Source organism: Nelumbo nucifera, chromosome 3, assembly GCF_055504915.1.
Source record: "Nelumbo nucifera cultivar China Antique chromosome 3, China Antique-T2T, whole genome shotgun sequence".
Lineage (NCBI taxonomy): Eukaryota > Viridiplantae > Streptophyta > Magnoliopsida > Proteales > Nelumbonaceae > Nelumbo > Nelumbo nucifera.
The window spans coordinates 14079548-14151636 of record NC_142651.1 but is presented as its reverse complement, the minus strand read 5'-3'; the positions used below and the strand labels follow the sequence as shown (position 1 = coordinate 14151636).

The window sequence follows — 72089 nt, the reverse complement described above, 5'->3', positions numbered from 1 at the left end:
AGGGAATGACCATTCCCTGTCCCTTGGGAATGAAATCTCATTCCTGCTGATTCCAATTCTTATTTCTATTCTTGTCTGGACCGAACAGACTATGAGAATAGGATCATGGTTTTTAAAATCGAAATGGTCAGGGGTTTGGTTACCGGTTCGAATGGTCCGACCGTTCAAGTGACCGGCCGGGTCAGTGGTTTGTTGATCAAAACCAACGGTTTTAGGAAAAAAAAGCGGTTCTGGGGGAAAATGGAACCGATCAAGTGATCGGTTCCTGGTTTTTCCGGTCTGATCCGGTTTTGAAAACCATGAATAGGATTATGATTTTGAAAGATTTTAATTTCGATTCCGATTCCAATTCTAATTTCAACTGCAAGCCAAACAGACCTTTAGCCCTTTGAAACCATTTGCCCATCCCTAATAGTTTGTGGTTTTCCTTCTACAACTGCTGCTGACTGAAGCGGGGCTGATGTCCAAGGGGCTTCAATTCACAGTTTCTACCTCTTCATGACATGTTAGTTAGGTTAAATATATTGTTGCCCGTGGTAGCAAAGTAGCTATATCCACTCCACGAAATGGTAATGACCTTCATAAAGCCTTCAGAAGCTTTTACTTCAAATACGTGGCCAGTCTCCAACTCAGAAAAGGGGAAATAAACTTCCAATCAAAATAAAAATAGATGCAGAGTGGGTGAGTCCCACTCTTCGTATCATTTTATGACAAATCAAATCAAAATTTAATTTCTTAAATTAAAAAATAATCCGCATAAATTCTTTAAAGATAATATGTGACATTGGACTGAGTACCATTGTTTTACATAAAGGAATTATAATTGAAAATTATACCTTATCTAGGTGGTGTTTGGTTACATTAGTTTTATCTCTTGACCAAAACATTTAGTAAAATCGAGTCTGGATCTACTCCTCGCAGAGTGCTCCTCATACCGACCTCACAGCATGTATCATCTATACATCGGGAATATCTCCCATACCTGTATATTATTATTCAAGGGAGATGTTCCAATACATGGTGAAATGTGGCTGTGTGGTCGGTGTGAGGAGCACTCTATGAGGAGTAGATCCCAATTCAGTAAAATCACCGATGAATGTTAATTAAATATTAAGTAGTATAAAATTATCTTCAATTAATATTTAATTAAATATCAACTACTGTTTTAAGTCAATAATTGATTGAATAATAAAATAGTAAATAATATAATAGTAAAATAAATTATTACATAATTTTCCAAAATAATTGATGAAAATAAATAGTTAATGGATATTTTAATAACTATTCAAATATTTAATATTTTGATAAAATTCAAATTTATTTGTTAATTTAATATTTAATTATGTTATTAATACTTTAATTATTAAATTATTTATTTATTAACTATCAATTTAATAACAGAATGAAAATAATTTATTAATTTAATAATTGTTTTATTTATTATTAATGTTTATTAAAGAATTAAACAAACATTCTCATCTTTAGGGGTAAAATGGCAAGTGTCATTTCACAAAACCCAACATTTAGATTTCAGAACAACAATCTCTACAATCAAATGTCGGTATTCAGTAAGAACAGAAAAAATAACAAATTTTCAAAATACTTATATTAGAGGTGTTTTGCTTTTTTACTTTTTAGATGTCAGATGTAGGTGCAACCAAACAAGCCCTTAATGTACTAATTCAAATAAAAATCCCATACAATTAAAGACTTGAAGACCGATTTACTGCAAACATGATGCCTAATACAAAACCCAATAAGGATATCAGCCAGTGATCCGCACTCTTACTATTTATTTTTGCTTGGGCCTTGCGGCTTATATTTCAGTTCTCATTTTTAGCAAATTTGGAGTGCTTGATCAACAATTATTACTTGGCTGTGGGACGAACTTCAACAAACCAAATCAAATGTTTTTCTTAACGCAAACGAAAACCTGGAAATGAGGCTTTCAAGATGTCATTCATTGTGTGGATCCCATTCTTCTTATTAGGAGGTGGATAGTAGGTCCCTTGCAAAACACTTTGGAGTTCACATCTCTCAATAAAATGTTGTTTTTTTTCACCTGCTTTTACATCACTTAGTAGCAAATACCATTTTTATGAAAAACACCCCCCTGATCCAATAAATGTGTATAACATAGAGGTCAGTTTGAGGTGTTTCAATACAAATACAATGCAAACCGTGGTGTTCTTCTTCCAATGTGAAACTCCTTTAATTACTAAATAGTAAATACATTTTTTTTTAACATAGAACTATAGAAGTTGAATTAATTATATATGTAGCATTGATGTGGAAGATCACAAAATGAAAAAAAAAACTCTACTAAATAAGGCATAGATGATAGGTAAGTAATGCCTTTTGTTTTTTGAAACTTGCAACAAGAAAAATAATTCATATTGGAGAACACCTCCCCTTGCATTTTGAATTTAATATAAACAGATGCTAATCGTGTTGACATTTCATTTGATGGTTGCAGCAAATGGTAAGCTCAAGTACTTATTTATAATTGAGTATGTATTGATTAAATGACTTCACATCTGCTCACAGCATTATTTTATGATCCTGCAATGAAACACGGGCACGGCGTCAAGGATAGGAATTAAAAGGTAGTTCATGTGACCTTTTGAATTATTCCAATATATAGGGTTAAAAATGAAGTCATGCAAACAATCTAGGGGAAATTCCAATATACAAGTGATAAAAGGAGAGAATAGGCTGGTATGATTTGGTCGTGTGCATAGATCACATCATCAACAGCACCAATTAGAAGAAGTAAACTTGGATAGAGGTAGTAAGAAATGATTTAATATGAAACAGAATTTGTGTAGCTTATTCCAAATAGTTGGGACATGGCTTAGAAGCTGATGATGGTGGACATAGCATTGACCAAGCACAACCGTGGTCTAAGTGTCATTACTGTTGACAATTAGGCATTGTTTGAAAACTCTTGCGTTTTGATTTTTTAGGCTGTGATTATGAGAAACAAGAGCGAACCAATAAATGTTTTTGAGTATTTGGTATTTAGTAAGAGTTGCCTTAAAAAATATAATATTCTTATCCAAAGCATTAACTTTTTTATTAATAAAAAAAAATCAATTAAAGAATGCATACTAAAGCTTGTCTAATGAAGAGAGAGAAAGCAAATCAGCTGCATTCGATTGCATTTGGACACATTTAATGATAGGGCTGCAGGTAAAGTATCAGTATCCTGTATTTTGGTTCGAGTAACAATTTAACATCCGGACTTTTAAAATGTGGCAATCCAATATCTAAACTTTTAAAATGTGACAATTAAGTATCTATCGTTAATTAGTCCGTTAATTGGCCGTTAAGCGACATTTGAAAAATCAAAAATGTCCTTCGAATGCTATCTAATTCTCTTTATCAACCATCCAAATGTTGACAAAAAACAGAACAGTCCCAAATCCTAGCCTCTTCTATTCAAAAAAGTTGGTGACTGTTTAGAAGAATCTAGAATTTGGGACTGTTCATTTTATTGTCAATGTTTGGATGGTTGATAAAGAGAAATAGATGGCATTCTTAAGGCATTTTTGACTTTTCAAATGTTACTTAACAGCTGATTAATGACAGGTACTAGATTGTCACATTTTGAAAGTTCGGGTTCTGAATTATCACATTTTAAAATTTGGAGACCAAATTGTCACTCGAGCCAAAGTACAGGATACTAAACAGAGATTCTGCCAAATGCAGCCTAATTTTGGACCAGGCCTGTTTAAATTTATAAATGTTCAACCTGAGCCTGTCAAAATTGTAGGATTTTAAAGTTAAAAAGAAGATAACTCCAATTTTAGGCTTTGTGTTTTGGGATTACTAGTAGTTTGGATTCAGATTATAATATTTTTAAAGCAATTCATACTAATCAGTCTCAAAAGCACTTTTTTTCGCACAATTTTACTTGTCACAGCCAAAACTCAAAAGTAAAATCTTATGGACGGATTTGATGTAAAAATAGTGGGAGTATTTATGATCTACAATTACAATAAAAAGATTGATCTTGCGCACATCAATGCAATTAAATATTTACGCATATTATGCAATGCAATTAAATATTAAGGATCCATTTGATTTGTAATCGGAATAAGAATCAAAATCCTTTAGAATTAAATTAGAGCAATCTATCCCCATAGTTTGTATGGATTAGATAGGAATAAAAGTCAAAATAGGAACAGACTCAAATGGGATTTCATTCCCAAGGGAGGGAGAGGGGATGACTAGGGTTGAGCAAAAAAAAACTGAAAAACTGAACCGATCGAAAAAATCTACTGAAACCGAACTGAAAAACTGAGAGTGGGACTCTCACTGTTCTTTGAACTCTCTCTCTCTCTCTCTCTTTAACTTTCACTCTCTCAGACTCCCACTCTCCCAGTTCTCTGAGTTCTCTCTCTTTCTCTCTCGGACTCACTCTCTCAAACTCCCACTCTCCCAATTCTATGAGCTCTCTTTCTTTCCCTTTTCCCTTTTCCCTTTTCCCCAATGGGCAATGGACTCTCTCTCTCTGAGCTCTCTCTCTCTCTCTCTCCCCGAATGACATTAGCGATCCCAGTTCTCGGCGACACTAGCGATCCCAGTTCTCTTCGACTGTGTTTTTCCCTTTTTTTTTTAATTTTGAAGGCACAAAAAACCGAAAAACTGAACTGTGGTTAACCGATCCGGTTGTATCGATTCGATTAAATATAAAAAACGAACATATCAATTTAGTCCAAAAAATCAACCGAACCATAAACACCCCTAGGGAAGACCATCCCCCCAAATATTGGGAGAATGCCATTTCACAAGAAATAGAAATGAAATTCTAATTCCGGTCAATAAAACAGTTGGACTCATTCCCATTCAGATTCCATACCCTTATTGGTGAAAACCAAAGGAAAGTTGTTAACCATTTATGGTATTTGGTAATTGGATTTAACCGAAGGTAAAGTACCCGCTGTAAAGGATTGAGAAGGAGCAATTGGAAATCCTAATCAGCCATAACAACTTTTAGTTGAGAATCTAACCTTGGTACTACATTTGTTGGTGGATGAACAACGGATTCTTGACAATCTAACGACGTTTTTCATTATTATGGGGTCTACTTAAATATTATTGTCGTTTTCCTTCCGTTATATCCCTTTTTATCGTATACAGTATAAAGATTCTCTCGGTGACAAGGTGAAAGCGCTAATCTCGTTATTTTTTGAAGTCTACAGACCTAACTTCTCTTGCCCATCTATTTCGATAACCTGGGGCCCATAGGCCATACCTACTGCACAACTCATACACTCAACCATCGCTTTCATTTGCAGATATTTGGTGTTAATGGTGAGAGAACGGGGCTGAGATTTGAAAATGGCAAAATACTGATGATGCTGTAGAGTTGGGTTTGTCTCGAACAACCTGTTCTAACCCACCCAAACCCTGTATTGTATATGTACGCTCAACGTATTCGTATTGATTTATATGTACAAATCAACGTATTCGTTTGATTTGCAGGAATAGGGGTCTGGAGTTGGAATTGGAATGAATTATTCTGATTTCAATTATTTGGTGAAATGGAATCGAAATAATTCATTTCTGATAGAATGACAGTTCTTCCTCCTCCTTTAGAATGAAGTCTCATTCCTTTTTATTCTAATTTTTCATTCATATTTCTGTCTTAATCAAATAAACTATAGAAATAAACTATTCCAATTCCAATTCTGAAGAATTTTCAATTCCGATTCTGACTACAAATCAGATGAACCCTTAATTTTATATATCTCACTCTTTTCAATTCCAATCCACTTTAGTTTGCTCGGCAAAAAAAACAAATATCTAGTCGTGAGAAAGAGAAAGGTGATGATATATCATTTTCAACTTTTCAATCCGCATCAAGTTCTCTCTGTCTCTGTTAATGGTACTGTACAAAAGTAAGGTTGTTAATCCCCCAAACATTGGTGAAGGCGGAGTTCAATCTCAAGTCAAACAGAGATCTTAATTATCACCTGATCACCTGACCCAGTTGGCATGTAGTACTGTGTCCATTTGGAAGGGTGGAGCTAACATTCAGCTAAACTGGTTCAACTGCTTTGATCTATTGATGATGGGTGTGGGGCTAACCTTGAATAACCGCTACTCTTCAGCCCTCCAAACAAGCACTAAACTACATAAGAAGCTAACAATTTATTTGGATGTATGCTTTCCTGGTTTAGCATACGATTAGTGTTGCGAATATACACTATAGTCAAACACTAGTTAGTACTCAGTACCGTGTAAGGGTGATTATGGGCCGGACTTTGCACTTATGATAAGATTATAGTTTAGGCCCGGGGTTTTGGGCCTGAAACATAAGCCCTAGCTTAGGTCTATATGGGCTCGGGCTGGGCCGGGCCTAATTCTGGGCCAATGTCACTCATATATAAAAACATTATATATCTATATATTAAATGACATAACATGCATATAAATTTATTTTATATATTATATAATATAAATTGTACATGTCATGTTATATATATTTATATATAAAATATATAATATAATGTAAAATAATATGTATGCAAATATATATATTATACACAAAATGTATCAGTTTAAATATATGCGGGCTAGGCTGGGCTCTGGCCGGACTTGAAGTATTAAACCTAAGCCCGGCCCTAAAATTTGTAGGCTTGATGTGGGCGTGGGCCTGAATACAAAACCTAAGCCGAAGCCTGACCCTAAAATTTACAAATCTGATGTGGGATCGGGCCTGGGCCGAGCCTGAATACAAAACTTAAGCTCAAGCCCAAAATTTCTGGACCAAACTGAAATGATCACCCCTAATAACATATATACATGGGTCCTACAATGGGAGGTTAAAAGGTTGTGGACCCATGTATTTTATTAGTGGTGTAGAATGTTATAAATGATTCTACCGCCTGCGTGAACAGGTACTGTGTTCAGCTAATCCTTTCTCATAATGAACAGGATTCATTGAACAACTATCTTAATTTTCTTAATGGTCGAATCAATCTATTGCATAGGTATGTAATTGAGCCAAGTTGATTCGAGTTTCGGGTGGTTTGAGCTTGAACGCGACTTAAAAATTCAGAGATTGAAACACAAGTCGATCTCGATCAAGTTTTGAGTTTCATACTCGAACTCGATTTTTAGCTCAAGTCAATTATGAATAAATATTTATTAAAAAATATTAATAATTAATATTTAAAATGTTATAAATAAAAATATATTATGAAATCTGATTATAAATTTACTAATTTATGTTATAAATAAAATACTATAAAAACCAATATTTATTCATATTATAAACAAAATATATTAAAAATAATATTTTACTAGAACCTTGATTAGGCATGCGAGCTACTTGAGCCAGCTATTACAAAGAATCGAATTTGAGTATTTAAGTAACCGAGCGCAAGTATCTCACGAGTTGGCTCGACTTTCTTACTCCCCTACTATGGCATGTAATTGCATATTTTTGAACATGATCCAATGTCTATTAGGTATTATCAAATTCAGAACTTTACCAAATGCATCTAATTAAGCAAAGAAATAAATGTAAATCTAAGAAGGACAAATAGAAATAATTAATTCATGTAAACTAATTTTAAAAATTTATTAATAAAGATTCCATATTTTAGTGGTATATTTTATTTTATTTGAACGATTTTTCAATCTCCTATCAGGTTAAGTTTTAATATTTTTCTAAGATGGGTAAAGAATCTTTTTAAAGGTGGGTAATGGAGCCAATGTCAACCATATTATTCTCTGAAAACTGAAACTGCATAACGTGGCTTTATTGTCCACAATGGAAATAAGGCTTGCCTATTAACATTGGACAGCTGTTGGCACATAAAGCTAAATCGGCGTCGTTTGGAATATATTGAAGTGGACATCACTTGTTTATCATTTTTCTTATCAATATGCACTTTTAGTTCCACTAGCAAATGCGTATGCGTTATATATGGAAATTTTAGATAATAATAATTGTAATAACAATAATAAAATCATACATGTGTTTGGAATTTTTTTAATTCATTCCATAATCTTATATCTACTTATAAATTTTTATTATTTAAGTATGACACACATTTTTTGTATAATATGATGAATGTATAATATCATGGATGTCTTCAAATTTTTTTTTCTGTTTTTCTTTATAGATCTCAGTATTTCTATCTATTTTTATTTTTATTATTTAATTGTGACATAATGGGTTAACCTAGACTATTGGATTCTTGAATCATTCGCTGAATGGAAACATTTCTTTTTTGAGACAATTTTAAATTTTTTATTCCATTTCCACCATTATTGAAAATAATTTTTATTGATCACACTTATTTTATTTAAAATGATGGCTATATAATATTAGACATGTGCCAAATATTCTACTAAAATTTTATATTTTTTATATTTCTATATTTTTTAGTTTTATTATTCAACTATAACAACATGGGTTAACCGATTTGGTTTTAAATTTTGTATTTCATTACATTACTAATAAAAATAATTCTTATTTGTCACATTTATTTATTTTTAATATGAATTAATATATAATATTAAAGGTGTGTCTAAAATTTTCTATTATATGTATTTTTACTATTTAAAAAAATATTATTTAATTATGACATCATGGGTTAATCCAATTATCTAAATAATTGAACTATTGACCAACCATTTAGAGAGGAAAATATCTTCATTTATGGATTAGTTTTATATTTTGTATCCCATTTCCATCATTAATAAAAAATACTTTTTATTTATTATACCTATTTTTTAATATGACAAATATATAATATTAGATATATGCTTGAAATTTTCTAATTTTTCTATTTATGTTTTTATCTATTTTTAAATTTTTAGTATTTGATTATAACATCATGGATTCACTTATTTGACCCAAATGGTAGAACTACTTAGTTGCCACTTAGAAAAACTGATTTAATTTTTAGTTCATTATAAAAATATAGGTTTTTTATACTATTAATATCAGCATTCATGGATTTAATTAGTGAAATTTAATGATTATAAAACAAAATACAATAAATATAGGATTCAATGAGAGAGAATGGAAGTTAATGCCTTAAATATGAGACTTAATGAGGGAATTAAATGCACCAAAAAGTAATATTCAAATTACAATTTATGCCCCCATAATAGAGAGTTCCAAATATAAAAAGACGTTACTTTAGCTTAAAAAATCTAGAAACCATGTAGAGCTATTCACACTTTTGTATAGTAGTATAAATTTCCATTTATTAAATAAGCGTTTTGTGTGACATCTTCCTTGAAAAACAAGAAAAGTGATTGAAAGATGTTTATTAGCGTTTTTTTTTGTTTTTACAGCTGGGTGTCACATAAGATGAATAGAGAAAAAACACTTAAGTGTTGAGGGAAACATCAAAAGACCTTTTCCACACAACCTTAGAAAAAACATTTATTTGATAAATGGTTTAACTAAACAACATTTTAAACTCCATTAGAGAAATGCCTATGTATCGCTGAGCTGGTGTCATTTTTCAAATAAATGGCAATGGAATTAAACACCATCTTTGTTTCCCCTAAAATTGTAAATACATCCATCCATGTCCTTTCCATTTACCCCTTTTTTTTTCTTTATTGCATATTTGTTCAATATGTATCATGAAACAACAACATAGAACAATTACTCTCCCGTCAATGATCTAGGGAATGCAAAAAAATCCTATAAATACACATGCCTTTTTTCTCATCATTTTGAAATTAGGGGTGAACAACAACGAAGCTATTCACCAGCCATTTGTACTAATGTTTTCAACCCACCCCTATTCTTTTGACCTATCACCTGGCTCTTTTTTTTGGTCCAATTTTTTAAAAGTTGAAAATTGACCAAAAACCATCGACTTGGTCGAAAACCATCTAATTCGGGAAATTAAAGTATTGATCCATTCAACCTAGCCACCAATACACAGATTACACACTATATTTATGTCAAAATTTTCAGAGGCCATAATTTTGCAGTTGGTTATCTAATTAAGGTTTTTCTTGATTTTGAGTAATTTTTGAAGATCTATGCATTCCAAGGTACCTTATTATGATATTTTAGCCAAAACAACCCTTTTTTTGGCCTTAAATCCCAAATTTATAGATAAAATAATACATATATACACTCATATTATATGTAAAATGTAATTATGCATTATTTAAAGGGGCTTTTATAAATTCCTCTACCCCATAAATTTGTATATGTTTGTACAAGTGGAAGAATGACAAGTGAGGGAATTTATCACACAAGGGGTATTGTAGCATAGGTGGGAGTTTGGGACAATACATTCAAAAAACCAATAAGAATTTTTGAGGGGGAGCAAATCATAAATTTCACTTATTTAAATGATATAATACATATTTATGCATGTAAATGTGTGTACTAATGTGTCACATTCTGACTTGTTCAAAATAGACAGTTGAACCATTGACCTACAACCAAGGTTTTAAAAGGCTAAAGGCATAGTTGAGGCATAATGGCCCAAAAAGGTGAGGCGTAGGCCTTAAGATGTTGTGAGGCATAAGCTTCAAAGATTAAGAACAAAATTAATCAAAGTTTATAAATTGATAAAAATACCATATAATATACTAAGTTAGAATGAAAGAAGGTATAAATATCCATAAAATAAAAGTTTATAACCAATAAGGTTCAATAGTTAATAATTAAATAAAATAATAACGAATTTTCCAACAATTGTAAACATTTTACATTTCATGTTTAAAAGTGAAAAGTTCTTAAATAATTCAAATGACCAATTTGAAAGAAAGGAAACAAATGAAGAATCATCCATATAAATAGATATTAGATTTATGGTCATTCAATAGTTTAGAAAAAAAGAGAAATGAGAAAAGTGACAAACATAGGATGTTAGAATTAGAATAATAAGAAAAATCACTTGATATATCCAAGAGAAATTAAGAACTTGATTGGCCCGTTTGGCACTGAACTTTCCTAAAATACTAAGAGAAATTAATAGAACTTGATTTTCCCGATTGTTTTTTTTTTCATTTTTACTTTTTATTTATTCGGTTCATAATTATTGAAGTACTTCTTCCATATATTTTGAACTAAAAAACATATATACTTTTTGCATTAAATCAATAAATAATCATTGGTAAATTGGTACTTCAAGCCTATGCCTTTTTACACCTTAAGCTACACCTCATGCTTTAAGGCTTACGTCTTATGCCTCATCTTAACAAAGGCTTAAGTCTCACATCAAAATTGTGAGGCTTAAGCCTTGAGACAAAATATGTGTGCCTCACTTCAATATCATGGTCTGACACTGACTAAGCCTTATCTACACTTGACGGGTTGTTTTGAGTGTCATTATCATAAATACTACCAATATGATTTTCGAAAATGTGATGTACCCTTTTGGCAAACCTCCAAAAGCTTAACATCCTCTTTGAGGAGCGGTGATCGACCTCTTTAGGTGCCTACCCTTGGCACTCCCAAGACAAACATCCCTTGTAGGGTGGCCCTGGTTAATGGCTAGCATGGCTACCCTGGTTTCTCATGTACAAACAATCACTCATGGAGACAATGCACGAATTAATACTGCATAACGCACATGAAGGGGAGGCTTTGCACATGGGTCTGGCCCAAGCATGTCCTTATACCTTGCCAGGGTTGTGTTAAATTGATCGAGTTATCTTGTTATCCTAGCATGCGGGTGGGTTCTCAAGGCCTAGTGGTTGCCTAGAACATAATTGGTGCAGTCCCCCTTTGGCACATAAGCGGCGTCTCCCATGGACTAGCAAAAACCAACATAGAGCCCTTTGATTTTTTTGACATAATTGCAATCCCCCCCTCCCCCATTAGAATCTTCTAAAAAGAGGCATAAAAATATCTAAAATACCCATATAATTACTATTGATGCTGATTTTACAAATAAATACAAACCTTATTAAAACCAAAAAAAAGAAAATTTAAAGTTGTAGATTTACCTTGAAAAATATGAAAAACAAATTTAAAATGAAAGAATTAAGAATAGAGATTCATAGAAAAAACTTATAAAATTAACATTTTGGTCAAAATAACTGTATGGGTTTATGAACAATTTCGCACATCTTTTTAGAGGATTTAAAAGTATACTTGCAACTATGTCATAGCAACCATGTAAAGTTCTTGGGAGGTGATGGTAATTACCCGAAACCGAAAACTTTCTTGGATGATAAGTCGACCGGTTTCATTAAGAAAAAAAAAAATCAGTTTCATTGATTCTTCGGAATTAAGAGGAATTGTTGAATATATAGGCTGGATTTATTATTGGAGCACCCTGTGGATAAGAACACCTGATTCATGTGCAGTGTTACCAACTGACGGGTGGCTCAATTCGTATGTTTAGTGGATCGTTGCTGTTTCAACTTTTAACAGAGACCGGGGAATCAAACCCCACTTACCACCAATTTTGGGAGGAGGTTACAGGCTTACAGCCTCACAGGTGTGGTACTGCTCAAAACGGCCCTTACGGGGTCCGGCTCGTACATATATACTGCATAGTGCTCCCGCATCTCCCGGTACTCGTTAGCCATTACCGGAACTTAGCCAGTTTGATTTTTGACGTTTTCAGATATATTAATAATAGAAAAGGAAAAACAGCTAAAGATGGACGAGTGGGAGAAAAGATGTAGGACGGAAAAAGAAATAATTGCCTCATTGCCTCCTCTTCGGTCCTCATCTACATTAGATTTTAATTTTTAGGCAAAGAAAGAAAGGGAATTTTGCTGGGTATTTCAAAAAAAAAAAAAAACAAGGGAATCAAAATGAAATTCCAAAAAACTCCCTGTAAACAACCCTAATATCTCTTCTTTTTTTCCTGTTTTTTTTTTATTTCTTTTCTTCTGCTCCTAATTTCTTCTTTTGTTTATACAACCATTTTTTTCTCCGGAAAGAGATTACATGAAGAGCTCCGACTGCACAAAAGAATAGTAATTGGCAGCCACATCATCCAACTCCCAGAACCTATCATCGTACCAGCAAGACAACCCAGCACCGGTTCCAGTTTCAGGGTCGATACCTTCATATTCCTCTTCGCCTACTCTGATATCTTTGTGAGGAATCCCTAGTTCATCATCTGATGCTTCAAAAAGGTCCTTTATAACTGCTCCCTTCTCTTGCTCATCTTCATCATCCTTAACACTAGCCGCAGACGACGCGGCAGTAGTGGGGTTGTTGGTTTCAGCCTCAGAGGGAATTTGTTTGGCGGGAGGGGGAGGGTGGGAGGTAGTCCCGTAGGATATCTCTTCTTGGAGTGTTGCCATTAAAGAAGAGAGATCCTGGTTGACTTCCTCTTCATGATCTGCTTCAAGTAGAGAGAGGATGTGATTGTAGGACCGACGACGTTTCGTCTCTTCTTCGTCTTCTATTTGCGTACCTTCTCTGAGGCGTTTTAAGGGCTTTTCTGCCATTAGAGAAGATAAAGAGCGTAGGAGTGGGAGAGAGGGAGGGTGGAGAGATTACGCGGGAGGCGCAGTGAATTAGAAAAAAGAGACTGTAGAGAGAGAGAGAGAGAGAGAGAGAGAGGACTGAGGAAAGAAGGGGGGCAAGGATTATATAGAGCCGTATAAAGGTTAGGAGGGTACCGGTCAAAACGAGATAAAGGTGGAGAAGGAATAATAAAATGTTGGAGAGAGAGAGAGAGGTGCGGGACAAAGAGGGAAAAAAATGGAATAGAGAAATGACAGGAAAAGAAGGTTGAAACTTAATTTAAAACTAGAGATCTGAAGACGTACCGACACCCGATGTGCGCTGTGCAAGTGGCATTCCTGTTTTTTAATCAACTTTTTTTTTTCTCAATCTCTATTCTCTACCTTCTTTTTTTCCTTTGTCGCGATATACAACTGAAAGCGCGAGAAAATATGAAACAAACGATATCTGTTCTTTCTCACGTATTAGATTAGAGGTAGGGGTAGTATTTCGTTTTCCAGCCACGACCACTTAATCTCTTTAAAAAAATCTCTGGGCATTATGCGAGTTCACATGAACAGTGAAACGAGTTTGGATCTGAATTCCAGTGAAACAGACTTGGGGACTTGGGTTGGGGGCGTTTCTCTACTTTCACAATATAATTCAATTGTGGTAAGTGGTAACATCGTTATAAGGTGGTCCTTAAACCTCATAGGCCATTATCGACCAACTATGACAGATTCAAGGTATATGTGATGCCCATCAGATGGTGTAACTTAAGTGGACGGTGGACCATTTATCTTCATGCCCCTCACTCAATCATACTTTCGCTTTTTTTGGTGCGTGGTAAAACGGGTTCAATCTCATGATGACACGCTGGTTAGTTCTTTTCTCTTTCTTTTGTATCTTATGATTCATGAGGAATTTAGTTTAATCTTGTAAATTCAGATGATCCTCCTCTAAAGATTTCGGGATTGTTTGTTTGTTCTAAAATTTAATATATGAAAGTGCAATAATTATATTAAGAGATATATTGGTATCGATGAATTTTTCTTTCCTCTTAATTTTGAATACAAAGAATGTTGTTCTGAATTCTGAATTTTGAATTCTAAAAATTATCAAATGTTTATTTTGACCCTGAGTTTTTTTCATCTTTTTGGGAATATCATTGAAAAATAAAAATTTGTATGATTGTACTTTAAGAAATAAGAGATAAGACGAAACAAATAACCCTTTTTCTCTTAAAATTAAAAGATTCTTTTTAAGATACAAAAATTAAGAGAAAACGAACAGGCCCTTCCATTCCATTGCATTGCCTCCAGAATTTTCAATTTTCCAACCTAAAAATTTACAATTTATTTTGATTTTTTCTTTTAAATTCAACCATCCAAGGGCAGCAAAGGAAAAGCAATATATGATTCCAATCAAAATAGAGCCGTCTACACTACAGTCAACAGTATGACTATATTCTACAGTGTTCCCTTATTTTGCCTACTTTTAGAGAAAAAAAAAATTATAAGAACCTTGGGGTTAGGGAGGGGCCGTTGTTGTGGGATCGTCACTGGTTAGCGGTAGAGACCCTGGTCCCTAGAGAATCGTGTCTGTCCTTTAGCGAGATATTGGAAGGGGACTTGGGGGAGATTAGTCGATTAGATGTGTTGGTAACGTGAATAGTAGTAGCTTCTAATGGCAAATACAAATGAATGCGAATACAGACAGGAGCAGACACACCTGTATAGTGTGTAAATGGTTGACAGCACGTTATGACTTATGATGAATGTGAGTGAATGCGCTTCCTGACTCATTTTCTTTCCACTAATATCGTTTTATTAAAACAGTAGAATTAACCAAAATCAACGAATTACCAAAACAGAAACCAAAATCATCGAACCACCAAATATACTATTATTACTACATATATAGTTTTTTGCTCTTTACATGGCAAGGGCAAAGAGCTGTGTTGTCAGACTGAATCCTTGACAAATTTTGCAACTAAACATTAAACAGGTAATTATCTGCCACTACCCCAGTTAGCTATTGATAAAGCCTTTTTAAGGAGTTCACATCAGCACCCTACAACGCCCCACATCACATTTCAATCGTTTATTGTCGATATCTTCCGATCGGATGAAGATAAATAATGAAGAGACATCATTGAGAGACGTTCCAAAGGTCCCATATTTGATTTTGACTCTAAAATCCAATTATTAGGCATTTCCATGTAAGAGTTTACATCTGATATAGGATCCAAATAATCGGATTGGATGAGAATGTAGCTGGACTCGATCTAAATCTAATGCAATTATATTAGGGAGATAGACGGTTTTGCAGCCCCGGTTCAGAATTTGGATAGCTGTCAGTTTGAAATTGATACTAATTCATGGATGGGCTTTGATGCAAATAATATGGGTTATTACTATTTTGAATATTTATATCTCTGCATTAAAAATCAGAAATTTGCATTGAATCTGTCCTGACATTTCCGATTATATTACACCTTTAGTTGCATTGGAGACCTCAAATTAATACACGAATATTGGTGGTTCCGGAGAAGGTTACCCTTCTTATTTTTGTTTGTTTCTTTTTTTATTACATGGAGTTAGATAACACGATGGTCCATTCCCTAAATTCATAACCCCTTAACCCCAAATGAAGATAGGCCCATCAAAATTAATCCCAAGTCTCTTTGTTCCAATTAGTCAAAGTAGGGATGAGCATTATTCGGTAAAAACCAAAAAATTAAATAAAAAATTTTGGTATTAGTTTTTTAGTTTGGTTACTTTGATTAACCAAAAAAAGTTGAATAAATTAAAAATTGATTATTTATACATAATATATATATGTATAATTAATATCTATATTATATATTGTATAATATATTAATGAAATTCAGTTTTAATAGAAAACTGAACCAAAAGTTTCAATTTCAATTGTTTTGTTTCAGTTTGGTTTTTATTTAAAACTTCAATTTATTCAAGTTGGTTTTTATCCGAATAAACCAATTGCTATCGCCTAAGTGCACGAACTTTTCAACCAAGGTAGTTGCGCGTTGGAACTTTTGCGCGGCTACCCTTTGTTGTGTAGCCCCCCACCCCCACCCAAAAAAAAAAAAAAAAATCCACATACTTGTGTGCATTCTAAAAGATATAATTCCCCTCTAATTAGGATTACAACTTGGGTCGGATTAATCCAAACCTAGCTCGAAAAGGTAGAATTACGTTAGATTGGGTTGAAATTTGGGTTAAGGTCATGATTGAAAAGTATGGAACCAACATAACTTAGGGTTAAGGCCTTGACCAACCCCAACCCAACTTAATTTCATTTTTACATGTGTGAATAATATATAAATATGTAATTATGCATGTAAATACTTATATATATGTCTATTCACTATTGATATATATATATATATATATATACTGCAAATGTTTATGTATTTATTTGTATATGCATTTATCTATCTAGACATGCATGTAGGCATGTATATCGAATATAAAAAAGTTTAAGTTTAAAAACACATTTTTCTAAAACATGATAATTATGATATTTTACACATAATAATACTAATATTAAATTATCATGAACCCTTGGGAATCTAAGAAATAAATACATTTGCCAAAATGAAATAGAAAAATTTGGCCAACCCAATTCAAGTCCAATCTCAGCCCTATATGAAGTTGTGTTAGGGTTGATCCAACCAAACCTAACCCAGTCCGATCATGCACACCACCTCCCATGTTAATGATAATTTAAATTAAAAATATGCCTAATGAATAGATAACAAAAGGTTACTTTTTGTGATGGAGGGTCAAATGGGAGATGGAAGAGTCAAAACTCAAGGGAATGAGAATTGATGAGGGATGATTTGGCTCTCTAGTGACATGATGATATGTGGTACCTCAAAACAGTTAGACAATATCTTAATACCACATAAGCAAACTTTAGGAGCACCTCAGACACCTTGCACCCACCTTGATGATCTTGGCACCACCTCAACAGATCGAATTGCGAATGACCCATCAAGACACCAGGTCGGCGTAAGAGGTGACATGCTTCCGCCGACTTAGCCCAAGTTTAGCTAGTGACCTGCTTGATGTGTCAGGTGGCCTCCTCGTTCAACGGGATCATGACGCCACATTGGAAGAACTGATTATCACCCCACTTGCTTCGGGCGGGATTGGATAAATATTATTTGCTTATACGGAGTCCACCTCTAGGCATGAACCACCTTTGAACCAGACGGATTAGGGATCCTGGACGCGTTTCATGAAGGTTCAAAACAGCTCGCCTATATAAAGGCCTTATCTCTAACATCAGAAGATACGTACGTTTTAGCACTCAAGCTCTTTAGCTCTCTCTTATTTTTTAGGTCTTAGAAAACTCAAATTTACTAACTTAAACAATAAAGTACTCACACTAAATAAAATAACCCTAATACTTTAATCTTTTCTCTCTTTTCTTATAACTCGACCAATCGACCAAGTAACCTATCTAATCGGATGTTCAAACTATTCTCGAGCAGGATCAGATTGCGCACCACCAGGAATCAAATAACAGAATATCTATTTTAAGTTTGTTCCGAATATCTATGGGAGTTGGGATGTGAGAGTGGGAAATCCAACTTGTCGTTAATGGGGAGTGGGGACTGAGTATAGCCGAACGTTCGACGTGGTCGGGGAGGGGCTTGTCTTTTTCTCTTAAACTCTTTTGGCTTCATCCCAAGTACTAATAAATAAATAAAAATTTATAGGAAGACAAGGATTAGCGAAATTAAGGATTATGGTAGATTTTAATTTCTCATTCAATTATTCTGCGGTTTTATTTGTTTATTGTTATTTTTATTTTCTGGAAGCCCGTGGTTTTGTCTTAAATTAAAATGCCACTAGTCAATAACGATATCATCATCTGGAGATGTTTTTAATATATAGCGGAGATGTGCTATGAAACCTTGTGGTGAACAATCTTACAAGGGACTGATTTGATCTCGTCAATAATAGGAATATAGAAAATGACTTTTTGATGCATTTAATTTTATTTTGTTCTTATCCACATTTCATCCACCAAAACAAAATTTTCCTATTCAGTCCAGATCTGATGCCAATAGCCATTGCAGCCATACTCTTGTCTTTATGGCAAGATGTAACAATGGTTGTTGGGACTCTCTCCTCCTTGATTCCATTTTCGTTTTGGATTTCTTAGGTTCAGATCTAAGTCCAATACAAGGACCGTATACACCTACTATGACTGTTGGTGGACCGTATATTGGTATTAGATCTGGACTCGGATTGATGATTTACCACCTGCTATAAATATGTGATTTTGGATTAAGGATGACTATGGGTCGGTTCGGTATATTTTTATGGTAAAACCTGGAACACGCCGTAAGGGTTGGTTCCAGGTTTTTGGAATTAAAACTTAGTATATGAATGCCATTTTTAGGGTTAGTTTTGGTTTTGGTGGATTTAAGTTCGGTTCTAGAGTTTATTTGTGGAATTTGTTCTTTTTTTATTATCCCTCTTAAAAAATAAGCATATTCTTTAAAAACTTAATTTTCAATAAATATAATATCTTTATTGATTAAATTATATGTAAATTATTATATGGTTAAAAACTTATACTTTATATTTAAATTTTGTAAATAATAACTTTTACGTTACTTATTATATATATTTCAAATATTAAATTAAAAACAAATGATAAAATCACTCGAGTAACCCAATGGTTAAGTAACATTATAGCATTTGTGTTCAAATCTTTACATTTCTAAAAATATTTTGAGATTTATTTCAACATAAATTGAACTCCACGGCTAATTAATCAAATTGATTTAAATAAGGTAAATCCTTATGCCCTGGAACTGGCCCAAGTAAAAGTTAATTTGGAACAAGATATTATCCTATAATAACTGGTTTATTCTAAGATGATGCGAAATCAAATCCTACAACCAACACTTTGGAAGAAAAAAAAGAAAAAGAGGACTAAGATATTAATAGCACGGAAAAATGTAGGGGTTTTTGGACTACAATCCCCCATCAGAAATGGGGATTTTGGACTGCCCGTGGAGTGAACGATAAAAACTCCTAAAATCTACCCATTTTCTCATCGCAATTTGAGAAATGGCAAGAAGAATTAATAATTAGCAGGCCATAAATTATTGTTGGGTAGATGGCATGGCAACCGGATAGGTTCTATCCGGGGGAATCCATCAATAAAATCTCACATTCATTCATATAAACACAAAACAGTACGGATACCCACGTGGTCCAAGGTAAAAGAATGCCCATTCAGAGTTATTTCTTGGAATTATGATTTGGCTTTACCGAAGAGGCTGTTTCCTGTTTGGCGAGTTTGGTTCAACAAAGACAAAAAAAGCACCATGCCTAACAACAGAAAAACTCAGAGTTGGATTCCCAACGGCGACGAAGCTTCCTTGCTCTTTCGGATTCATTACATATACTCAACTCAAACACCTTTTTCCAACTGCTTGCTAATCTTTTTCCTAATGTTTCATTCAATCTTTTGTGCCAACTTTCAGTAAAAAGAAAATTATTTATTTTTTATTTGAAATCAGGACAGTCAGGTCACGTGTGTAACTTTTTCTAAGCGATAACAAAACAAATTTCCCGTGCTATCATTGGTTTGGTTAGGAAATGACGTACAAAAAGAGAGAACAGAACAGAATACACACCAGTAACAGTGAGGCGGTGAAGGTTAACCGGGTTTCTCATTCACGTAGGTGCACGTGCACGTGCACGGTTCCATTAACCGAATCATGAAAAACTTTTGCAAATAGAATCGGTACTATATCGGTTTTTCAATTTTTCCATATTCGAAATCAAACCGATTAAGTTTTTGAACGGTTTGGTTTTTCGGGTTTTTATATTTATAATATATATTATATAAATAAATAAATATATATATATACATATAATATTATATTATAAATAAAAAATGATGTATATTATATTATAAATATTAAAAAATATATATAATATTTTAATATATTTGTAAATAGATTATTATAAATATAATATAGGAATGTATTTATATATATATATATAATGCATATATATTTATAAATGATATATAGAAAATATGTGACATATATTTAAAATATATATAAAATATGCATATAAATATATATACCGGTCAATTTGGTTAACCGCCAGTTTTTTCTAGGGTAACCGAAAATCAAACCAGTCCTTCGGTTTTTCAAAAATACCAAACCGAAACCGAACCGATCAGTTCGGTTAACCACATTTTATAGTTTGGCTTTCTTGGTTCGGTTTGGTTTTTCAGTTTTTCGGTTTTTCATGGACACCCCTACTCCCATCCAATAAACATCTAAAGTATATATATCTATATTACTATTAAAAGTGTGAATGATAGATAGTATGGAGTTTTTACATGATTAAAATATCTCAAATTTTGAATTTGGTCCCTATCTAATTATAAGGACAAAAATATAATTTGAACAACCACTTTTCTCATTCAAATCCCTCTTATTAAGTCCTATATTTAAGGTATTAATTCCCATCAACTTTCATTGAAGCCTATTGTTGACTAGAATACCCCTATTTTTGAATTTGGTCCCTCTCTAATTGTAAAGTAATTTAACTATTACATTCCCCTCATTCAATTCCATCTCATTAAGTTTTGTATTTAGGGAATTAACTCCCACGCTTTCTTGCATCCTATATTAATTAACCATATTAAAGAAAGTGATAAATTATTGAAACCTCCTTTGAAGCTTTTGACTATTGCTAAAATCTCCTTTGAAGTTTGGTAATGGCAGTCACCTCCCCTATACTTTCTAACACAATTGAAAGTAGATCCCCTTGTTAGAAATTAGGAGTGTCAATTGGACTAGATTTGGTCCAATCCGGTCCAGTCCAATATGAGTCCATTACAAATGGACTTGGTCCAATCCAGTCCAATGAATATTTTGGACCGGTCTAAAGATTGTCCAATCTGTTCAAATTCATGTTAATTTAGATTGGTTTCAACTCAAACTTGGTCCATTGACACCTATGTTCTTATCTTCTATCAATGGACCAGATATTGGCTCAATCTAATATAGATTCGTTATGGACGGACCAAGTCCAATCCAATATGTCATATTGGTATGTCTAGTCCGTCTAAATTCAATATGTCTTATTGGTCTGTCCAATCCATCCAAATGGATTTTGATTTGGATGGAATCCAACCCAAAGCCGGTCCATTGACACCCTAGGTTAGAATCCTCTAATAAGAGGCACAAAATGATAAAAATACCCATATAGTTACTTTTGACGAAAATGTTTATTTTCCTAATTTTCTATTCATGTCAATCTACCTAAGCCCTTCAAATCTTTTTTTGTATAGTTGATTTATTTTTCAAATTTACTCATCATATCAATTGCTTAAAGGTAAAACTACAACTTTAAACTCTCTCTCTTTTTTGTTGTTCATAAATTTTGTATTGTATTTTTCTATAGAAATCAGCCTCAATAGTACTTGTATGGGCATTTTGGACATTTTTGTGTATTTGTTAGAGGATTTTAACAGAGGGGGTCTACTTGCAACTGTGTTAGAAAGTTCAAGGGGGGGGGGGGGTGATTGCAATTACCAAACTTCAAGGGGGGTTTCAGGCTTTTGACAATTTATCCAAAAGAAATATAAAGGCCCGCTTGGTTCACAGGAAAAAGGAGCTGAAATCAGAATTAAAATGGGTCATTCCAATTCCAATTGTTTGGTTGGGTGGAATCGAAAATTCAGAATCCCATTCCTATTCCTAGTGAAATGGAATTCACATTCCAGTTGATTCCAATTCCCATTTTGATTCCTTTATGAATCAAATAGGTGTGGGAATAGACCATTGCATTTCCGATTCCAACGAATTTCAATTCCGACTATGAAACAAATGGACCCTTAAGTGTGACAAAGAATTATTGTCTTTATTGATGATAGAAATAAAATAAAAATTTAAAACCAACATAAAAATGGAGTTGTTTTCATGCTCGATGAAAAGTCAATAATTCAGCCTTTTGGGTCAAATGTATCAACCCTATATGTCATAATTAAATAATAATAAAAATTAAAAAAGATGAAAACAAACAAAAGTATAAAAAACATAAAACTTTTATAAAAAATATTGGGTACATCTCTAATATCATATATTCATCATATTAAACAAAAATAAGTGTGACAAATAAAAATAATTTTTATATATAAAAAATAATACAATATTTTGAAAACATATTATTTACTATCATTATTAACATAAGAAATTGCCACATGCAAAACACATACATGTTTACTATATATATATATATATATAGTTCATCTGAAAAAATGAGACAAGTAAACTGAACCTCAAAACGTTGTTAACAAACATAAAATATAATCCACATTTTTTAGATGCACCATCCCAACCACTCCCTTTGGTTAATTGCTGAAACCTCTTCTAAAGTTTAGTAGCTGTAATTGTCTTTTCTCAACTTTCTGAAATAATTGTAAGTAGACCTCCTTTATTACTTTATTAGAATCCTCCAATAAGAGGCATAACAATGTTTAAAATATTTATAGAGTTACCTTTGAGTTTTTACCAAAATGTTTATTTTCCAAATATCGCTATCCCAAATCCTTTAATCTCTTATCTGAAATTAATTTATTTTCAAAATTTGTCCTTCATATCAATAGATCAAATCTAACACTATAACTTTAAACTCTCTTTTTCTTATTATTCATAAAGTTTGTACTGTTTTTTCCTATAGAAACCAACCTCGATGTTAACTGTATGGGTATTTTGGACATTTTTGTGCCTCTTGTTGGAGGATTCTAACAAAAGGGATCTACTTGCAAATGTATTGAAAAGTTCATGGGAGGTATTTGCAATTATCAAACTTTATGGGAGGTTTCAGCAATTTACCTAAACTGAAAAGATAGTTGAGTTGATGATACAACGCCATGTGGCAAATCACCTAATCTTGGGAGTACAATCACATTTCACATTTATATAGATGCCTTAATTAATTCAATCAGCGATAATCTTCAATAGTCCTATGAGAATATCTATCAATCATGATATGGAGCCAATTCATTTGAGGAATTTCATACATGATAAGATAGGTTGGGAAATTTTGGTGCCATTTGGTAAGTCCTTTTAGGAAGATCATTCCAGAGCCTAAATGGCCAAAAGATGTAACAAGCTTTTGGGGTCCTCTCTTTAAAGATATAGACAATTTGGTAAATATCCTAACCTACCATGATCTACACAGCTATTAAATGAAAGACTAGCTCTAGGTGTTTCCAGATTTTTAGCCATTTTAGGCTTCTATGAACTTTTAGGGGCATAGGTCTTTTTGCCTTCTTGTCTTCCATTTCCCAATAGAGACAGACCAAATTTTGGTTTTCCAAACTTTGAAAAGCTCAAAAGACCATACGAAAAAGACTTGCTAAATGCTTTCATTTTTTAGGATAAATTGGAAGAAAGGATTAAAATATCAATATTTATTGCTGTGTATCGATATGACTAATATACATTTTTTTTTTAATTTTATAGTATTTGGTAGGGGTGCTCACGATTCAGTTAACTAAACCATAGGGGTTTGTTTGAAATCAAATTGGTCCTAGTGGTTTTTCCATATCCCCAAATTAAAACCGAATCAATACCACCAGTTAACCGGTTTGGTTCTTCAATTTTTTGGTTTTTGGTATTTATAGCATATTATAAATAAATATATAAAATATTATTTTATATGTATATTATATTATAATTACTATATATATATAATATATGTAATATATTTATAATATATTATATATTTTAAATAGATAAATATAAATATCATATATGTATTTATTTATATAATACACATATATTTATATATAATTTATAGATAATATGTGAGATATATTAAAAAAATATATAATATACATATAAATACATATATTGGTTAGTTCGGTGAACAACTGGTTTTTTTCTAGGTTAATAGAAAACTGAACTGCTCCTTTAGTTTTTCAAAAAATACAGAATCGAAATTGAACTGATTGGTTTGGTTAACCACATTTTTGGGTTTGGTTTGATCGATTTGGTTCGATTTTTCGGTTTTTTATGAGCACCGCTAGTGTTTAAAGGGTCCTATAATGTGTTTTAAAGTTTTCAGAAAACATTTGTATCAATGCATCCACCTGATTACATTAATGTGGAAAGGGATGGCACTTTTCACAAGAACTTTAGGGTGCTTGACCCATTCCAACCCTAATAGGACTAGTTTATCAAAACCCTTTGGGGTTTGGGCTTACCCTTATACTTCATTATAAGCATCTTTAGCACTTGCCTACTATACCATTTCTATGTAAAAGGGGTATCACATTTTACTCATGTGATGTAAAATCAGGTGGAAGATTCAAATTATCAAAAAATACAAAGAATATTGAAGAGACAATTTAAAGAAATATTTATGAATTTTGGGTACACAGGATATGTATAGATAAGGTGGAAAATAAAGAAACATATGGACACACCATGGAAATTCAAATATATATTAAAATTATATGAATTATAGATAATTTATAGTTTTAATAACTTTATACATAAGAAACATGTATTTTAATAGTTTATGACTTTATGTAAAGTGTAATTTCAGCATAAAAATGGGAAATGTAACTATCAGAGTATCCTAAGGAAACGTTGACACACATACACATGCACATGATATCTTAACAAACTACTACTATAAATCTCATTAATGAGCATGTAAAAAGTAAACAATTTAAAATAGATAAAGTTTAAAAAACAACGGTGATATATCATAGTAGAAAAATTGTATTCTCTTATGAAACTAGTTATCCAAAAAATAAAAAAAAAAGAAACCTCTCAAAATAGATAAATGAGATTATAGAGGCAAAAAACATTTGAGATGGTTTGTTTACAGCTCAAGACTTGGGTATCTACAAATACTTTTTATTTTTTTTATAGTTTAATACACATGAGTATAATATGACTACTTGTCAATGCTAATTTAGAAAAATATTGTAGAGTGGTTTAGTGGTTATAGTATTTATGTTTCAATTGAGCAACCTACGTTCAGATCCCTCTAAGTAAGGGTGTATAATTGTGATTGGTTTGGTTCGGTTAAAACCAAGAACCTAACTGACTATTCAATTTAATCATTTTCCTCCAATTGAACCAAATTAGAGTTCAGAACCAAACCAAGTTGACCCTGACCAAATTCATTTTGATTAGGTTCGGTTGGGCCCTGATTCCACATAAATGGTAAACATTCAATAATTAATAATTAATAAGTGTTATTAATTAAAAGTTAAAATGGCCCAAAAGTCCAATGGTTTTAATTAATTAACTATTATTAATTAAAAATCAGAATAGGCCCAAAGCCTAATGCCAATGGGGAATTTTCAAATTGGCCATTAATCACAAACAAAAACAATTAATAGTTAGTCTAGATTTTAATTAACCATTGTCAATTAAAAGTTAGGGTAAAATATAAGAACTTTCCCTGAATTTTCTGATAATCATAAATACCTCCCTTATGGTTTCGTTGTAACAAATATCTTCCTTAAACTTTTGAAAAACTCAACAAACCCCCCCCCCCCAAACGAAAAACGTCAACTGATGCATTGATTTTTTTAAACACCACTTTTACCCTAAACGGAAAATGCCACCGACCACTCACGCGGCATGGGCACTGGCGCCATCGTCTTCACAAATATGCTTTCGAGAGATTTGGACTGTGTTTTCTATGGGATTGAACCCTGGGGTACCTTTCATCATTTTTCGGGTTGTTGACGATGTGTTCCGCTTTCAATTGAATCCTAAACTTTGGGTTCTTGAACCATGGGCTTAAATTAGGGTTTTATCTCACTACGATTGAAGGTTGGGTTGGACTTGGATCTCCATCTTACTATTTTTCTTTGTTACTTCTTTCTCTATTCTTTCTCTTTTTCCTTTTCGTTTCTTTCGGGCCAAGTATTCATGAGCTAGTTAAAGTTGTGGCCATTAATGGAAGAATATTTTGAGTTTGGGTGTTTGAATATTTTGGATAAAATGTAAAGACCCCTCGGCCCGATTAAAGTTTGGGAATATTGATGAACCTCTGCCATCTTCCCTCCTTGCACCAATATTTTGATTTTTGAAACAGATGTTTGGTTTTGGGAAAGCTTGGATACCTTTCGCCTTCTGTTGAACCTGGTAGGGTCTGAAACTGAATTTGTTTTGTAGTTTTGTTTAATGGGCTAAAGCTTGGGTGAACTCGGGTTCGTTTTCATTTCTGTGGATTGGCTTGTGACAGGGGAGCATTCATGCATCTTTCATTTCACTATGGAAACCTATATCTCACAGTGCGGCCCTAAGCTTGGAGAGGAAGAGAGAACAAGAGATGGTTCTAATTCGACAGAGGAAGAAAAGCGAAGGCCCTCGATCCTATGACAGTTGCAGGAAAACAAGCTTAGAGAAGCGCTCGAAGAGGCATTAGAAGATGGGTCCCTCTCTAAATCTTAAGACGTAAATTCCGATGCATTCTCCAATCAAGTTGGGAGCTTTGGGAGGTCTAGATCCCTTGCCAGGCTCATGCTCATAAAGAATTCCTCTGCGCCACATCCCTTGCTGCTGAACAAGCTCATACTTCTTCATTGAATCCTTCCCTAAGTTGCTCAAATGTACCCAATTTCCAATCCTCTTAGAAGATTGACTAGCTGAGGGAATGACATGCCTTTTATCGGTGATGTTCGAAAGTGATAGAAGGATAAAATTGGTATTTAAAAAAATTAATGCATTAGTTAATATTTTCCGTGTGAATTAGTGATGGAAGGGAGGTTTTTGTTGAGTTTCTCAAGAGTTTAGGAGATGTATTTATTATAACGAAACTATAGGAGATGTTTTTATGATTATCATAAACGTTAAGGAAAGTTTTTGTATTTTACCCTAAAAATTAGAATGAATGCAACGTTCAATGGGGATGGGAAATTGCCAAATTGATAATTGGGAAATATTATACCTAATAAATATAAAGTATTAAATAGAACATGCAAATTTTAATATACTTAATTAAATAAAAGCACTAATTCCATTGAAAATCTCAATCAAATCGAACTGAAACTAATAATTGATTTTTTTAAGAAACAAATACCGAACCAATACTTGAATTAATTAAAATGAACTAATTTATTTGGTTTGATTTGGTTCAATTTTCGATTTATCATCCCAATTTGAACAACCCTTCTTTTAACAACATATTAATTTTATGTAGGATTGGTTTAGAAATAATTGAGTTAATTATGAAACAAAGATAATTAGTGTAACTAATTAATGTTATAAGTGGTGTGTTAAATGAGGTTGTTATGAATATATGGAGTCATTTATGATAAATGGAGTGCTACATGGAGTCGGTGTGAGTTAAATATGCATTAATTAAGGTAACTAGATTTGAATTTCACATTTGAAAAAATGATAATATTAATGATACATGTCAAATAATAATCAGGTGAACAGGTTGGGACGGGTTTAATGGGTTTGGGATAAGGGTACCTACATGGGTTTGGGATACTGATACAATACACTCAATATTGATATTTTTTTTCCTAAAAATAAGACTACACAAAATGAGGTTGCATTTTCTATTTTGTATTAGGGTTGCACTAGTATCTTCATCTTCCCTCAAGCACTAGTATCTTCATCTTCCCTCAAGCATCACACAAACAAATATCGATATATTCGATATATCGTTAGTAGCGACGTATTGAGAGATATCAATAATGTTTTTGTTTGTCTTTTTTTTTAAAAAGAACCTATTTAGGGTGGCCGGTTTTAAGGCTCCTTCACCCTCTGAATCAATTAAAAGCCCATATTAAAAAGCCACTAACATGATACCTATCAGTCGATACGTATTGACTGATAGTTGGGTTCATCGATATGTGTTGTTCATCGATAGTTGTAGTCCATTAAAAAGCCACTACCCTCTCTGAATCAATTGTAGTCCATTAATGGTTACCCATAATTATCAATTGTCAGAAAACATAATTTAAGAAAATTTTTGAACAGTAAAATAAAATTAATCAATTTCCTAAAATTTAGGAATAATTTAAGAGATTTTCCCATTCAGGTGGGTATAATGGCTGAAGAAATAAGCTAATGCCATGGTCTATGGGCTTTGCTGCCCAATTTAATTTTTGTTTTGTGGTTACCCATTCCACTTGAATTAGGGAAGCATGTGGGACAAGCCAGGCCACTATAATAATAGTTAGTTATATAGTTGTTTTAACTTCAAAGGCTTTGATTTATCACATTGAATTAAATGAACGGACATCTTGTGGAGTCGCAACAATAAATCAAAGGCCTTTTCAATTGTCGTTGCAAAAGAATCCAACCAAAGAATAATTACAAGGGAGGTGGAAAATTCACCCAATTTGCTAGTTAAAGAGGGATCGCATCAGTATAGAGAAAGAGAAAGTTAATTTCAGGTCCTTACATTCATCTAAAATATCTTTACAAATGAAAAAAGCATCTTAGGCCCCAAGAAGATTCTTCGAAGCCAGGGCCTGCCCTAAGGATTTGTTGTCGCTTTCAATCACAAAAGGACCTTTGCATATTTTCTTTGCTTACTTAATTCCTTGAAGACAAGCTATAGTTTCAGCTTGAAGAGGTGATGCTACTGTATAAGGGCTGAAGCTAACTGCTTCACAACAACCAAAATGATTTTTAATTACGGTTCCAAAACCTACATTGCCTTCACAAACAAAACTGCCGTCCACATTGATTTTCAAAACATTTATCTTTGTGGGCTTCCACAAAAAAACTGGCATTTCTTCTTTAAGTGCTTGCGAAGAACCTTGCCATTTTTTCAGCAAAATCATCTTCCTCTCCTTCAAGGCCATAAAGGACAAAAGAGTTAAGTGCGGGTTAGGAGTCTCATTTTCAAAAACACATTTATTTCTGCTCTTCCAAATTGTCCAAAGTAACAAAGCCGAATAGTTTAGCAACTCATCCTTCATGTTTTTCGTTTGACTACAATTTAGAATCCACTCTTCAAACCAACTTCTAAAATAACTTGATATAGATTATGAGTTATAGCCAAAAGAGCATGCATAATTGTTTCTAGTTCCTTGGAACAAATTGGGCAGATATTGGAGTGTGATACTTTTCTTTTAGCTAAATTAACCTTGGCTGCTATTACACCCTACAAGCATCTCCAAATGAAATGCTTGATCTTTGGGTTTATTTTTATCTTCCATAATTCCTTCCATGGCGCTCTACTTTGATTGATGTTTCTGAGAATTGACTGATCTTTAGTTTGGGTGTCAAACCTTTCCCTGTTTGCAAGGAAATAGGCCGACTTTACAGTGAATTTTCCAGTCGCACTTCCTTTCCATATTAGTCTGTTTTCCCGATTACCAGAAGCTAAGGGATTTTTTTTTTAAATTTGATTTTCAATTTCTTTTGTAAAGCATTCCCTAATGATATCTTTGTTCCACCATCTTCTTTCTTGATCTATTAGGTCCTTTACCCAAATAGGACCATTTTTTCTAGGATTCAGACCCATTAACCTCTGGAGTCTGAGGAATCCTTTAACCAAAGATCTCCCCAAATTTTAACCTTTTCTCTTGAGTTAATTGCCCAAAAAGCTCATTTCTTAAGTATTTCCTTTCCAGGTAAAAGACTTAGCCACCCCAAGAACCCTCTTTGAAGCAAGTTGTCATTTAGGAAGTTTTTTTCATTTTAAATATCTTGCTTTTATCACTCTGCACCACAAGTTGTTTTCTTCTGTGCAAAGCCTCCAAGCCTGCTTTGCCAGAAGGGTTTGTTAAAACAGCCTTTTTTTTTTTAAGTTAACTGACCCATAAGGGAGGTGGGTATTTGTCGTAATTTACCCTATCTTTTTTGTTATTCTTTCTGTCGAATCTGCCCCATCTAGGGCAGAGAGTCAGATTTGCTTCAGATATCACGATGCGGCTACAGAGAAGAGAAGATGATAGGATCTTAAAAAAATCATCTTGCTTTCAGCCAAGCCATGCTATGCAGGTTGATTTGCTTGACACTGGCCGTAGATGCTGTACATAGTGTCTCTTTAGCGCCTAGAGATATATATGAATGAACCCACATGGGAAAGCGAGAGATTGCAATTCTAGACTATCATATTTGGCAATAATGGTACGTAATGGTGAAGAGGCATTTTCTCAAACGACAGGAATCAGTCAGATCGGACCTGAATTGACGTAATAGAATTATTCCGGTGCTTCTTCCCTCCTTGTGGAGTTGGAATATATGAAATGGGTACAGAAATCGAATTTCTCCACCTCTGGCAGTCTGGCGTCAACCATGCACATGCTTTACTTTTAATTTATTGATAAAGAGCTTTTTGTATATGGGTATTAAATTAAGCATCTCTCTTATTCATATATATATATATATATATATATATATATATATATATATATTTACAAGATCCAGAACGGATAATGGAAATGGAAAAGAAAAAAAGCATAAAACATAATTAATTCCTTATAATAATATCTTTCTATTAAATTAAAACTTATCTTGTACGCTACTAATTAACAACATATTTAAAAGAAAAGTTTCATCCCTATTCTCTAATATATAGTATAAACAGGGCCTGGGGATGTGGAAAATGGATGAATGCCCTCTCCCCCGTACACTCTAGACTGCTGTGTGGTTCTGAGATATAAAACATTAGCTTTGACCTTCTTTACATATTTTATTAAGTGCTGTTTCTCTTGTGAAAACATCACAATTCACAAGAGACAAGTACAAATATATATATCTATGTACATGTGTGTGTGACAACCCTTCTTCTTTGTAACATATTAAAAAAGAACCTCCAACATTAACAACAGAAAACAACCACTAAAATGCGAGATTTGCAGAGCATTAGAAAAAGGTTTTGCAAGCTTAAAATAATGTTTGTAACCCCACATCAAGTGCCCTACACCAACTAACTGATTCCATTTGTCTTCATGTCACAACAATCAGACTATCAGAGTGGTAACTGGTAAGGAAGGATACGAGTATTGCCACAAGTTGATGAATTGATGTAACATATTGTTTTCTTCGACCTAAAAAGAGTTGAGAGACAAGACAAAGCAGGATTTATTAACACAACTTTGTCGTATATATATGTATGCATTGCAAAGAATACCAGAACTGCATAAAATCGTTAATAAGATACTTGTTGGTTCGAAAAAGAAGAGCAAGAAGGCTTAGTTGGGTGGAGTATCAAGTATGTATTTAATAATGCATGTGTGGTGTTGGTTGCTTCCTCGTGTAGCAGAGGAGTTCCACGACTTTGACGAACGTGTCGGGAGTATCAACCAGAACTCCTGCTGCTGACTGCCGTGTCTTCGGCTTTATGTCGAGATTGGTCATGGTTATGTGGAAAATGAAAAGCCTGAGGATAAGAGCTCAAGCTTAGGTTCAGCTTTCTGTTAATCTATGTTTTTTGAATTGCTGTTGATTTGGACGTTCAGATCGTTTGGCCTGTGAATTATTCAGACAATCGGTTATGTTTTATCTCAAATTCGGTTGTAGTCAAAAACTGTTGAATCAGTCAACGATCTGTTGACCTGAACAGTCGAATCATCAATCTGTTCAATGATTTTTGACCGTTTTTTTTAGAATAGACTGTCCATTTGAACCAAATGATCGAACTGTAAACCCAAAAACCAATAAACAGAAAGGTTCCATTTTTGGATCATTTTTTAAAACCACGTGTTAACCTAATACGTGTTGCAAGTTTTTCTTTTTTTTTTTTTGAAAATGGTGTTGCAAGTTCATGAATTCTGTGAAAAGCCTGATATCCCATTGTTTTTAAATTGAAATAAAATATATATGAAAACATGCCTGTTTATTAATTATAATAATTTATTGATAAATATAGGTAAGGTGATGATATCCCCAGGAAGAGAAGTTGAGTTTAAAGTTTAAACCCATTTGAAAACGCAATGGGTCAGTTAAAAGGTGATTTCCCATACTTCCATTCGATCGATAATGGGTATTATATACGTGTACTAGGACACCTTTGCAAATAAACAAATTAGAAGTATAGTATGCAAGATTTGGGCCATTTCGCCTTGACTCCTTTTATACATATTTGCATCAGATGAGGAACTCACAAAAGTTCAGCATTGATGGTTAATTTTGGTTACTTCAAAAATTTTGGGTTAATCAAAGAAATGTGTTGACATATCACATATGAGAGACATTTTAATTAAAAAATGTATGTATGTGATGGATCATTAAAGTTATCAAATTTAACATTTTGAATATAAATAGAAATTTGTAATTTTGTAGTGATCAATTCAAAACATTTCATGAAAAAAAACCTCTTACACAAATTTATATTGGTCAATCCAAAAGGCTAAACCAAAACGTTTTAAGTAGAAACAGCAATAAAACCCTTATGTAATCGCTAGCAGAACAGATTCAGCGGGCCTGACCCATATGTGATTTCTGAATTTGAAACTAAAGTAGCGCAATTGAAAAGCATACAATGGGGGCGGATCAAGATTCGGGCCACCAATAACTTCAAATTTGAAACTACTGGACCTGAAGCATGTGGCATGAAACATCGGCGATAAATTGTATAGGAACACCCCAAGGTGCCAACCGGCTGGTTGATTGTAGCGGAAACTTGGGATTGAATCCCGCCTGCACCTGATTAGTTAGCACTTGAAAAAAAAAAAATTGTAAAAGAACGTAAAGGGTTAAATATAAGTTTCATATTTTATTTCTCATTTTTTATCCTTTTAATAAATACTAACTGTGCAATTTGGATTGCGGGCTCTACATTTGGGCTTGAAAAGGCCAGGTCACGACTCACGAGCATGGACCCAACTATTAGTTCATCAGTCAGTGCAACTGTAAATTTCATAATAGGTTCTGAGAAGAACAGTCCAACATTTATACTGTTTTAGAGCAAAATTAGACCTATAGTATTCAGTGGGGTTACTTTCCTTGTTGACAGAACATGTAGGTCCTCCACACTTGGTACTCTTGATGGATTTACAAGCCATGAAAACAAAAGTGCTTATTGCTTAGAATTTTTCTGATTTGAGATTTTACTCAAGTCATTCAATTCAATTTACTATCCTGTAGAAAAGCATCCTTTCTCTCTCTCTCTATCACCTATCTATCTATATATCTATTTATATATATATATATATATAATGTTACTATCAAGAAAAAAAATTTAAGGGGCAAAGCAAGGTTTTAACCCCATAACTACAACTACCAGGACAACCACACCAGCACCAAGAGCAATTATCTTGACTCGGTTTTTTGTATCTCCCAACATCAACCGGTTCTCTATCAGAGTTTGCAGAGCTGTTCTTGTCTTTGCAGAGCTGTTCTTGTCTTTTGAAACTGTTGCTGTTGCTACTCTTGTTCCTGCAATTACCAAACAAATGTGCGAGCCAATAATTATGCATATCAAGATTAAAACCAAAACGAAAAAACAAAGCCAATGTGAACCACTCCCCACTAATAGATGTCTTCTCACCTTATCATAGTTGTTCTGCAATTTCTCTTTATGAGTCTTCCTCAACTTTCCTAGACCCATGCTACTGAATCCCTTCTATGCACTGTCCTTTAGTTTGAATTCTCCTTCTCTTCTGCAATGACAGTTAACAATTTGGCATTTTTCAGTCCACTACCCAACTCCAGTTTCTTGGTGCTGTTGTCATTTGTCAATGTTCTCCTTGTCATCCTTCAAAATCTTGATTGCCTTTCGAATTGGTGTTTGCTTCTTGTTTGATGACTCCTCAGTGTCACTTGAATCTGAAGTGGTAAATGATGCTTGGAATCTGATCCAGGTGCTCCAAGGCTTAAGCCTGCTAGAACATTGGCCAGAGTTTGATTAGTAGCTGAAATCTCATGGGACGTTGGAGCCTCAACCAAACATGGGATGCATTCCTTGGTTGCTGAAATCTCATCAATCATAGCAGTAGACTCCTCAGCCACTGTATCTGAAAATGGCCAATACTTTTCTTTCTCTGCCTTTGGAACCTCATGGTCAGCAGCATCAATAGGAATGTAATCTCAGATTAATCAGCAACAGTATTCTCAACTTTCAATTGTATATCTTCAGGAACATCATCTCTTGTGGAACAACTATCAGAACTTGACTCCAAAAATGGATCACAGTTCTGCGGTTGTTCAGGAAATAGTTCCACGAAGTTTGAGTTCTCCTTGACAGGATCACATTTCAGCAATTGATCAAGGACGGAATCTTCAATTTTCAATTGGATGCTGATTCCAACCTTTGCCAAAATTTGATGGGTGGCATTTATCAGTTCCAAAGATCCAAGCTCCCCCTGAGAAATTTCAACAGTTTTCTCCGTTGGGTCTTCATGATTTGCTTCTGCACTGCATTTTTCAATCTCCAAACTGCTCATGTACTCATGTATTGCAATCTCCATGGATTCGGAATTCCCTAATTCTGGGATCAAGGAACGGTTTCTGCATAAGTGAGCATTGATCAGGCAACCCAATTCCCAAAAGAACAAAAGATGAAAAATGAAAAAGCAAAAAAGCACATTTTAAATGAATTAGACAAGAAATTGAGAACGTTCAAAAGAATAGAAATAAAGCAACATACCTCTGTCTTCCTAGACTTCATCTTTTACATCACTGAAGCAACATACATCTGTCTTCCTAGACTTCATCTTTTACATTACTGATCGATTTGGGCGGTTCATTGGGCAAGACAGACAGACAACTGGTCATCTTTTACATTACTGATCGACAGACATCTGTCTTCCTAGACTTCGGATGCCTTGTTTTCTTTCTTCTCCAAACCTTCACTCTCTTCCTCAGACAGACAACTGGGCAATCTTAATGTTGCAGGGTACTCAGATGTAAAGAAATAGTTTGTGGGAGATAAAACTGCTGGATCGTGCGAGATACAACCGTATTTTTTCGATTTTTATTATAGTGAGAGTAAAGGACATATATGCCCTCTATATTTTCTATATTTCCTGTGGAAGTAGAACATGTTCAGTGAAAATTCCAGAAACGGATGGTATTGGCTCTTTTATAAGTAGTATAGATATAGATGTAGATATAGATTAACCATATAATTGATTCTGAACACCACAAACCGATCTCATCCCCATTAATATTAATTGGGATACAAATCAAAGAACCAGATCTGGTTTAATCGGTTTGGTCAGTTCAGCTCTATGGGGTATATCGGACCCATTGATACCAACCAATTTAATATTTAGAAACAAGTAACATAAGGCCCCGTTTGGCATGTCTTTTTGTATAGTCTGTCGGTTGTTTACAAGCTCGGCAAACCACGATTCGGTCTTTTCCTATTTGGTTTGTGGCAGATCTAGCAGCTAAAAGTCAATACGCCGAAAAGACGCAAGAAGCCCAAATCAGGTAATTTTTGGAAAACTCCAAGTAGAGCTTGTGCATTTTTTTATTTGTCTTTGTGTGGAAAGAAAGGCACACTTTAATCAAATAGGCTTCAAGCTGTTCAGATCTTAATACAAAATCTTAATGCGTCTTTTAACTATTAGAGCTACCAGAAGACCTTCGCAAAAAAACTTATCAAATGGCCTTTTGTATACCTTGCTTCACCTGACTTCTTGATCTTTTATCAATTAGCGGACTGGCAAGATCATGATCTTCCTGATCTTTTGTATTATTATATCATTTGACGGTGAAAGAATGTTTAGGTAAGGGAGTTCCAAAGGCATCTACAAGATTTCCCTCTTTTTGGTAATACCTTTATATTTTTTTTTTTTACTTTGGTCCCTCTTTAATTGTGAAGATAAAATGTAATTTGAACTACACTTTTCATTCAATTCCCTCTCATTAAGTCTTATATTTAGGTTTATTAACTCTTATTCTTTCATTAAATTATATATTAATTAACCATATGAAATGAAAATAAATGTGACAAAGAACAATTGTTTTTATTGATGATAAAAATAAAATAAAAATTTAAAACAACCCAAAAAGGAGTTGTTTACTTGTTTAGTGGAAAGTCAACAATTCAACATTTTGGGTCAAATGTATCAACCTTTGATGTCATAATTAAATAACAATAAAAATTTAAAAAATATGAAAATGCACAAAAATATAAAATACAAAAAAAAATTGTAAAAACATTTGAGCACTTCTCTACTAATTAGTATTATCATCATCATTATCATAAAAAAATTGGCACATGCAAAAACCCGTACACACTTACTACTTACTTAAGGTACCCCTATATTTTGGAAAATTCAAGTGCCATTACGTATTGCCATTAAATTAGATAAAAAGACTATTTTATCCTAAACAATTCTTCAAGTATTTAAAATATACCAGAACAGAACCCAAATTGCAAACCAAACCCAATCTTGTCCTGCACTTCCGATTAGAGTGAAACATATCGTAAATACATGGGAATATGAAGATACATGAGTGAACAAGTAAATAGAGAGGTTAGACCCCATCGATTTCTTTTTCACCAAGAAAAAAATATGGGATTTCTAAAATGGTTGTTATGGAGAGCCAAGGATCAATGCAATATAGGGCAAAACAGCCTCTGAGGAAGCCCGAGCTCAACACAGGCCCTCATTGTCTAGTATCTTCAAATGATTCATAAACCAAACAATGGAAACCCCAAAACTGTTTCTCTGCAACTTTGGAGAAGAGTATCTCTGAAATATTTCATTAGCAATACAATCGATTTCATTGGAACCTAGTCCCGGTTACTTGAAAGGTTTCCATGGGACCCAGTTTGGGTTCAGGTTGTGAAGCAGAACTCATAGCTTGGGACTGGTAAGAGAGACGAGATTGGGTAGAAAAACAAGAGATTTGATGTTGATTTTGGCGAAAAAGTAAGGTTTCTGAAGGGGAGGTTTCTCACTTTTTTAACTTTTCTTTTCTTTTCACAATTTTATTATGATATTTTTTTTTTTTTTTTCTTCCTCTCAATTTTATGACAGCAAAAGTTTTTTTGGTTACATGATCGTATAGCCCAATCCCTCAATTACAAGTAGAGAGAGAGAGAGCATGTGTTTTTTGAAAATTATTTATTTTTCTGTGTCCAAACGAGGAAATTCCATATCTGATATTTTTTGAGCACCTTCTCTATGGCTGAGAAGAGGAAATTAAAAAGGCTGGGGATCCTGGATCCTAAAATATGAAAGCTTTGAAGAGCATAAGGTGTAGAGAGAGAAGAAAATGAACTTGAGGAGCTGCAAAAGGTAGAATCAAACTGAATTACCGGAGTACTCTTATCGAGGACACTTAGATTGTGTTTGGAATGTCACCAGAAAAAAAAGGTTGTGTTTGGATTGAAGGAAAAAGTAGGGAAAGGAAGAGAAATGTAGGGAAACCTTTTACAAACCTTGTATAGGTTTCCCTACCTTTCCCTACTTTTTTTTTCAAACCAAACATAGCCTTAGAGGCCTCCTCTTCCTCATTTTGACATGTCTGCTACATCTGAAACCACTGCAGATCATTTACCAATTCATTTCTCTCGATAGAGCCTTGTTCTTCAAGAATCCTGATTTCTTTTTTCTTTTTTGTTTTCTAAATTTTGGGCAAGCTTTAAAATAACAAAAAGCCTAGCCTTTTCGTTTACTTGTTGCACATCCTCTTTTTGTAACAAGCCTCCGAAAGTTTGTGGGTAAAACTGGGTTTTAAAAAGATTAAACATATCACGTCATGCCACATCTAAATGGATTGTGAGCGACAACAGAAGGGTAGTATGTGTCATATTTCCAAAAGTTCAAGGGTACTTTATGTAGGTTTTACAACATTAGGGATACTTGAAGTAATTGTAAGATAGTTCAGAAGTACCAAGTAATTAACCCTTAAAGAAAAAATAAACAAAATGGAGAAGAAAATGAGAAGGAAATCCATGAAGAATCTTCAAATCGTGAACATCCTATTCTTTGCAATCTTCTTTGCCTCTGTTCCACTTAAATGCCTTAACCCATTCTCCTTCAACCATTTATCCTTTCTTTCCTCCATAACCTCCAACTGTTTCTTCCCCATCCTCAACAGCCCCAAACCCCACAGGCCCTTGGGAAAAATCATTTAGGCCTCAACTATCAAGCTCCAAAATTCCAAATAATACCTCCAAACCATTTCTGTATCACTCAACGTCCCCACACCCATCATAAATTTCACATTGCTCCCTTTTTTTATCAGCAAATTTCACATGCTCATGAAAAGACCATTGAAAAGCCAACCAGTCTATCCTAGCAATCAGGTTTCACCATAGACCAATAAAATCAATCTCACTCAAACCTTCATGCAGCTTTGAAAGTTTTCCCTGCAGTTGCAGATAATCCAGACCTCAAACAAAACACTTGGACAATGTCCAACTTTATCCCCCTTCAGCCACTGCTTCCTATTCTTGACATAATCTCTGCATTGAACATCGAATCCTCTATAACTGGTAACTGCTTGATATATTTTCAACCCATTCTAATCTGAACTCCTTCAAACTTTTGATTTTCTCCTTGAAAGTACCATCCAAAGTTCACTCGGCCCTGCAATTGAACCACAAAAATCAACTCCAAGTCCTATTGCACATTACTGAGCTGCATTTATGGAAACATTTTTTATTTTGATAAATAACAGAGACTTTTATTAAAAGATAATAATAGAAAAGGTACAAAAGGAGGGGTAAAAATTCTTAACCCTCCCAAGAAAGCAATTCAGATTACAATGTTGCCCAGAAGAAATTAACTCTTCCCACCTCTTGTTTGGCCAATGAATCTGCCAAGGAGTTGGCGCACCTCTTTATCCATTGAAACTTGACTTCCATATTTTGGGTGAGATGTCTAACTTTCTTTTTCTCATTCAGAAACTTCCACAGGCTAGAAGTATCCTTCATCAACCAATTTATAGCCAATTTATATGCTCCAAGCTCTTATCTAAAAAAGCTTAGAGAAATATAGGAAAATACAACAGTGAGGCAACTATCAAGCTAAAGAGTAGTAACCGTTAACCAAGATTCTCTATGCAGTGCCATTAGGTAGCTGAGCAGCGTTTGCAGGTGGATTGAGCTCATCCCAAGCTTCGATCCATGTGACCATGGCATCTGCTAGCTTGGCAAAGTAGGGATCTACTTCCCCAAGCCTAGCAGTGTAACACATCTGAACAGTGGTGCATTCCTTTGGAAAGGTTACTGACTGGAAGAAAGGGATCAGCTCTTCTTGCCAATAAATACCCTTGTATTCCTTCGTAAGATTCACGAATGGATTGCTTGCTTTGCTGTGCCAGATGTAGGGCAAACCAGTTTTGATACCCTATCCCAAGTGGTCACATATCTATCACCTACAAAATCACAAACCAGAGGGACAAAATTTCAACATTTTTCTATGCCAAAAGTTTTCTTTGCATTTATGCCACATTTTGAGGCAATATGAGAAATTCAAAACTAATTAGGCAGGAAAACAGACAATTCATACAAGAACAAAGATCTAGCTTCATAGTATCACAATAAAACTCATAAGAAAAAGAAGAAACTGAGAGATGGATTTACCTTACTGCACCAGCCAGCCCACATATCGTCATAGTCATAGCGCCCAATTGGTTGACCATCACCCATGAGTCCAAAGTACATTGCAGGACCAATCATTTCCCGGTTGGATGCCAGATTCATACCACACATAGGGAACAGGGTGCCCTTAGGTACGGTCAGAACCGCATCGACATACCTGATAAAGATAAGAAAATGGTTAACAAACACCAAACATGGAAAGAGCTAGGGTACATAGCAGGATCTTCTGCCACAAAAAAGACCACCACACCACACCTTGTGTTTCGCTCAAGAGGCTTGACAAGCTGGGTGGGAGCATCATAATCTGGGATGTTGAGCCAAAGGCCATGAGAAACAGCAGTTGGTACACCCTCATGTAGACTGAAAGGGTATCCATGGACAAAGTCTGTGCCTTCTCGGTAAGGATCATACAGAGTGTTTAAGAAAAACGAAGTAGATGGGGAAAGAAGATTTTTTATGTGCTGCTCCAGTGCATTGATCTGTTTGCAAGATGGATCCTTAGCAACCTGTGTACATCTAAGCACAAACACTGAAACACTTAGATAATAAAAAAAGAAGAGAGAAAAAATAGAGAAAATCCAAGCATAAAGATCCTGTAATTGATCCCAAGCATCTAAAACATCCAAATTGTGCAATTTAAAGTGGCTTTTTTTTTGGTACTAAACACTTTTAGGTGGCTTAAACTATAGGAATTGGTGCTTCATAATGATCCTCTCCCTAAGTCCTAGCCCGGTACCAGGAGCCCGAGCTCCCTAAAACCCGAGCTCCCTAAAGAACCCGAGCTAAAAGGACCCGAACTCCCTAAAGAACCTGAGCCTCCCAAGTCCAAGCTCCCTACTAGGAGCCCGAGCTCCCTGATAAGAGCGAGCTCCCTCCTGAGAACCCGAGCTCCCTGCGAGGAGCGCGAACTGTACTGGGCCCCAAGCCTCACGAAGCTGACCCGAGCTGACCCATGGCAGCTCGGAACACTCCAAACCGAACTCAAGGCACCTCGCTCGCCACTCCAACACTTCACTTCCAAAACACCAGGCCCGCCAGACGTACCCGATGCCAAGGACGTCCCCATCCAAGGGCGGCGTACCTGACTGATTTGGGATCTGACGCCTGACAGCCGCATCTCAAACGGCTTCCTGCCACCGCCACCTGCAACCGTCGTCACTAGCCGCAGAGACGGCTCCGACAGAAGGAACAGTGGCGGTTCTGCCCGACCAGAGGAAGTGACACCCGAACTGGCAGGAGTTCAGAAGTAATCATGTCCGACCTGACGGAGGCCTGGAAGTGAGTACGCGAGGTGGTTATAAAAGGATTCTACCCCCCAGGGAGGAGGTATGCTAACTCTCGCGCTATCTGGTTATTCTTGCCTCTAAAGGATTCTAACTTGAGCTTCGGAGCCCTTACGCCGGGTTCTCCCCGGAGCTTCTCTTCTCCCATTTCAGGTTCCTGTTACCCACTCCAGAGGCAAGGTCGTCAACAGCTAAGACCGGCCAGATTGTGCATCATCAGTTACATTCTTTTTATAATAAAAAATCAGCCCCATAACACAAAAATCGACTAGCCCGTGCATGAAAAATAATCATGTCCCATCTTGCTCATTTCATTCTTTTAAGAAATTTTACCTATAAAACTGTTGTCATAGATGTTTACTTTTGCAAAAGCACTTTTACAAAACACTTTATAAAAGTACTTTTACAAAAGCACTTTTATAAAACTACTACATGAAAGCACTTTTAGTAGGGCTGTTCATGGGTCGGGTTGGGTTGGTTTATTGAGATTTTTCCAACCGACCCAACCTGGTCGGGTTACCTAAAATTGAAACCGAAACCGACCCTGTGTTAAGCAAAACTGACTTGGTCGGTTTGAGTCGGGTTGGGTCGGTTTGGGTCGGTTTCGGCTCTAAGTTCAACCATGCTTGAGAGTCAAATTGTATTAGAGATTTTGTGCTTGAGTTGAGGGGCTAAGGGGGGTGGACCAAGTTAGAATAGAAGTTATCAAGAAAATAAAAAGTCAAACTGTATTAGAGAAAGAAGACTGAAATTTATAAATTTCAAGAAACCTTCTAATCTAAGTAAAAAATGACACCTAATTATAATTGTAATTGATTGTCTATTTGGTGTAAAAGACCATAGAAACTACGATCATTTGATTCTTTTCTTCAAACTTTTCCAAAAAAATTCCTTGTCTAGTTGTCTTACAATACTTGCCATTAATGTCATTCCTAACTAGAAGACTAGAAATTAAGTTAGGTTGTAACTAGGATAGAGACAACTTAGTTAAGTAGGAAGTAAGTAGGTTGTAACTACTAACTAGGAACTAACTACTAACTACTAAGTCGGTTTGGTTCGGGTCGGTTTCGGTTTCGGTATTGAAGAAACCGACCGGTATTGAAGAAAACTCGGCCAAATTGGGTTGGGTCGGTCCGGGTTGGTCGGTTTGGTCGGGTTGGGTCTTCTTATGAACAACCCTAACTTTTACAAAAGTACTTTTACATGAAAGCACTTTTACGAAAGCACTTTTATGGTAGTATTTTTACGAAAGTACTTCTATAAAAGTTTACAAAAGCACTTTTACGAAAGCACTTTTATGGTAGTATTTTTACGAAAGTACTTCTATAAAAGTTTACAAAAGTACTTTTACGAAAGTACTTTTAGAAAACATTTATGCCAATTGGTAAACAATGACTATCACTTTTTTTTTAAGAATCTAAATGAGTAACATAGAACACTTGTTAGTTTGAAAAGAATTCATTTTTTAAGAAAAAGTGTTTGGTTCATAGCAATATTTTCTCATTCTGCCTATTTTTACCCATTCTTTTTCATTTTAGAATTTCATCTTGGGTAAGAATGAGAATTGAACCAAACATGGCCTTAGTAGCCAACTCTTGTGATTGGGTAGTGGGTTCAGTTCAAGATTGAATGAACACCAGGTACATGATGGTTGGTTGATAAAGAACTCCCTCTCTCCACTCAACAATACATCACCCAACAAGGTTTTAAAAACCGACCGGAAGCAAAATCGCTATGGCAACTGGTTTCTGGGCCAAGGGTTTAATTGTTTGGATCAAATAATTCAGACAAAATGATTAGATTAGGGCAGATATGTATGTTGTTGTATTTCTTGTATGAGAAGAGAGGGTAAGACAGGTGCTTGTCGGATGAGAAAATAAAAAGAAAGAAAGAAAGAAAGGAAAGAGGGAAGGAGAAGAAAAGGAGGAGGTTCCAGCATTCACCGGTGACAGTGACCGCGATGGCAATAAAAACACAACGGCAAGTTGGCACATCCATTCATATCCCTCTTGCATTTCAGATCTCAGATCCGAGATCTCTCCACTCCAATCTTGCTTCTGTCATTTCTCTCCAATCTCTCTCTCTAGGATCTTGGTGATCTCTCATCTAAGATCATTTTGTCTTAGTCCCTATCCATCTTTCAACAATCTGTTTCCTTATTAAACGATGAATCGTTGTCTGGGCCAATGGTTTGACCACTCAGGCCAACATTTCTTTGACCAAACCAACAATTTGGGCCTAGAAACGAATCAACGGTGAAATGGAACAGTTGCCTCGATAGTTTCCAAGCTGAACTGTCCAACTGTCTAGGTCAAAGACGGTTCAAAAAGACTGTTACACACCAAGATTTTATTCTAGTAGACCCTCCTTTGGACGACAACAGTACTGACAAATTGCATAAAAGTCAACGGCATAACAGCAGAGTTGACTTCTCAGACCACTAATGATGCGAAGAAGATTTTACATAGACATCGAGCAACAAAGAAAGCAAGAAATGGCTACCCTTACATGTCGCTTCGGTCTCTGCTTCCTCTTGAGTATGAGACCGGATCTGCTCTTTACATAGGGCATCTCACACCGACCTCACAAGCACATCTCACCATGCATTTGGAATATCTCCCGTACTTCTACCTTATTATACACGGGAAATATTCTCAATGCATGGTAAGATGTGCCTGTGAGGTCAGTGTGTCTTGTGTGAAGAGCAGATCGCAACTCCTTGAGTATATCAAGGTGAACAGATTATAAATACTAGTTTGTTTTTTGAGAAGTTATAAATATAAATACTTGTGTTAAGTTTCTTTGTTTTGTATTATCTTAAGTTCTAAGTTTTGTTTGTTTAGGTTGCGAATTATGCAACGAACTTGAAGAAGGTCCAATAGTTCAATGACAAGAGAGACAATCTGGAAAGGTGTCTTTCATTTTCTAAATCAAGTGCTGATGCAGTTGCTGGAGGAAGCTCACGTAGTACTCTCCTGTAATGTGCAACTGTGCAGCCATGTTGGGCTGGAGTGGAAGTTATTATAAGTAGTGGTTTGACGGATGGAGTGGTGATTTTTGTCTTTGTTATCAAAAATAAGGATGATTGGTTGAAAAAAGAAATTAGATGACACTTAAAGGGCATTTGTATCCTTTTACATGCCACTTAACGACGCTTAATGATTTTGGGAATTAAAATATTGCATGGCACATTTTGAAATTTGGGTATTAAAGTGAGACTAGCCCCAAAATACAAGGTATTAATCTCTAATTTACCCCAAATAAAAATATAAAAGCATAGAGATGTTTCTGATGTACACTAGAAAAGGCTGCAAGGACGGTGTGAAGACTGAATCCAAATTCTGGCTGAATTCGAATTTGATCCTCACAGCCCCTCGCAGCCATTCATTGGAAATATCACCCTATAAATAAAAGGGTAAAAGACTTAAACATCCCCTAAGTTTTATGATAAATGCTTAGACCTCCCCTCTAATTTTTGAGAGGTCTTAAAGGAGCTCAGATTTTCTACCCACCAGATGTTCCCACATCTCTACCCACGAGACATGACAAATGCACAATGGGAATATCTCCCTTGTCATTCATGGGGAGATGTTCCCAATACATGGTGGTGGTGCTCTGTGGGTATGAATGTGGGTACAACTTGTGGGTAGCAGATCCCAAGTCATCTTAAACCTCCCCTCTTAAAACAAGATACCATTATATTTAATAGAATCAATAAAAATACTTTTTTGCCCTTCATTGTTTAAATTTTTTAATCAACCCATTCAAACCATAACCTAAGGAAAGAAACGAGATTAGATAACTCCGTGCATGAATGAGACTCTTATATCTGCAAACAAAGAATTCTTTCGTGCAAGAGTATTTACATTTTATTTTTTGATAGGTAGCAAGAGTATTTACATGATCAGGTCCATCAGGATTGAGTCCGCAACGTTAGCCTATATGTAAATCAATTCCCATTCTAGATGTTCACTTAGTCTAATGACCAAGACAAAGTATATTAATCTGTATTCTGTAAAATAGATAAGATCATAAGATGCAAATCCGATGTATAAATAGTTCTGATGCAACTGCTACATGCCCTTAGGTTGTTACTAGGTGGGAAAGGAAGAAATTTCGGAGAAGTACGGAAAGACTCGATGCAGAATTCTGAATTCCAGACCCTCCCCCCCTCTACTACTAGACCTCTCCCCCCTATAAACCACATCCTATTCGTGAATTTGGCATCAATTCAATTCATGGTTAGGATGCATTTCCCCTGTACTATGGGGCTATAAAATTGTGATCTAGGCTGATTGCTCATTCTTCCAAGAAATTTTTACCCTCGGCAATGCTATCGTTGGAAAGGTAATTTTTTTTTTCTGTTTCAAATCCTAGAAAGAAGGGCAATATTTGTTAACATAGCTCCAATGATAACAAATCCCAGTCTTGAAGAAGCATCTGTATCAGGAAAGTTAGATGATAGCAAAGCAGAGATAGTAGAAACCATACAAATTTCACAGTGAATGAAAGACATGAGAAACCTGAGAAAAAGCAAGTGATAATGCAAAAATCAACATGAGAAGGGAAAATCTTTCCACGACATTTGTTAGATCTGCAGCAACGAATTTAGGTCCAGTTGAAAGTTAACTTCTTGAAATAGAATAAGATGAATCTGTTCTTCTGACTTACAAAGAATCAAGTATATGGGAGTGAAGTAAAGGAAAAAGATGGCAATGGCTCTGCATTAAAACATGAAAATAATACTTGAGGAGGTTTACACCCAGATTAAAGTACACAATAACTAAAGGCAAAGCGATGAGGAAGGGCAAGATTGGGTTTTAGAAAAAGTTAACCTGCATATGAAGTCACGTGTCAATGGATGTAAAGAGATTGTTAGCGGAGGGGAGGTTGTTGTCCGATAACATCATATAATAGGGGAGGCTCTAGTCCAATTTAAAAAAGTAGGGGATGTTTCAGTATTTAGGAGAAAATTTAAGGGAGGTGTAAGTTATTTATCCTAAATAAAAACATACAAGTACAGAAATATTTTCAATGCAGGGCTACAAGGGCTGTGAGGATGGTTTTGCAAAATCCAAATCCAAATTCATCGGCTGTGTTACAGCCTACAGATAAGTAGGGGATAGCAGCAAAGCAGGTTCAATGAGGGTTTTGTAAATTCTAGACCCTACCTACCTCCTAACTCGTACCCTCCCAAAACCTGTAACGGGTTGAATTTTGAGAATCCAAACCCTCTTCGCATTCAAGGGTAGGGGCAGGTTGGGTTTAGAATCCACATCTAATTTTCTATTATTTTCCTTGATGTAAAATTCAAAATATTATTAAATTCAAGACCTAATACATGAACTTTATATATGTTTTTCAAAAATATACAAGTTGGGGAGGGTCAGATTTAGCCTAATACTATACCCTACCCGTACCCGTACGTGTTATAGAATCCCAAAACCTATCCTTCAAGCAAAAAATCCCACCCTGACGAGAATGGTAAGGACGGGTACCAGGATAGGGTAAAAGTTGCCATCCCTACAGATGAAATATCAATCTGATCAATCTGACGAGGATGGGCCGAGTCTGGGGCCTCTCGGCGGACTGGTCTTAAGTCGGAAGTTTTGATCAGGATGAGTTAAGATAGGCCAAGTATGAGACAAGCCCAGACCAGCCCAACGGTTGGGGGATCTGCAGGTCATATTGATAATTTCTTTTTCTTGCCTCTTGAATTTCCAACCCAAATTCCCGACGTTATGGTGTATGTATACCACTGAATCGATGAAGCAAACATATTAATATTTTGATAATTGTGTTATGCGTTGGTATCAACCTCAACCTCACCATATCATTATTTAATAGTTTGGACTTTGGACATTAGACCTCCTCCACGGCTCCACTCCCCCTCCCCTCTCCTTTTTATTTAATATTTTTTGTCGGATAGGAGAACTGAGAAGGATAGGATCTGGATGTCCAATTCACAGCCGAAAGAAAACTGTTCACATATAGTTGCAGCGCGGCTCAAAAGGAATATAAAAAATTGAGACCAGTTGCAGCCTTGTGATCATAAAATCACAACAATAAAAGGGCATACCGCATACGGGGGCTCAATAATGTAAGGACGTGACCTTGGTACTAAAAAAATAAAAATCAAATAAGGAGTCGGGACATACCATTGAAAGAGAGTTCCAAGTTCTATTTGTCTGTGTTCCAACCAATTTTGATTTTGGGGTTTTATAATTCAGAACTACGTACTAAAATTCAAGACATATATTTGCTCGCCATATCCAATTAAACTAAACAGGTTATAAATACAAGTTCCAAACGTCCTAATGTTGTGGCCAACCCTGTCCCTAGTGGCATTTAGGTAGTAGTTTATTTGAGAAAACTACTTAAAAATATTAGCCCAATGAAGAAGATGAGAGAGTCTTCAAGAGTAGTGGACGTGAAACCGGTTTGGTTGGATGGCTGATGGCCCTACGCCTACCATAAAAAATAAATAAAGGACTCGAATACTCAAAAAGGGTAGTTTTTTTGTTCGCTTCATGGGACTACATAACAGGGGTAGCCCATCCCCTTTCCCTTAACTAGATGAGATCCGGCTGAAATAAGAGGAATGCCCATTTCACAGTTAGTCTACCTGCCGTAGGTTGTAGGGTGGTTAATGGAACTTACGTCCTTGTAACCAAGAATGCATTACATTTGTAGGTCCTCTGTTGTTTTGTTTTGATTTTCATTTTTAACGGCAAGACGAGAGTAGGTTTGAGGAGTTTCAGACCTGGGATCTGAATTTCCGGTAGGTGAGGAGGACTGAGGTGTTTCAGAACTGATGAGCAGGGGCAGGAACAGGGACAGCTCAGATTTACCCAAAATATATGCCACTAACTTAAGCCTACACAAGCTGAAGCAGCAATAAATGCAGTAATTTAAGTCCTGGAGGGGGGCTAATGGTAACGATATCTAACAGCACCACGAACCCATTAATCAACGATCAAGGACCGAGTGGCTAAAAACTTACAAGACTCAATGGCTGTGTATTGGCTCGACTCCCACTAGCATAGTATAGTACTAGCACAGGACTTCCTCACTTCTAATTTGCTGTTGCCTGTTTGTATTAATTTATACATGCTAGCTATATATTAACTGAGGACACCCAGTCCGACATCTATGCCAAAAATGGATCTAAGTTAACCATCAAAGCTTCGATCCTCCCTTGGAGCACCTTACAAGTAAAATATCTAGGATAAATTACAGATAAGTACCCTTAACTTTACGTTGCAACACTTGAATACCCTGAACTCTCAAAAATAGACACTTGGGTCCATCTATTAGTATTCTGTCAGTTAAACATTATATAATGCCAAAAATACCCTTCTCATGTATGTCTGATATCATTCTCATGTAACCGAACGTCTCCCCCACGATGATGTTCTCACATATACAGCGAATAACAGATTCAAATTTCCCAACGATGGCATTCTCTAGCGCTGATTTTACTCTAAAAAAATTATCTAAAAAAACATGAAAAAGGTATTTTTGACATTATGTAATGTTTAAATACTAACGGATGGATCCAAATATCTATTTTTGAGAGTTCAGCGTACTCAAGTGTTGCAATTTAAATTTCAGGGTATCTATCTGTCACTACCCCCAAAGTACAGGATACCTATCTGTAATTTACCCAAATATCCATTAATAAAAAATTACAGTTACCACGCTGTAAAAGCTCCATGAGGTCAAAGCAAGACCCAAAAGTAGCATACTATACCGAGAATCATCACTCCGGACATCAGATTGAAAATTTGTAGAGCCAATCAGAATGGGATCTCAGGATCATTCCACTAAACAAAACAGGAGTGAAAAATACATATGGATCATCAGATAGGACAAAAATTACAGAAAGGAAAAGAGAGTGGTGGTTAAGCAATAATGAAAGAAACAACATGTTAAGCATTGTCAAAAGTGCTACCTCATAGGTGCAGGGTCATTGATTAATAGCCAGACAAAGATTGATATATTGGAGAATAGCAGAAAGAAGATAACAGGCTAAGAAGAGAAGCATGAATGACAAGCCACCCATTTCAGCACAAGAGATTAAAAATTTGCATGCAAGAAAAAGGGCCCTTGCATTGCTGCTCTGCTTCCTGTCCTGAAGTGAAAGGGATCGGTACTCAAAAACAATTATAAGGTCCAGAATCTTCAGATGCCATCTTAATTCTACTTAAAGTCTTAAACATCCATTAGTTCTGAAGCCATGTAACATGAAGTAACCAAACATAGAAGACCCTAGTTTTGCTTTTCTCACACTACAGAACACGTGTATTATCAACATCAAGATGTTCGAACATGTTTTTACAAACCTGTCCAGTACAAGTCACTCCAAGATTTCAACTCACTATTTGAACAGTTAGGAGGAAAGTCTAGTCACAACACAATGTCCTTATAAGATTGTGCATCCTAAAATAAGTTTTGGTCAGATTACCAACGGCAGTCAAACACCTAACCTTAACATACAGAATGCACCATTGCTTTAAAGAGTTTGACTATGACACAGAAAAGGCATCATAACTGAAGAAATGATAATCAATCAACTGGTAGCATAAAGTAGTACCAATGAGCTGGTATTCATCAAAAGTCATGGGGGGTTGTGATTGGTCAAGGCTCTTCCAGCATCATACCTTTCAGCATTGTAGATATTGCCTACTTTAAAATATCCACAGATTTATAACAAAATCAAAATCCTATAGTTTACTTTGGATAGCAGGTTTTGCAGAAAGGAATTCAAATTTATGTAACAACAATTATCCATGTAATTATATGCATCCTTTTAGCTGGAAAACACATAATATGGCATAACATCTTATGCATACATATCCATATACTTTGGCGGCATGCTAAGTATATACATCGGTTTTAGCTGGAAAAGGCATAATCTGGAAGGGGTATTGTCAAAATTCAATCTATAAGTTTGCTAAGCTTTTCAACAAAAGTATCTTTAATTCTGCTACATCACCATTTATTTCCCTTAAACCATTCTATAGTGACAAAAAATAGCAAGATTATATTAGATCTATAAACATTCTTAAGCTTACCAGATAACTTCAATTACTAGATCATTTGAAACAGAAGCTAGGGTGAGAAAAAACATCACTTGGGGTAGAGGGAATATCCTAGGGAATGACCACAAATAAGAACTTGGTAGAAAATAGATGGTCAGTTTATCTATAAACAATGAAGAAGCATGCACCAGATTGGCAGGATTGAAGGAATAAACAGTTGAGAACAAATTGCAAGGATAATTCTATGTGCACTTGGAAAACCATATTTTATGACAGAGATATCCTGAAATTCAAGCTTGAGGCCTTATATATCATCAACTAAATTTTAGGCTCTTCACCTTATACCAGAAATCTCAAAATAATTAATATTATTGATAAATCCTGTCAATGGAGAAGGAAAAGATAATGAAAACCCTACATAAGTTGCTATCCATCTTTCCACTTGATAAATTTAGAAATAAATGTGCACACATAAACCCCAAAATAGAGCCAGAAACAGCACACAACATCTAGAGATACAGCTGTGCATTTAGATGTTCATAACTCAAAAATGTTATAACACAAATAAATGCAACCATCAGATAAACCACAGTCCAAGAAAAAGAGAATTTTTTTTTTCAAAAAAAAAAAAAACTCTCTTAAGGAGAAACACAACCACACATTAAGAATTAAGATGAAAACTTTCAAATGCCTAAAAGATTCTGTGATGTTCCCAATAATCTACTAATGTGTAGGAGAATCATTATTAACCAACCTATTCTGTTCTACATGATGCGAACCTCTGATTAGCTTTGTGGAAACAGAAAACAGTAGAAGATGCAAATTCAATGGAGACAATAAAATAAGAACAATAGAAAAAATGAAAACTAAAGACCTCCTTACAAGAAAACATTCCATTGAATCTTGAGTTAAATCTGAATTTTTCTCAGAAAAATAAAAAGAAAAAGGGAGAGATTACCCATTAGCCAGAAACTATCCCTTCAACAAACCAATCTTGTACATCCAATGTGAGGAACCCGTACATTACAAATGGTGTCACCAAAACTTGACACATCAGCACCCCATTACAGCACAATTATAGACAAAGCTCCCTGATGGCCTGCAAGCCAAAAGGTCCCACTGCGGTGCACCGTCTTTAGGGGACCATGAATTGAGCTCTATGGTCCCTCCACCCAAAGCCCTTGGACCGCCGATAACTATAAGCCGATCCCCGCATGCTCTAAATGCAAGCCCCCAACCATTCATTGAGACTGCCCTCTCAGGTAATCTACCCACGATATCCCACAAGATTCTGCTCTTTACATACTTCTTCACCACCTGCTCTGCATAATCAGCTGCATAAAGCTCATTATTTACCACTGCAACCAGAGGGGGTGCCGTTCCCCCAGCTGCACCATTTTGTCCAGGGAACATGTTAGGGATTTCAGTCCACATCTTTGTTTCCAAATCATAGACTTCTCCACAGGTAAGTGGTGCCTCTTGGTTGCTTCCCCCAATAACATAAAACTTCCCATCCATAAATACTCCGGAACACATCTTCCTCGGCTTGTTCATACTGGGGAGAGTCACCCAAGTTCCAGTCTCTGAATTATATAGTTCTGCCGAACTCAAGATGTTCCCCTCTGAATCGCAGCCCCCAGCAAGAATTGCAATCTCCCCGAGGCTGGCAGACCCAAACAAGCATCTAGGGGCATTCATCCTCATGCCGGCAGACCAGGAATTTGTCAAAATGCTATATCTGTATATGACATGAGATCTAACTTCCTTCCCAAATACAAGAAGCTCTGTGCCCACTGCCAGAGACTCTTTATCAGAGCACATGAAGCATTCATTTGCAGGCATCCTTGGTAAATGCATCCAGCGACGACGAATGGGATCGAAGGCCTCCCACTCAAGGAGGTGACATGCGAAATAAACCCAATGTTCAATAACACCCATCTTCCGCCTCAGCTTATATAGCTCTCCAGTTCGAAATAGAGACCGGAAGCTCCGATTTAGGGAGGCAAGCAAACCATAATCAGACCTCGAGCAGCGAAGCAGGCAGTTGATAGACATGTCCCGCCCTATGGGCTGGATGAGGGAATTTAAATCAGATTGATCCCCATGGTCCCCTTCGTTACTGGATTCATCCACAGGAGACGGTGAAAGATCTTGCAGAGTTTGGGTCGTTTCCTCTTTCTCAAGAGTATCAAGTCGTTTGGAAGACTTGTTCTCCCCATGTTCTCCTTGTCCATCGTCTTCTAAACGGCGGTTGCCATTGGAGACGGGGAAAGATCTTGCAGATTGATCCCCATGGTCCCCTTTGTTACTGGATTCATCCATGGTAGACGGGGAAGGATCTTGCAGAGTTTGGGTCATTTCCTCTTTCTCAAGCGCATCAATTCGCTTGGAAGACTTCCTCTCCACAGGTTCTTCTCGCCCATCGTCTTCTAAACGGCGCTTGCCTTTGGAGACCTCGATAAGACGATAAGTCATGTAAACCCACTTACTGTCTTGCTCACAGGTGCCCGGCAACGCCCTCGAGACCAGACAGGACTGACCTTCTAACATGTCTCCGGAATTCAACCGGGAAGAGCAGTAAATTTAATCCTACCAACCCAAGGCCTCCTTCCTTCTCACCAAAATGGTATCCGAAATAAATCAGTTAAGAATAGAAGCCCTAACGCTCGAGCTACTCCCCCGAATCCAAAAACCACCGATTCGGACAGGAAAAATGCAACCTTTCAAGCAGAATGAGATCAAAGAGCCCTAATTGTACATAGATTTGACGATATCAAAACAACCCAGAAATGCCAATTAAAAGAAAAAGGAGAATGGAAAGAAAGTAATATTCAAACAGTTTCCAACTTTCAATCGTTCATGGATGCGAATCCAAAAATCACCGATCCAAAGGAGAGAAGAATGAAAACTTTTAAAAGGAAGAAATCAGAAACCCATCTTCAGGCTCCAAATTCGTAAAGGGAGGAAGAATCCAGAGATCAGAACAATTAGAAACAAGGATAAGAATAAAAAGAGCTCACGAACAAACAGTCAGAAAAATCCCTAGACACGAAAATTCACCAAAGCCGGTTTCTAGGTTCTAGCAATAAAGAAGAAATATGTCGGCTGGCCCGATACGACCCTGTAACCCGAAATGATCTGAACAATTAAATCAATTTTATCTTTTTTTTTTTCTGTCGTTCTATCTTTCTTTCTTTAAGAATGGAAGGGAAAAAAAGGATCCGTTCTTTGTTGTTAAATTTTATAGAAAGATTTGTTTATTTATTAAATTTATTTTTGGTCTGAGGGAAGGGATGGGATTGGAGATCTCAGAGGAAGAGGAAAAAGAACATAGAGATGTGGACTTACAGATTGGGATAGAAGGAGGCCTTGATCGGAATTTTTATAATTTATATTTCTTTCTCCTTCGCTTCTTCGCTTTCTTCTTCGTCGTCGTGCTTCGATATCTATTCTCTCTGCAAATCACCCCCCCGCCCCCCCCAATCTGGAAGCTCTGGGTTGGGCCTTCCGGACTATGTACCTGGGCCTTTATCCCCCCTCACTTCTCTTCTCAGTATGCTATGGAGTCTGGCCTCTATTTATTTTAATTGTTAATAAAAAGTTTAATTAATTTTATTTCTTTTTGTTCGTAGAGAGAGAGAGAAGGTGGGCCCCGCCAAGGCCAAGGGTTCCCGCTAGTTGCCGTCTCCGAGATAATGGTCGGAGTGCCGCAACGTGTAGACAGTCGGCACGTGTCCATGGAGAAACGGCCTTGTACTTAGAGAGAATGAGAGGAATGAGATGAGAGGACTCCGTTCTTCTTACGTCTCCCTCGTGGACGTGGGCCTCGTGGCTTCCAATTTATCGCGGTAGTCGCTATCTCGCCATTAAAACGTTACCCTAATTTTCATTAGTTTTAGTTATCCCCAAACTGATTTTAGAAGCCGGTGATGTGTGAAGCGTGAACGTGACTCTCTCTCTCTCTCTCTCTCAAAGTTTAAAATCGTAAATAAGCCATCCTCCACCACCCCCCACCCCCTAGAACTTGATTCTAATTCTTGGTGGGGGTAAGAGCGTGACATACCAGCCTCCAGCCGTCCACCCTTTTGCAACTTGTACAGAATTCCACGCTGGCTACACGTGGAGATTCTACACGCGTAAAACGCCAGACAAGGTTATCTTTGGCAATAAAAAGAGGAATATTACAAAAACACCCTTACTTTTCATGTATACATTGACAAAAATGCCCTTGTGACGATGGTCTGGAATCTGCATTTTTGAGTATGATACTATACTATGATTGGTAGGTTAGGTAGCAGAGGGAGGTGATTGTGAAGTCAGTCATTGCTGCAACCCGTGGATCGGGCTCGAATAACTCATATTGGGCACTGGGCATCAACAAAAACCAACCACGGCTGCTGTATTCATTTGCATTGCACCAAATAACATTACTCAAACAACACTAATCACTTGGGGCTGGGATTGCTTTTGTATGTGGTTGGCAAAATTATGTTTATGTTTATGCATCGATAAATGACAGATTAATGCATATTCATATTGATAATAAGATATAAAAGTACATCAATAAAAGAAAATTAAATTTATGTTCAAGTGGGTTTTTGATAAAAGAAAAGCATATGTTTTATTGGAATTCATGTTTATATCCATTACAATTAAAAATCTGTTTGGTAAGAAGATAAATTTGTTAGTGTAAAATTAATCCAATTTTACAATTTATATGAATCATTTTACACTCTACATATTTACATTCACATTTATTTGTATTGTTTCCTAAAACAACCCAAATTTCTGGTTGTGGGACTTGATTCGACATCAATGCTAGAACAACCCAGCTAATACACCACCAAACAAGCCCTCGATTGGTTAATTTTAATCATCATTTTCCACATGTTTGTTACTGCACAGGAAATGCTTTTCCTCATAATACTAACTTTTAGCAAAATATAACAACAATACGTGCTTAATTCTGATTTGTGAAGAAGGCTTAGTTTTAATTAGTTCCTGCTTTTTGTGTAATACGTCTTCTTTAATTTTCTTGTTCAATTCCTCATTTTTCAACTATAGTTGCTAACTAGGCGTACAGGTTACAACTAACCATTCAATTCCACTTTTTCTTCTCCTTTTTCCCATTAAATCATAGGCTCCTAGCAACAATTTCACAAACTTTTTTGTTTTAATTTTTCTTTTCCGTTTCTTTTTTGTTTGTTCTAAAGAAAAGGGCATGGAATTATCTTGCACGATCTAACGTTCAGATCATTGGGATGCTGTTGCGTGCATTCCTACTTTCCTACGAAGTTTTTTTTTTTTTCTTTTTTTTTTTTGCTAAAGTAGTGAAAAAATATAATTAAAATTGTCTTTGTCTTACATTGAAAAAACCGAATAGAAAAAGAAACCTGAGTTAAAATGGGATGATGTGCACAGAAAATTATACAGAACGTAACTAAAATAAGCTAAATTAAATGACAATATAATGAATTGATGGCTTCATATTTTATCGATATTTGAATTGATGCCTTCAGATTCTGTTTGGCCATCTCTGGATAAAATCTGGAATTTCAGGTCATTAATAACTTTCCCTAATCGACATGATTTAGGACGTTAGCTCAGTGCATTGCATAGCTGTTATGATGGTAAAACTATGAAATTTTCTTTCACAACTTAATTACTAATAGATAGCGCAAAACAAATAAGAACAATTTAGCACAACATGATGGAAATACAGAGTGTACACATGAAAATTAATTGTATTGTATCGCCATTTTCAAATGACTAATTGACAAGTGGCAATCGTACTAATGATTCCAAGCTGTTAGATTCCATCAAGGACCACAAAAGCAAACTCCATTCTCCAACATCACACCAGCGGCAGGGAATTTGTTAAAAATTTAAAATGATATGATAAAAAGATTTTAACGCCATTAATTTGGACTATTTGAACATAAAGCTTTCATGATATCGATTTAATGGGTTAGACATATCATATTTGATTATTTGTGGGATTAAATAGACCCAAAAAACACATGGAACCTAACCCGGCCTTTTCAAAAAAAATAAAAGGAAACTAAATAAGTCAAAGCCAAACAAACTTCCGTATGCAGTTACGCAATACACTTTTTCTTTGCATATATTCTACATTAATTGCTGAAAATAAAAAGGCAGTTTCCAGCTATCAATGAATTCAGCCAGCTGCTGTCTAATCTATCCAGTGGTTGATAGTCAAGCTTGTGATTTGATTGTTTTAGGTGATCATATTTAGATAATTTATTATACATTCTTAGCCAACTTTATTTTTTTTGGTTAATTTGATTTGCAAACACTTTTTTTTGCTGCATAAACACTATGTAAATTATGCAGTCATAGTCTATATCATTATCAAATTAAATTCGATATTTTATCAAATTAAAATGAAAAATGACCAATGAAGGATCAGCATATTTGTCAATATGGCAAATAATAAATAACTTCCCAAAATTTTATAATAGGATTTTTTTTTTTTTTGAGGAGGGGAGGCGGGGGAACATTCAAATTCATTCTTTTTCCTTTATCACTTTTTTATTGAATAATCGTGTAACATTCATAAAATACCATCTTATGGTGAGGATGTTTTTCAAGGTATAAATTTCATACACTGCTATATATAGTTTAACCATTATCACCCAAGCTAGATAGCTGTACGTTCTTTTGCAATAAGAGGTATTAACTAGACTTCTTTAGTAAATGACATCGTATTTCCTACCAATTTAAATTTATTGGAAGAAATAAATTTTAAAAGTAAAATGTTTTCATATTTAACTCTAGTTACAAAATAACCAAAAGAAAGAAAACAAGGTCTTCCATTTAGACTAAAGTTTAACATACAAAAGTATATCTTACAAATCAGGTGAAATTTAACCAAAATATAAGAACAAAAGACCAATTAAAAAATTCAAGGACAACTGCATGATTTGCTACAAGTAATTGGTTTATATGTGTCAAGATTCAAAGAATCAATACACTATCGAGCAGTTAAAATTAGAGTTTTCAACCTACCAATGACCCAAATAATTAAATTGTTTGAACCACCTAATTACAATTTCGGGTTTGGTTTCCTTAAAACATGGGTTTTGATAAAAAAAAAAAGAAAAAACACTTTGTGCTTGATTGTTTGATTAGGGCAATCAATACACACCTCTTCTGTTATTTTATTCAAATAAAACCATTTTTGGCTTTAAATTCCATTTTTTAGTATGCATTCACATGTAAGTCTCTTTCCTGTTATTTTTGCCAAAAAAAAAAAAAAAAAACTTTTTTGACCCATTCAAACCAGTAAAATTTGTAAAATGACCTTTTCCATGATTATTACAAACCTACTATTATTATTTATAACTAACAAATTTCGGAGACTCCTTCTACTTGGCCTATTGTCAATCTCAAAAGCCCACACATATCCTACCGCATACTTATGACAAGTTCATATGTTTTTTTAGTATTATCCCATACTTTCTATTTTTTTTTTATTTTACAATCTTCTTTGAAAATTGTATACCTCTAATTTCCTGATCAGCAATATTGTGTGCAAGCTAGAATAGCACTTTTTCACCTTGAAACCCTTTCTTTGATTTGTTTATAATATAAGATTTTCTTAATTTATATAATATATTTGTCACCTTATTGTAGTTGTGTACTTGTGTATCTAAGTGGGTGTTCTATAGCATAGATGATAAATTGGGTAGTGGGGTGTGATGTGGATGAAAATACACCACACCCCAACAAGGTAGTTGTTCTACATCGTGGACAAAAATGTGTGGACCGATCCACACTACACCTCCATGGGCGTTATGTAAGGTGTGGCATATTTCAGTTTGCACATTGTATTTGATTCCATGCATCTCAACTATAACATTTGAAATAATCTATATCATTAATCATTAAAAAACAATAATATTATTTTTTGTAATATACACAATAGAAAAATATTAGTAAACTGCTAAGGATTTTAATAGTAAATAAAAATAATATTTGTAATAATTAATAATATTAAATATCAAATAATGATATTAATATTAATTAAAAATGAGTAGTAATATTAATGATAATTGATAGTATTAACAACAATTTTAATAATATTTAATAATATCAGTAACAATTAATTTAATTATTAATATTAATAAAAGTAATATCTGAAGCTTAATAATTAATAAAATAATATCAATATCAATATTAATTAATAAACACGTGTAGCAGTGGCGAGTGGTTCAAATAGAGAAGAGTAATATAGCATGAGAATAAACTAGGTTTGTCAGTAATGCCTGAGTGGTTCAAACTAGTTACCATCAACGATACGATGTAGTAGGGGTCGGAGGAGTGGCGAGTGGTTCAAACTAGGTTTTTCAGTAATGCCCGAAAATCCAAGGCCTGATCTAACATCTAATCTAATTATTTCATATTCAAATAACATATTTATGTAATCGGATCGGATTTTGGATGTTACAATATACATCCAATTAATAATCGGATTGGATTCGGATTTGACCCCATCTGATCCCATTAAAATATAAAACCAATTATTATAATATTTATTAATTTTAATATATAAATTTTATATAATTATATTTAAAATTATAAAAATATATTCTATATATTATATTTCCAGATCCGATCCGAGTTCGTTAGGATTTGAATTCGAATTCAAGCCAATTGGATTCAGATGTAAGTTATCAATAATTGGATTGAATGTAGGCTTTGTTGCTTCCGATCTAAGTCCCATCCGATTAAAGCCATAGTTCAAATAAAGAAGAATAGCATTGACGAGTAGAGAACAATAACAATAACGAGCTCACAAAGAAGTGTTGCAACGGTAAAAAGAAAAGAGGTCTTATACTAGGGTTAAACATCCATATGAAGTATGTGAACATTATTCCACATGCAAAACGGTATGGTGTAGATGCCTCCATGAGATAAATCCATGAATGAGAAAATAGGTTGTGGTGTGGATCAATCCACGAGTCACTATAGTCAACCGAACACATGGCATAGAGGTGGTGTGGATTGAAACTGAATATATTGTTGCCAATCCACACCACCTAAATGAGTGTGCACTAATGCTGCAAACTTTTATAATGTTTTAGGTTGCGTTGATTTGCAATACAAACGCAAATATGTACAGTGCAAAAAGGCTCCAAATCGGTTCATAACTGCAGACTGGGTTAACATTCCTGAGACCATTTGTATTGTTGTTGTTTGTTTCCAATCGAAAAAAAAAAACACCTGTACATTTTTGCTAACGTTTGGAAGAAATCATCCGAGCAAACATTAAATGCTCTGCAAATGGGGTTTACTGAAACGTTGAAAGTAGTGGATATGGTTTCAAAAACCTAGAAAGAAAATAGTGGATATGGTTTAAGATCTGCAGAAGATAATGCAAGATCTGAAATGCACTTAGGTGCAAAAAAATAAAAAAACGAAGTTAGATCTGTTATGTATCATCGATACATAACTCAAATATGCCAAAAACGATGGTAGATCTGTTGTTGATTATGTCGGAGAGGAAGATCACCGCCTCTGATGAGCGGTGGTTTAGAGTGGACAACACTAGTATGTGATGGGTAAAACAAAGAACACCAGCATTGTGGAAGGGTTTAGCAGTGGCGGTGACCATCTCCCATGAACAATCGATGCATTCGTGAAGCTTGTTTACTTTCTCTTCAAAGAAAGTAAATATTTGTATCAAAAAAATCAATACGAAAATGTTTTAATTTCTCGAAACGAAACTCTCAAAAAATTCAATTTTTCATTGTTTTACGATGCAGAAATGTATTGCAAACAAATGCTTTTGAACCGGGAAATGTACCAGAAACGTGGTGAATATTTCTGATATACTAACAGAGAGAAAAGAAAACTTGAATTCAAGTAATTGTCCTAATAGTCTTAGTACAGATAATTATATCTTGGGTATTCAATTAATATATTGAAAAGGATAAAGCTTCCAGAGACAAAACATGCACCTAGCATTGATACTTGATGAGTATTGTTTTTATGGGATTGCTTGGACATTACATGTGAGGGAATATTAATCACTTCATTTCAGTTTTGCACAAGTTTTTAACCACAAAGTGCTCAATTTAACATAATAATAATAATAATAATAATAATTTGAATCGACCTCTATTGGTTGTGAATCAAATGATGTTCTATTTTAGACGGTGAACTTTCGATCAAAATTTGTAAGGGAATACACCGTTAGACCATTTCATTATTTCAGCTATCGACAAATTGGTGAAGTGATACTGATTATTTTATTTTTCTCTAGGTCGGGTATCTATAGAATCGGTTGATTGAAGCTTATAAAGCACAAGAACAACCTATTTTGTTATTCTTTTGTTACAAAAAAAATGGTGTAATTTACGCCAAAAAAGTGTAATTTAAATATAGCACTACCTAGCAGCACAAAGGAATCCACTATCTAAATGGAACTATTTGTACATTCTCGTCACATTAATAGGTGTTCATTAAAACATAGGCTGCTGAACAATTTGGGCATTATTCATTTGGGTGAATGTACAGCAATCGTGCATGGCTCTATGGCTCTACTCCTATCATTAAGAACAGTAATAGCTCTTCATAAATTTAGGTTCGACAATAACATACGAACAACAAAAATCTTTGTGTATGGAAATCTGATTTTTCTCATCATATAAAGAGAATTTCTTAAACTACTCTTATAGTTTAGCTAATTGATTAACTTCATCCCTATTGTTTAAGTATTGTCTTATACTATTTCTACTGTTTTTAACAATTGACATTGGCATTAAGTGCTAATAGAAAAAATGAAATATCAAATTTGTCATTCACTATTCTTCAAATTTTCAAAATAAAGTCTAATTGATGAAAAAATTCGAGAACATATGAAGCGGAACGCTACTCCGTCTCTAGCTTTGCTTCTGTCTCCATCTCTATTTCCATCATTGTTTTTGTCTTTGCCTAAAATTCCCTTTGGCTGCATTTGGAAACAATGCAAATGGAGTGTAAATCCCGGTTCAAGGTAAATTTGCATTCAGGTTCACTTTTGTCTGTATTTGGTAACATTACATTTATGCATTGACAAATGACACACCGATGCATATTTACGTTGATAATAAGATGTAAAAATACATTAATAAAAAAGAAGTAAATTAGGCATTCAAGTGGGCTCTTGATAAAAAAAAAACAACCCAATTTTCAGGAAGATATGAAGCGATGGTGGGTGTGTGGGTGTGTGGGTGTGTGGGTGTGTATATTTTGTTTGCTCGTGAAGAGCACCTCTAGACGGTTTCCTTGTCGCGACTTGTCACCATTTGGAAGGCCTCCATTCTAGGATTCAAGAAGTGTTGCCACACTTTAATTTCTATCCTTTCATCTTCGTCTCTGTCGTCACAACTCACGACTCATCTCCGACGTCACCACCCTTTAATTTTCTCTCTCTAATTTCTGATATCAATGATAGATTAGTTTCTAACTACAAAGCACGAGAGGAGAAGATCCGTGATATTTGTCTTTTTTTATTTTGCAAAATATTTACGACATTCAATCACTGAAATTGAAGTGAGAAAACTAAGCACCCCTCATTTGTGAGTCGGAACAACGGCAACCAAGATTTTAAAAATCGACCCGGAAATGGAACCATTATGGCCACCGATTTTTGAGTCAGCAGTTTAACTGTCTAAGTTGAACAGTTTGGATGGTTTCTATTATTAGGGCAACTGTTGGTATTAGTCTCTTTTAATTTTTATGAGAAAGAGGTTGTGGCTGCCAGGTGAAAAAGAAACAATGAAGAAGAAAAGAAAGAAAAAAAGGACGAAGAAAACTAAAAAAAGGAAAGGATTAGAATGAGAGAAAGGAAAGAAGGAGAGAATGAGGGAAGAAGAAAGAAGAAAGAAGAGGAGGAAGAGGATTCAACCTACATGGGCGATGATGATGGCAACGACGATGGCAACTGCAGTGACAAGCTGACAATAGGAATGCAGATAGATCTGAGATCTGATTTATCTTCAGTCTCCTACCTGTGCAATCTTCTTCTTTTATTTCTTCTTCTTATGACGGCCACCATGGTGACAAGCTGACAATAGAATGCAGATAGATCTAAGATCTTATCTATCTTTAGTCTCCAACCTCTGCAATTTTCTTCTTCTTCTTTTCTTTGTTGTATCTGGATCTCAAATCTGAGATTGTCCTTGTCTCAAATCTGATATTGTTTTTCTCTCTTTCTAATGTACTCGCAAACTGACGTCCGAGTCAAATGGGCTGACAGTTAAACCGTCCGGGTCAGTAGTTCTCTGACCAAGTCAACGGGTTTTGACCCGAGAACAGGTTAAAGGTGAAACGGAACCGTTGCCTGAATGATTTCTGAGCCAAACAATAGCTACTCGTGGAGCTTGTCCTGGCTTGCCCAAGTCCTCCCTGCACCTGAAACGCTGCAAAGGCTCACAGTTGCGACAGTCGGTGTGAGACCTCACACGAATCATATGAGAGTGGATCGCGCTGGAGACGCAGTACTGCATCTTCACATATGGCTTTGGAATCATAAGCGCTAGCCTCTTGAACATCACAAACTGCAACCTGTTCTACAACGTTCTTGACAAGGAATTGCTTGATTGCCTTGTCCTTAGGGCAGAAATTGCCGCAGTTAGAGCAGCGGATTAATCTAACATGGCCCCTGCCATGCTTGTTTCGTTCTCCGTTTCTCCTCTTGGATGTCATTGTTGGAAGACTTCTGGTACTTGAAGGGGAGGGAGTGGGAGATGGAGCGAAACAGAGTCTATGATACTTGTCTAGGACATCCTTTTATTGTAATTTTAGATGTTTGATCGTGTGAGTTTAAGTTTGCTATTGTTGTTTTACGGTTAGGGCTTAGATCGTTTGGGAGAGGGAAGTAAAAAATGGTGGCTACCATTCTTATTCTATCACAAGCAATTCAGGCAACACTGGTAGTGGCCACAGGCATGGTGAGATTTCAGTAAGATTGGCAGAACGCGAGCCAGGTGAGTTATAAAGTGGAAATGGGTCTGATGGTGCCATTGCATCTGAATCACAAGTTAAAATGTGGAAGTTTCAATGAGCGAAAATGGGGCCAGCTCACCTAGGAGGTTTTGTAGGGAAAGATAAAAACAGTGAAAAAATTAAAAAAAAAAAAAACAAAAAAAAAAGAAGAAAGAGAAAAAGGAGATGTCATGCACAAACAGATAAAGGGTAAGTTAAGAATTTTTAAAAAATATAACTGTCACATAACTTCACATGTGAGTGATTTATGACAGAGCATTAACAGTAAGAGAGTTTTAGACAATTGTCAGAAATAATATAGATGATACAAGATAATAGGTGAACAATAAGAATAAAATTAATCAATTAACTAAACCATAACAGTATTTTTAGAAATTTACCCTATAAATCACATCGTACACAATGCAACTTTTGATTATACTATAATTATAATACATGTTATAATTTTATTATATGCATTATAATATGATAAGGTTAGCAATTAATTGGGTGAGGGGGAGGGATTGGTCTTATGAGTTTCCTAACTATAGAGCCAAAGTGAAGGATGATACTGATCATCACAATCTCAAGTCTCAACGTCCCCTAAAGGGGCTAAAACTCTCTCTTCCCTTTGCCGGTTGGATGTTGGCTTTTGAAAACTGAGTCAAGATGGAAACGTTGGTGAGTTGCGAAAAGGCGACTCTTCAATGGTCTGAACTCTATGGTTTAGGGCACTCTTTTCCCCATCACATAGACAATATGGGGAGAAAGGGGATGCAGTACTACTACTTGTGTCTGTGTCTTTATAAACCCAAGACACTATTGGCTAAATGCGGAGTCATGGACCACTGAACGTGTCATGTATGTGCTCCGTACGTTAAAGGGCTATCCAAAAACAAAGTGGCCGTTTTGAGAGGGCTTTCACGCAGTTGTTTCTCCGTTTCTGCAAGATGGGCCCCACATAGATAACCTAGATTATCTATCTATTTATTCATTTTATTGATAAAAACTAGAAACCTAAATACATTATTTTGTGGGCATCAATGTTCTGTCAACAAAACACTTCCAACTCAACAACACTGTTGAGTTCAAATCTCCTATCCACAAGAACCTTGCCCATACCTCTCACTATAGCCGTACATTAAGAATATCTCTCGTATTTGCATGTTATCATCTATGGGGAGATATTCCTAATGAACAGCTATAGTTTTATGTGTGTAGGTGTGGTTAGGATTCTTGTGGATATGAGATTTTAATTCATTCCTAAATGCTGCTTCAATAGCCGGTTGCCATTTAAGAGTAATTTAGTTGATATATTAGCAGGTTTTCTCTAGTATAGATATAGATTTGATTCCCACAACCGCTGACTTTGGAGAAAAGGTTATTAGTATCTGATCCAAACTCCATTATTGTTCAGCCCTTTAGTTTTCTCTTACTAAAAAAAATGAGGCCGAATCAGCCCCCCACAACATCCCACAGCACATCCTCACCGTGTATTAAGAATAACTCCTAATGATATATCTAGAATAATGATGTCATCATAAAAAGATGTTCTCAATACATGGCAGGGATGTGCCGTGCCATGTTATAGGGGGCAGTCTTGTAGAGGGCTGATTTGAACTAAAAAAATGTCTTAAATTTTCTAATGAAACATATTTTAATAACTTTTAAAGTAGCTCAATCAAAGCGCAGCCCTGGCAGATAGACCCTCAGTCAGACGTAATGGATTGTGCATTTGGTTTTTGAATCTCGGGTTGAGGGAGCATGTAGACATACGTGTGCCGGTGCCATTAACAATACATCTTCTTTTACTCGGTTTCCTTCAAAATTGAGATATCAGCTTATCGCAACGTTGTTGAGCGGTAACAAGTAATGTAAATCTAATTAAGAAAAGGAAAAAAAAAAAAAGTTTACATGCATAGTTGAGTATTAGACGGTAAACATTAAATATTTTAATGACTTTGTCTTGCGCGGATACATCTAGGAAAGCAAAAGGGAATCTGACAAGGAGGAACATTAGAATAAATTGGTTTGAGAAGCAACTTCCGTGCCGGAATTACATAATCTACTGATCATATCTTCTGATAATCCAGATCAGACTGAGATTTATTTTTTGGTGAAATATTAGAAGAAGAAATATAAAGCGGGAAAATATGAGAGAAATTGATGCAAGTACATTTTTTTAGCTTTTCCATTTTCATATTCCATTAATAGTAATTTTTTTTATCTTTTTTCCTCAACAACAGTGACTAGATCTGCTCATGGGCCGGATAAACTGCAGTCTTGCCCGTCCTGCCCAGTTTGGGACCCGAGGCTAGCTGGGTTATAAGTCTTATGTCCAATTATTTTTTGAGTCAGGCTTTGACACATTAAATACATTTTGGATCTGTTACTCACGACTAGTTTCTCTGCCCATAGAATACCATGTCTCATAATGATGTGGGAACAACTTGTGGGCAGCGTATTCGAGCCCTTTCTAAAAATGGGGTTTTGGTACAATTGATAACTTAGCATAAAGTTATGACCTCAATTGATAACTTAGCATAAAGTTATGGCCTCAATAAGCTTCAATACGTTTTTAGCATATAACCTAAGATTCAATGATTAGGTAGAACATGTCAATGGTTTAATTGATTAGGTTGAGATGTCTTTGATCAAATTAATGGTTTTTGATGATTTTGTGGGGTTTAGAAAACCCAAATCCAAAAAGGGAATAAGTGATTATTAGAATAGTTCAGTCATCTAGATCAATGGTAGGTTGAAAATATTTGTATATTTTTATTGTTTATCATTGTAAATAATGGCATTTTTGTCTTTTAGTTAGGTTTTTGCATTGTTTATCAAATAGGACAGGACGGGACTTGCCCATATATTATCATCCATGTTTGGATTCACAACATCATCAACAGGGCCATCCCTCTCTCTCTCTTTCTCTCTCTCATATCTCTACTAGCATCTCATGTAGTTCTTATCCATTAGAAATAGGATTTAGATGAACACAATAACTATTCAAGGGGCTCTGGAATCAATGATAATGTCTCCACATCAGTCATAAAATACATGGGACCACAACCATTCTACCACTTACTAGGCTGAAGCATTTTATTACATGGGGGCCTTGGGGCATCATCATTGGTTCTACATCATCCATCCCACTACACGGTCGTTGTGTTCGACTAGCTATATGTATTTGATCACAGCCACCAACAAGGCACCACAGCCCTGCATTTAGAACACCTTGGACTCTTTTTGAAGGGATTGAATGTGATGAATGCAATGGTTGTTTAACAAGCTGCGGATTCAATAATAATATGCCCCTTACCATAAAATACATGAAACCTACATTTAATTCACTCGTGGGTCCTATATATATTTCATGAATGACATGGGGCATTATCATTGGTTTCACAACCTGCAAAACTGTCATTCAATTAACCTAAGTTACCGGTTGAGGACGTTTTTTTTTCACAAAAAGAGCAGCTTCACTTATATTACTTTGTGGTGCTTTAATGCATGGTGAGAGAGCAAGGTTTAGCTGAATGCTTTAACTGTTCTGTAGAATCAATGAATCAATGATGAGTTCCAGGCCATTATTTAAATGCATGGACCCGCACCTTCTACAATGATCCCCATGAATTTTTTACTGGCGTGGAACCTCACCATTGGTTCCACAACCCGTTGAACAGCTAAAGCATTCAACTAATCCAAATTCATAATGAGATGTGCATATGGGGTGCGCGTGGGGTGCCAATCTGAACTCGATTAATGAAAAGGATTGCAACTTAAGTTGGGTTGGGTTAAAAAATTGTTAAATTTGTATGAATCAAAATCCCTTGATGTTGGGATCACTTTGGCTGTTTAGAAAAAACAGCCCAAGCTGTTTTGGAAGCCTCTGCACATGACACCTTAACTAATTCAGGCCCACACTTGTCTTTTCAACTAAAAAAGTATTGATGATAAATACTATTTTACCTACATTCATTATGAAATGTCATTTACTACAATGGGCTCTGAGACAGTCCAGACTTTTTTTATAAGTCAAAGTTTTTACCTTGAGATTCTTTTAAATCAGGCAACCTAATTTGCAGTGATGAAAACCGGATTCAGTCAGTGCAAAGCCATTCGAACACCCATTATAACCTTGTATTGAGAATATCTTTCATGAAATAAAGCACGGATGTGCAGAGATATTCCTGATGCAAGGCTGTTCGAACAGGCCTTACACTGATCAAAGCTGATCTTGCAGTGATATGGTTTCCCAGTTTTTTTCTATTAAATATATTAATTTATATTTTTATATGATTATTAGAGTTCACATCAACGACCCACAATGTCCTGCAGCACAATCCCGTCAATGATGTATCATGAATAAATGTTTTCAATACACGGCGGAGATGTGCTGTGGAACGTTGTGAGGCGCAAACCTGAACTGATTGTTATTTTGAGAATTAACTCTAGAAGAGCATTTGAGGTTAAATGATTGATGCTGTGCTTCAGCCGTAGGCACGTAACAAAGGCAATGACATCAGCATGGGAAACGAGTCACGTGTGGCGCACGTGGGAAAGCTTCGGGTGGATGGTTCCACAAAAGGAAAAAAAACGCACTTGCGCTTTCTAACGCGCGGCCACCCGCTACCAAATCAGGTTCTCAGTCTCCGTCGTTGGTAGTCACTAGTCAGCACTCAGCCGTCAGAAGTCAGCAACACTAATCCCATACGGAAGAGGGAAGAATGTCCCTCGTCCTCATGCCTCATCAGTTCCTTCTCTTTTCTTCTTTCTCCCTTTATATTGGTACAACTTACTTTCCCTTTCTTCTCCACCTGCGCCCAGATCAGCGCAGTACGCCTCTCCCGCCTTTTAATTAGATTGCCACCTGGATTTCATTTTCATATGAGCTTGTTATACGACCGAAACCGACCCAGTCTGATTTTCTCCATTTCCCGCTTCTCCTAGTCCGAAAAGAAGACCGAGCCTGACCCGTTTGCCCACTACTTTTTTTCGGTAATCAAGCTCGTTACATATAACAAAAAAGAAAAAAGAAAATTGCAATAGGAATTTTTTTGCAAAAAAAAAATAAAAATTTGACCAAGTTTGGTCAATTGAAAATTTCAGTTATATTTTAAAAATAATAGCAAATTGAATGAGTGGGAGGAAATATAAAGTTTTTAGGACAAAATTATCTTTTTGTCAAAAACGGAATCCACCGAATTCAATGAGCATTCATGTTTCATTCCTTCAACTCCATCCATTTAAATTGCAACTCACTAAAAGCATCTTCAAGTTCAAATTAGACTCCATCCATTCAAATGGTGGCTGGCTGGAAGCATCGATTCCATCCATTCAAACGATTTTATATTGGTAAGCATCGATTAATCTATTTGGCTAGAAAGCATCAACTCAATCGATCCAAACTGTAACTGGCTGACAAGACTCAATCTTCAAAGCAATATCCCTCCTACTTCGAGTTTGAGTGATTTGGGGTCTCATTCTTCATCCAAGTGTGAGTTCAAGCAATTTGGCATCCCATTCTCCGTCCAAATTCGAGTTCAAGTGATTTGGGGTCCCATGCATGTGATGCGTTCAAAAAATGCTATGGCCAAATTAGCTTCCCGCGGTCGCCCCTATCTCAAGTCAGCACCTTCTATGGCTAAGAATATTTAGAGAGATGATCGCTTTAGATTTTCCAAGTGAAGTTGGTTGGGATGCCTTTGGGAGCATACCAGTTAGAGGTGTAAAACGGGTCAAGGCGCCCTCCCCTAGGATAACTAGGGGGGTTGGTTCGGCACAGCCCACGACTCAATCCTGTGCAAGCCTGTGACGTGCCGCGGGCCTGGCTGGCCCGTGGGCCAAGCCTTGAGCTAGGCCGAGCCAAACTATTTATTTAAAAAAATTGAAAAAAAAACATAAATTTTAATTTTATATGAATCTTGATGTATACAATTGTTTTTATATACAAAAATTAAATAAATTAGTATAACAAAATTGAAAATAATTATTTATTTTATTAATATATTATATACTATATTATTATATAATTATAATTTATATAATATATCATATACATAAATATTATATATATTATATGGGCCTTGATAGGCCATGCCATATGTCGGACTAGGTCGTGCCAGTACGTGGGCCGCGGGTGGCATGGTCCGCCCAGTCGTGATGTATCAACCCGACCCGGAGACATAAAACCCTAGGCCCAACACAGCCCATATGATCATGTCAACCCAGGCACAGCCAGTGTGCCATTGTGCTAAGGAGGTCCAAAGTTAGGCCAGACCGTACTGAACCACGGGCTGCACAACTTGATTTACACCTCTATACCAGCTGCTTAGATTTTGGAAGTTGAATGTTGGAAGAGAAATGCATGGTTTCTCTTTATAGTGTGCTCGATTGAAAAGAAAAGGTACGGAGGGAAACCTATACATACCTTTCCTTTCAAACCAAACACAACCTTATGATTTTCTTTTTCTCTTTCCCCTAAAACCACACAGACTCTATAATAGGAGGTTCAGAAAATGCTCAGCATATCATGTTATTTATCTATTACCACACCATAGGCTGCGTTTGGTGAGAGTTGATGAGGGCAGATTTGGCCCTCCAGTGAAATTGCGACACGTGGCACCTCGTGACAACTAGGCAAACACCCAGGCAAACAACTTACCAAGTTGGTGTCCCACCCGGGCACCGGTCTGGCTGGCCTAGCGCGACCTGCACGCGGCCCGCGCGACCTGGCGCGGCCTGTGCGCGACCTGGCGCGGCCTGGCCGGATCAGCCTGGCACATGATTCGACCTGGCCGACCTGGCAACCTATAAGACGCCCACCGAGAACCATTAACGGCATACCCCGTGAGCTCGGTAGCTCACCAAGGAGCTCGCCAAGGAGCTCGGTAGCTCACCAAAGAGCTCGCCAAGGAGCTAGGCAGCTCTCCAAGAAGCTCGCCACCAAGAAGCCAGGCAGCCCGGCATAGCTCCCCCGGGCTTCTCGCCACTTGTAGGGTAGCTTGGTACAGAAGAGTAGTTGGGTGTATCGCAAGAAGATCTCCTGCCTGACAACCTGACCCAGACACCGACCCGCCAACTGACACAGGCGCCGACCTGGCAACCTGGCCCGGACACCGACCCGCCGACTGACACAGGCGCCGACCTGACAACCTGGCCAAGACACTGATCCGCCAACTTGACAACTTGGCCCATGCGCCGACCTGGCCGCCTGACACAAGCGCCAGCCTGACAACCTCGAGGAGTTCATCTCCGTACCCCGGTTCTGACGGGATATGACGAGTCTTACCTTTTGAAGGTTTTTCACCCACCTAACCCGCGAGGACACCACTATATAAGGACTCCGACCCCCAAAGCCAAAAGGGGAGGAGAAAGGATGGTAACCCCTGCTCTCTAGCTCTCTCATTTCTCTCCAAGCTCTCTGTAATTTGAATGCTAACTTAGGCATCGGAGAGTCCCCACCGGGAAAATACCCCCGGGTCCTCTGATTCAGTTCTCGTAGGTCCCTCAGCTCCCGCCGCCTACAAAGGAGAGGAAATCACCTCACGTGGAGGGTAGTCGGGTTGCGCTGCACCAGGGAGCTCCACCATCCTCTGAGTCGCAGGCCGCCTAGGACCAAGTCAAGTGACGAGTCCACTAGGCAATTCGCCACCAGGGAGTTCGCCACCAGGCTGTTCGCCACCAGGCAGCTCGCCACCAGGCAGTTCGCCACCAGGCAGTTCGTCACCAAGTAGCTCTCCACCAGGGAGCTCGCCACCGGGCAGTTCGCCACCAAGCAGCTCATCACCAAGGCACGTCACCACCGGGTCAAACAACGATGTGCTTAGACAAAAAATTTATACATCACAAAAAATGGTCCGTGACCAGAAACGGTTACATCAATTGGCGCCGTCTGTGGGAACACGCTACAAAAAGCTAAGTTCTCATCCTACAAAATCTAAGTTCTCATCTTACCAAAGCTAAGTCCTCATTTTTAGACATTGAAGCTATCGTTTTATAGTTTACATTTTTTATGAACTCAAAGACTATGCAGGGAGCTAACAGACTAAGTAGCTCTACCAACCTAACTTTCAATTCAGATAATGCCTCATCAGTCCTCTCCGCAAGGTCCCACCTACAAAGATGAGCTCTTCGTGGCTTCCGCGGGAGTTGACGGCCAACAGACTACATAGGAGCCCTTACCGGTCGAACCTTCCAAGGCTCCCGTGTGAGCTGGCGACCTAAAGTTAGTAGTGCTACCCCCGAAGGTCGAGCTCCTAGTAGCTTCATGTAGGAGTGGGTGACCGGCATTACGAAGCTGATGCAGCACAATCATAGCTCGACACCTCACAGGCAAAGCCTACGGGCCACATTACTGCTTAAGACCCGGTCGCCTCTCCAGCACGGGCAAAGTAAAAAAAGAGTAGACTACGAGTCACTCTCAAAGCCTACGGGCCACATTATTGCTCAAGACCCGGTCGCCTCTCCGACACGGGCAAAGTCAAAAAAGAGTAGACTACGAGTCACTCCCAAAGCCTATGGGCCACATTATTGCTCAAAACCCGGTCGCCTCTCCGGCGCAAGCAAAGTCAAAAAAGAGTAGACTATGAGTCACTCCCAAAGCCTACGGGCCACACTATTGCTAAATATCTAGTCGCTTCCTCAGCAGGAGTAAAGTCAACAAAAGATAACTATAAGTTACCCTAGAGCCTAAGGGTTACACTACTGAACTGGCGGAGACCCCCCCGCCTTAGTGGCAGCTCGCCACATACAGGCAGCTCCCAAAGCCTAAGGAATTGGATTAGCACCTACTAGCCCGTCGACTTACGGGCCAAAAGAAATC

At 36.1% G+C, this 72089-nt stretch overlaps 1 protein-coding gene and 2 long non-coding RNA genes across 3 annotated transcripts; all 3 read right to left on the bottom strand.

Moving 5' to 3' along the window:
- Positions 1–33427: 33427 nt before the first annotated feature.
- Positions 33428–35323, bottom strand: LOC104597214 (uncharacterized). The gene is made up of 3 exons (XR_016084045.1): positions 35023–35323; positions 33925–34883; positions 33428–33812 (listed from the first exon to the last, which is right to left on the bottom strand). It is a non-coding gene; the product is annotated as an uncharacterized LOC104597214 (long non-coding RNA).
- A 3671-nt stretch (positions 35324–38994) lies between these two features.
- On the bottom strand, positions 38995–53828 carry LOC104602884 (uncharacterized). Its single transcript, XR_016083955.1, has 4 exons — positions 53618–53828; positions 40198–40458; positions 39925–40099; positions 38995–39716 (listed from the first exon to the last, which is right to left on the bottom strand). It is a non-coding gene; the product is annotated as an uncharacterized LOC104602884 (long non-coding RNA).
- Positions 51125–53623, bottom strand: LOC104597203 (F-box/kelch-repeat protein At1g26930-like). Its single transcript, XM_010258647.3, has one exon. The coding sequence runs from the start codon at positions 52817–52819 to the stop codon at positions 51323–51325; it is 1497 nt and encodes a 498-aa protein (XP_010256949.1). The 5' UTR covers positions 52820–53623; the 3' UTR covers positions 51125–51322.
- Positions 53829–72089: the final 18261 nt, after the last annotated feature.

Excerpts from the sequence above, each read along its gene's own strand:
- LOC104597203 (XM_010258647.3), bottom strand. The coding sequence starts at position 52,819 with ATGTTAGAAGGTCAGTCCTGTCTGGTCTCGAGGGCGTTGCCGGGCACC.